The following is a 72,089-nucleotide window of genomic DNA, read 5'->3' on the forward strand; positions in this document are numbered from 1 at the left end:
CTTAAAAAGGCCGTTCATGCTCGAAAACCCTCTAATGTAACTGAATTAGGACAATTCTGCAAAGATGAGTGAGCCAAAATTCCTCCAGGACGCTGTAAAAGCCTCATTGCACGTTATCGCAAACGCTTGGTTGCAGTTGTTGCTGCTAAGGGTGGCCCAACCAGTTATTAGGTTTAGGGGGAAATCACTTTTTCACACAGGGCCATGATGGTTTGGATTTTTTTTCACCTTTAATAATAAACACCTTCATTTACAAATTGCATTTTGTGTTTACTTGTGTTGTCCTTGACTATTGTTTAAATTGGTTTGATGTTCCGAAACACTTAAGTGTGACAAACATGCAAAGGAACAGGAAATGAGGAAGGGGGCAAACACTTTTTCACATCACTGTACATGCTTAATTTTGTTTTCAAACCAGAGTTAAGTGTCACTTTAAGCATTCCCTTCTGCTTTTTCGTAACACATATTCAAGATCAGAGCAATGCATTGTATGAGGTCATGACATTGTGTCCAGACCTCTGTATGTAGGGAATGGTGCCAGTGTCTCCAGTACAACGTGGTCTCTTCCTGTAAGTATGACTGTGAGGCTGTGCTCCCAGTGTTTAGAACAAATGTAGGAAAGAATTTGAACAGTTTGCTGCTGATAACTTAGCTGCAGGTGTTTCTTAAAAATGGGAAATGTACCTTTGAGTCCTTAAATGCACTACAAATGTGTTTGGCTGGGCCAAATTACAACACTTGTTTTTAAAACCAACTTCAGAGAAAACCTGCTTTTTGTTTCCATAGGGAAGAGTTTGAATCTCATGTTCTGTTTGACACCCGTCCTCTGAAACTTTCACAATGACAGCAATAAAATCCTGACCGAGGTTTAGGTTATATTCACATCTGCAAATGCAGCTGCACTGTGATTAGATGTGAGAACCTCACTGGGAGTGCCACGATTAGCTGCAGGAGGCAGCACCATTTCAAAGCAAAGGGAGGCTGCCAATTCCCATAGCTAATTGCAGTCACTAACATGCAATTACTTATGCAGCAATTGCCCTAGACAGCTGCATCCATGGTTGATCACTCGCATGAGCGATTACACACGAGTGGCTGCGATTATCTGTGGAAGCCAAGCCCGCCATCTCCCTTTGCTTTCAATGGGTCTGCCTCTCCCCCAGCTAATCATGGCAATCCCCCCTTAGATTCTCACTTCTAATCGAAATGCGGTTGCATTTGCAAATGTGGGTGCACCCTTATAGAACAGGCCCGGAGCAAAGGGAACCTAGGTACAGGGCCCACATGACTGGGGGTCGCTGGGCAGGCTGCACTGATCAGTTCCTGTTAGTGCACTGGTGGGAGGGTGGCTTACATTGGAGCAATGGTAGGGTAGGGGGGTGCAACCTGGGTACTGGGAAGTCCCCAGGGTGGGGGAAGTTTCCATTAGTTGGGGGACAACAGGAGAGAGGTAACAGCACAGGAAGTTTTTTTTCTTTCCCTCCCTCCCTATCTTGGGCTCTGTGGTTGGTTTAATGTTGTGTTTTCTTGTCTAGTTTGATAGCTGCAGGGGTCTCGGGTTCTTGAAGTTTGAAAGGAATACAGTATGTGGTAAGGAATCGGTTAGGCCTATCTATGGGTGCCTTCCCTATCAAGAAAATAATGTGCTATCGGTCATCGGGCTGCATCGGGTAAGAAGTTGGTAATAGTTTGTTCCTGAGCTGGTGGAATTGTAGCTAGGGGCCAGGATGCCTAGGCGGTGGTGGTGGTACAGCCGATGCAATAGAAAACCTTCCTTCATGAACCTCAGACATAGCAGTCAATTTAACACAGAAAGTTGGGTTATATATAAAATGGACATTTTTTTATATAAAACTTTGTTATGGTTGTTAATAAAGGGGCCGCTATGACCATTTAAATACAGAAGGTGTCACATAGTTCTTTCCTAAGGTGTTTGTTGGGTAGAAAAAGAGGGGTGGGATTAGTAGGTGGTGGCAGACGACACATCAGCCTTACACCAGTCATGTGCTTTTATCTTTATTTATGTCCCCATTATGTGTATTCCTCTCATTTCCTGTTCAGTCTAACAGCTAGAAGGTCTGTTTCTAGATCCTAGATTCATCCAGTGAATCTGCATGTACATTTGATCTGTGTGAATTGGGCAAAAACGAATGTTGTTTAGGCTATGCACATAAAAAATACTGCATTGTGTCCACTAGATGGAGCTGAGGCATGAAAGAAATACATATATCTTTGTAAAAAAAGATACAATGTAACAATTACATTTATCTGCTAACTCATGCTAGTGCATGTCCTCTACAATTGTTACATTGTATCTCTTGTTACAAAGACATACACATTTCTTATGTTCCTCAGCTCCAACTAGTGGCCATAAAGCAGTCCCTGCGGAACCAGCCAAATTTTAATCCATCTATGCGTAACTTACTCCAATTTTATCAGTCCTTCAAAAAATGGTGGGCTCTGTGCCCTGAGCCCACCCAGTTGGGTGAGACCCGATTGCTCAAGAGGAGAAGCGAATTGTATTGGCCGCCACGCCGAGGGAAGGGGGAGGGAAGGTGCCGTGATACGCAGAGGAGGAGGAGAGGCAGGAATGGTGATGGGTAATTGCGGGACTGACTGATGGGGGGGGGGGCATAGTGGTGTGAGTGCAGGGCCGACCGACCAATGGGGAGTGGAGGTGGGATGTCTTGTTTGCCACACCCCTCCCCAAAAATATACACCACCAGCCGCCACTGATTTGAACCAAGGACCCTAGTGCTGCTATGTAGAAGTGCGACCACTTAGCCACTGTGCTACTTCGAGCAACAAAATGTTGATGGGCCCTAACTCTTTTCCACTCTAGTCATCTGGAGTTAGGCTGTAAATCTGAATTCCAGGAATTAAAAAAATATACTCTTGCAGTGTCCTCCAGCATTTCAAAGCTTACATGTTTGCTATGTGTAAGTAATAGAGGATCAGATATTATTAAACATACCTTACACTTACCTTCCTCTGTCCTGCTCTGCTACCATGTCATCATCATGGACAGTTCAGGGCTATTAACACTGCATTGTACTTGACGGAGGATGGAGTGTGACTTTAGGTGGGTGTGCCTTATGCCACGTACACACGATCAAATTTTCCAGTGGACTTGGTCCGGCAAACAATCTGACAAACAATCCGCCAGACTTTATAGCGAACGGACTTGGCCACACACGGACACTCTGAAAGTCCGGCAATTTCTAACGCGTTGATGTACAGCACGTATGACGGGACTAGAAAAAGGAAGTTCAATAGCCAGTAGCCAATAGCTTCCTTCTTGTACTTGCTTCAGAGCATGAGTCATTCTTAGTCCGCTGGACTAGCACACTGACGAACGGATTGTCCACTGAAAGCCAAGTCTGGCGGACAAATTTTGGGTCAAAACTACTTTCTAAGTCCACCGGACTTTATGATGAAAAAGTCAGCTGGAGCCCACACACGATCGAATTGTCCGGCGTACTGTGGTTGGTTCGCTTTCAATTACAGGTACAATTACAGGTACAATTACAGGTACAATTCGATCGTGTGTACGAGGCATTAGAGAGAAAGATGCAGGGAACTGGATATGTATTACTCCATATTCCAGCACCTCTAGACATAATAAACATTTAACCTTTGGAGTGCAGTAGGGCCCCATTGCAAGGGTATTTCATTATTTTTAATTTTTTTTAGTTATGCCCAGAGTAGGCTTTAAATAATTATTTTTAGCCCTTCATAATGTAGACTGTTTTGATTTTTTTGTTGGGTGATCTTAAATTTGTTCAGTTATGTTTAGTGCAATAAAAATATGAAAACCTGTACTTCTTGTGCTACACCCTTCCTGCCAGCTGTATTGTAGATAAATGTCCTCCTGGGAAGTTCCCCATATCGGCAAAAATGTAATCAATGTCTTTTTTTTAGAGGCAGCTGTGTGCTTCTGTTGGATTGCTGGGCTCGGGGGACGAGTCTACTTGCAGCCTTGGGTCCTATACTAAAGAAAAGGAACCAAACATAGTAATCCCAAGGAAAATGTTACTTCCTTATGGAAGCAAACTTTCAAAGGGACCAAACTAACAGGCAGGTATTTATGTTCAAGAAAAGTAAAAAAAAAAAAAGTTGTGTCCTCATTCCAAATCCTAATTACTGAGACCCATAGTAAGGCAGGTGTCTTATGGCAAAATATGAGCATCGGCCCAAATTAGGCAGCTCTGGGGCCAACCTTGATCTGCTTCCTAAGTTGGTGCACTGATAATTGCAGTGCATGAAGGTTTCCCTATTGGAAGTTTTACTCCTTATTTTTCCACTGGAATAGGAAAAGCCACAAAGAAATTCTGTAAAATCTTTTTGTATTAATCTTTTGTATTTTGTATTATAATTATTATCGCTGGCAACCAGTGGCAGCCGCTTACTAGGGCCATGCATCTGGCCTCTAATCTACATGCAGGGCACTGAATGCATAGATTCCAGTGTTTTTTTTTTTTTTGAAGCATGTGATTAGAGCCGGAGGCTTTAATTGGCTTCAAAAAAAGGTGGGCTCGGGCGCAGAGCACTGCGCCCTAAGCCCACCCTGTTGTGTTACATTAGCGAATTAATATTCAGGAATATCTTCCTGTTTCTCCTCTCGGCCAATGAGGTCTCAGGACCCGCATCCTGATTGGCCCGGGAAGAGAAACAGGAAGACATTAGCAAATATTAATTTGCTAATGTCACACAACAGGGTGGGCTCAGCGTGCAGTGCTCTAAGACCCCATTGGCTGGGAGTCCGAATACCCAATCGGCCAGGAGGAGAAGTGATGGCCAGGACATGGAGGAGATGGATGGGAAAGCCGCCGCTGCAGTAGTGACCTGCATGGGGTAAGTGCAGGGCTGACGGGAGCCTGGTAGGCTAGAAGGAGAGTTAGCTGACGACCGACGGGGGGGGGGGGGGGTATGATGTGCGGTGGCGGGCTTGAGCGACGGGGGTTGTGTGGGGTGGCGGGCTCAAGTGACGGGGGGGTTTTGTGTGGGGTGGCGAGCTGGAGCGACAGGGGGGATGTCTGTGGTTAGGTCTGTCTGATGCCCCCCAACCAATGGAGCACCAGCTGTGACTGCTGGCAACTAAGTATGATTTTTTCCCCCCCTTATGTTACCTGATTGTGCCATGTGATTCCAGAACTGGACATATGGGAGTCTGAAGATAGCATTGTGAAATAAAAAATTAATGGCAGAAGGAAAAACTTGGGGGAGAGCCTGGTTATGTGTCAAAGTCATATGACTGTCTCTCCTCCAACCACTGAGGGAGCAGGGAGAAATCCGTGAAGTCCTGTATGTTCAATACAGTGGCCCGCATTTTATAAATGAGCTGAGAAAGCCACGGTACTCAGAAATACTTTGCAATATAAACAGAAAATACAGTACATAGTTATCCACTTTCCAGTTTAAATTAGTCATTTTGTAGAATTCTACATTTGTTTTGTTACCAATATGGTTGGGCATAGGCAGAAGTATGATGGTTAACAATAAAATGATACACTATTAATTTGTTTATTATTTAATAAACCCATCACCAGCTTAAACAATTAAAATCACAGGAAAATAAAGTATTTTAAATTCTTTGTAGGGATTTTTATATCCATTTGCAATGTGCCTTTGAATTTTCTAAAAAACATGACTAATATAGGACAGTCAATTGCCTCTTCTTTTTGGAGAGTGTCTACTTACTCTCATCTGCCCCACCCCTTCACCTCTCTATATAACCTGGCAAGATGGCAAGACCCAGCAGCTGTGTTAGGGCTTTTGGACATGTTTATATGGAAAGATTGTTGCTGATGCAAGGGACTCTTTTAAAGGATAAGTTCAACTTTTTTAACATCACATGTTACACCCATATTAATGCTACATATGCACCGTTTGTTAAGGAAATTGTAAATTCTGTATAAAATATTATTCTATTTTGTATGGTTTTCCTGTGCATTCCACACTGCATTCATTGTGCACACAGCACTAATAATGTTTTCATTACATGTTTGCATTCTTTCAAGTCCTGATTAGAATTAGCCTGCCTATGTTACGCCCCTTGTTGCCATACAAGTACAATTGTAATAGTAATGTGATATCTATGTAATCACGTGTTTAAAAAAACTTTTATTGCGTTAAATAAACAGAACAGTTATTTTAGAAAGATGCTGTGTGTATTTTTTGAGTCTGTTCCCTACTGCAGTAGTTATTATTAATTTGGGACCACTAATCAATATGATGATAGGAGTTGCGACCCCACTTGTGAGGTAGTTGTGCTTCTACCTGTCATTTACCAATGGTGTTATATGGCAGTACTTTTGCCATCCTTGTGTCCACTAAGGGCTTCTTTGGGCACAGGGGACAAGAGAGAGCATGAACTGTGGCCCAAGTGCCTGTACATGGGAATAACATACTGTATGAACCCAATATAAGAAAATAATGTCTTTATCGTAGGTTCTCAACCACACGGCTGTGGCCATAACCTTCCTCCTCCCAGGCCTCCGGATAGCTGTAGATGCCCTAACCTCCCACAGTTCCACCTAGGTCCCATAGTGTCACCCAGCCTCTTAAAGTGCCCCCAGGCCCCCTAGGGGCCCTCAGCCCCCACAATGCTATACCTTTTTGTAGTGCAAAGCAACACTTCCTGCTTTCTGGCCTAGGCTTGGCCCTGCTGCTTCCTGGGAATCACACATTTCACCTATTCAGGAGGCAGTATGGTACCAAGGGTGCATTTGCAGGCTTGTTGCACATACACACAGATACTATGGGCCCCTATAATGACCCTATACTAGAAACTGGTGGCATCCAGTGCATGTGCAGAAATCCTCCCAAATACCTGGCAGAGTCCTGCAGTGAAGCTGCACATGCACTGGGTTATAGAAGATGGTGGCAAGAGGGGCGGCGGTCAAGAAAAAGTATCTGTTTCCCCCTGCTTGATCTTTATTTTTGCATTGCTGGGAATGTAATGGTATAGCAGGTACGATGGGAACACCCAGTTTGTAGCAAGAGGGAGATCCCAAAGTCATCAGAAACAGAGCCAGTAACCATGACGAGGAGGGGCTGCTTCTGGAGTCCCAAGAGATATAAAAAGTCAACCAGAGTCTACCTGAGATACTGCTTTTAGGGAAAGTGATTCATTAATGCACACCGTTTTTTTACATTCATAGGCTTCTTTCACATTAGCAATGGTGTTTTTTGCTCCCTTTTCAGAGAACAGTTAAAAGAGGGTTTGCAGGTGTTCAAGGGGCAATGGCGTCACATCCCGATGCCTGTTTTCTTTTTCTTTTTTTTGCATGCCTGTCAAACACAGCATATAGCATTAAATTTGTTGCACCGATGTGTACTTATCTGAGCACCCTCTTGTAGGTGAACAGTTGGGGGTGGTAATAACACAGGTCAACTGCCTGTTTTTTACCACCCCCTGACTGTCTTTGTGAAAGTAGCCGGGCCTATTCACACTAATGGCTGTGCTAGAAAGTTGTCACTGGTGTACGATAGGTGTACGATAACAGTGGTGCTGAAGCCCCAGCTGCAGTTTGTTTATTTTTTTCTTTTAATTAACTTTATTGAAATGTAAAAAATGTCTTTTCATTATTTTCTGCAGGCTGCAGCATGATGCAACTGCATCACACTGCGCTGAAAAAAAAAAAATACCACATGCCATAAAGAATTATGAATGAATGAAAGGCAATAATTTTACTATTTTGGGTGCCACATCCAAAATTGTAAACCGAAAATTAGAACACCCCTAGTGGTGGAATTTTTAGGCACCTACAATAAGTATCAAGTATATAGAGTACAAAAGGATTTTTTTATTGAAATAATATTATAAGAAAAGCGTATAAAACAAGGAATGCATAAATACACTGATAATCTGTATAAACTGCTTAGAATACCCTACGCATTTCGGAGAGAGACTGAATCTCCTTCTTCAGGGGTATGTATAAGTATAGAAAGGGTCTATTGGAAAAAGATAGAATATATATTAGAGAAGATTATATAAAAAAAAAATAATACATACATTGTACATATACCAATATTTTAGTATACATTACATATTCAGAATAGTGTGTTAAATAGGCATTCCATAAAACTTGTAATTAAAAACACGACAGGAAAACAGGATGGATATTTTCGATGGTTATTTTCCCCTCAAGGAACTCCTAGTGTGGTCGCTCCAGCAGAGATGGCCGAAGAAGCCTCAAGATGTTAAGAAAAGACCAATCTCCTAGTGCAGGTGGGCAGATGGAGTGAACCCCCCCCCCCCCCCCCCGGGAGGCAGTCGGTCCTGTAAAGGATAAGATAAGGGCGTATTTTAATCCCATTGAGAAGAGAAAAAGAAAAATCTTTTCCTTCCCCATGCGATTTTGTACATAAAAAAATCCTTTTCTTCATAGAAAAAAATAAAGAAATAAATAAAAATATTTTTTTATCAACAAAAAATATATCAAATTAATTAGAAGATATCATACTTGAAAAGTAGTAGATATTATGGTAGTAATACTGGCAAATAAAGGCAGCTCCTAAAAATATTATATTATATCATTATTATTGGGGTGTATTTATATTTTATCCAATATGTATAAACTAGCCGTTGAGGGCGTATAACAACCAAATTATATGATACATATTCCGGATGTCAGGATTAATCAAATCCATATGACATTAAATCCATCAGTATTCTAATAAAGGCCAAATTAATATTTTTATATATAATTAATTAATATAATATAAAAAACGTTACGTTTTTTTAAATAATAATTAATTTAATAGTAATTGATAATACTTGGTATTTATATATAGTTACTGTAATCAATTTAACATAATTCATTAGTATAACCAATTAAGTATAATTGTCAATCCATATATTTCTAACAAAAAAAATATATATATATATAATATATCTTGGTTGCTTTAAATTAGCCAGGAGAAAATACCTTTAAACTATATCCATCCAACCTTCCATCACGGTGTCCGAACGGATGGTGGATGTGTCTCTTTATAATGGCCCCTCTCCAATCAGCCGGCGCAACAGATTGCAACAGCTGATGGATGGGGAGGGGAGACTGAATGCATGGGGGGCAGACACACATTCGCAGTGGCCCTGAACGTGGTCTTCTGGGGTCCCTCAGTGGCTGTCTCGGCTTCCCCCAGCAAGTACTTCTCACATTCATGCGAGCTCCCTCGCATGGTGAGAAGCACTTGCGGGTGCGCTCCCGTGATACAGCCAGCGGCTATAGCTGCTCACTGTATCACTCGGCCTCACCCCCGGCGCGCCGCGTCATTGGATGTGATTGACAGCAGCGTGAGCCAATGCAATGCATCCACTCTAGCCAATCAGTGGCCAGGCTGAGCGGCGAAGAGGACGTCGGGGGCGAGCGCGGGACTTTGGAGGGGTCATGTAAGTAAAATAGAGGGGCTGGGGGGGGCCGGCACTGTCAGATGTTTTTTCACCTTAATGCATAGAATGCATTAAGGTGAAAAAATATTTACCTTTACAATCCCTTTAAGGTGTGTTAAAACTGCTCCACAAATGCCTATTCCATTAAAAAGAAATAAAAGAAATAGAAATAAACGATCTTAACGCCCTGTAACCGCACTGCAACTGCCTGCCAGAGCGTTTGCGAATCGTTACAGTACCATAGACTTGAATGAGAGGCATTAAAAGGCTTTAAACGCTTCCTGACTCAACATGAGGCTTCAGTTTTGAAGCGACACAACACAAATGCTTTATGTTTTGATAGTGTGAACAGCATTGTGTGTGCATTTGAGGGACGTGTTTTTTTGTTTTTTTTTCCCTGCATTCTTTTATTTAAGAATTAAAAGTATTACGATGCAAAGAAAACATATGAAAAGCACTCACTACAAACATCAGTAATATATAAACAAATATTAAATACAAAAATAAATTAAAAATAAATGCAGTGTTAAAAATATATATTACATGACATGAGATAACAATGAATGATGAGGTACCCTGTTTCCCCTAAAATAAGACCTAGCGTGATCGTCGACGATGGCTGCAATATAAGCCCTACCCCCCAAATAAGCCCTAGTTAAAGTCCTTCTATGTCTTATTCTCAGGGTAGGGCTTATTTTTGGGGAAAGAGGATGGGGTTTATTTGGGGGGTAGGGCTTATATTGCAGCCATCACCGACACTCATGCTAGGTCTTATTTTAGGGGAAACAGGGTAATAGAGTAGTATTATTGAGGAGAATAATAAAGAAATAAAAAATTAATTAATTAATTAATTTAAAAATAAATAAAATAAATAAATAAAATGTATATAAAAAATGTATATAAAATATAAAATAAAATATCCAGTAGGATAGCGTTGAGGTGGAGGGTAGAGAGGGGGCATTATTAGGTAGAGTATAATATCCGATCAAATTGGGAAGAATATTTGATAATTAGTTTTAGTCCATAGATTTAAAGATATTATATAGATGCTGAATGATGCAAACAAAATCTACCTTACTGCCTCCCTATAGAAAAGGCGGAAGAGTTAGACAGGATATGGATGTACTCAGAACTGGAGAAGTCCTTCCAGGGGGACCATATACAGTATTGCTATATTTAATGGTCGTACCTTTAAGAAAACTGGTAAGGTTTTCCATATGCCCTCCTGTCCCTTCTGTATTGAACTGCATTGTGTGCTATCCCCCCTCTACTGTTAGCGCTATACAAATCATGTATAATAATAATAATAATAATAATAATAATGTTCTATATCATGAATTTTACAGAACCATTGTCGCACGGTGAGAGGCGAAGAGGATCTCAAAAGAACTGGAATACAGAATCGGGCCGCATTACCCATATGAATAATGATCAAATTTTTTTATATTTTAACCACTTCGATACAGGGCATTTATACACCCTTCCTTCCCAGACCAATTTTTAGCTTTCAGTGCTCTCACACTTTGAATGCCATTTATTTAGTCATGCAACACTGTACCCAAACAACATTTTTATTATTTTTTTCATACAAATAGAGCTTTCTTTTGGTGGTATTTAATCACCAATGGGTTTTTTATTTTTTTGCGACATAAGTGAAAAAAGAGCAAAAATTTTGAAAAAAAAACACTTTGTTTTTGTTTCTATGATAAAATTTTGCAAATAAGTAATTTTTGTTCATAAATTTGGGCCAAAATGTATACTGCTACATCTCTTTGGTAAAAATAACCCAAATTAGTGGATATTATTTAGTCTCTTTAAAAGGCCTATCTCATTTCTTGAGGCTCTGAAATGTCAGGAAAGTACAAATACCCCCGCCCCCCCCCCCCATGACCCCTTTTTGAAAAGTAGACAGTCCAAGGTATTTAGTAAGAGGCATGGTGAGTTTTTTGAAGTTGTAATTTTTTCCCACAATTCTTGGAAAAAATAAGAATTTTTTTTTCTTTTTTTTTACAAAATTGTCATATTATCAGGTTATTTCTCACACACAGCATATGCATACAACAAACTACACCCCAATTCTGTTACTCTTCCCGAGTATGGCGATACCACATGTGTGAGACTTTTACACAGCATGGCCACATACAGAGCACCAACATTGAAGTGACACTTTCAGACGTTCTACGAGCAAAAATGACACATCTCATTTCATAGCCACCTATTACATTTTTGAAGGCCCTGGAGTAAAAGGACAATGGAATTGCCCATAAAATTACCCCATTTTGGAAAGCAAACACCCGAACGTATAATCTGTGAGGCATAATGAGTCTTTTGAACAGTTCATTTTTTTTCAGAGGTTTTTGGAAAATGTGGAAAAAAATGAAAACGCATTTGTTTTTTTACACAAAGTTGCAAATTTCTAAGATATTTCTAACACATAGCATGTATATAGCAAAAATTACACCCCAAAACACATTCTGCTATTCCTCCTGAGTATGGCGATACCACATGTGTAGGACTTTTACACAGCCTGGCTACATACAGAGGCCGAACATTGAAGTAGTACCTTCAGGCATTCTAGGAGCATTTCCTACCCATCACACTTTTGAAGGTCCTGGAGCACCAGGACAGTGAAATTACCCACAAAATGGTACTTGGGTACTCTGATGGGCTGGTGACAGGTACTCGGGTACTCTGATGGCCTGGTGACAGGTGCTCGGGTACTCTGATGGCCTGGTGACAGGTTCTCTTATAGGCTGGTGACAGGTACTTGAGTACTCTGATGGCCTGGTGACAAGTACTTGAGTACTCTGATGGCCTGGTGACAGGTACTTGGGTACTCTGATGGCCTGGTGACAGGTACTGGGGTAATCTGATGGCCTGGTGACAGGTACTCGGGTACTCTGATGGCCTGGTGACAGGTTCTCTAATGGCCTGGTGACTGGTATTTGGGTACTCTGAAGGGCGGTGATAGGTACTCAGGTACTTATATGGACTGTGACAGGTATTCGGGTACTCAGATGAACTGTGACAGGTATTCAGGTACTCAGATGAACTGGGACAGGTACTCGGGTACTCAGATGAACTGTGACAGGTGCTCGGGTACTCTGACTGGCGGTGACAGGTACTCGGGTACTTTGATGGGCTGTGACAGGTAGTCGGGTACTCGGATGGACTGTGACAGGTACTCGGATGGACTGTGACAGGTACTCGGGTACTCTGATGGGCTGTGACAGGTACTCGGGTACTCGGATGGACTGTGACAGGTACTCGGGTACTCTGATGGGCTGTGACAGGTACTCGGGTACTCTGATGGGCTGTGACAGGTACTCGGGTACTCTGATGGACTGTGACAGTTACTCAGATGGACTGTGAAAGGGACTTGGGTACTCTGATGGATTTTGACAGGTACTCGGGTACTCTGATGGACTGTGGGTGACAGGTACTATGATGGGTGGTGACATGTCCTCTTTCTTGGGGGGGCAATCAGTGTGATTTGTGTGTACTGTAAGCGGTAACGAGATGTTACCGCAATCTCCTGCTCACACACGATCGGTGTGTGAGGAGGAGAACCCGGTAACATCTCGTTACCGCAGTTTGTTTACATTTAGTGATCGGCTGTGAAAGGATCACAGCCGATCACGTGGGTAAACAGCCAGCCAATGGCTATTTACCAGCGTTGGTGACGAGCAGTGTTCCCGGGAACACACCGCCACTGACGTACACGCGCAGCGCGATCACGCGCACACTCCGTGCACAGTGGGGGTATAACCATCTGTGATCGGCCGTGACTTCATCATGGCCGATCACATGGTAAACAGCCATGCCCAATGGCTGTTCACCTCCCTTGGTGGCGAGCGGTGTCTCCGTGACACGCCGCCGCTGAAGAAACAGGGATGCACACGCACGATCGCACACATTCCCTGTTTAAATGGGAGACGTCATATGACGGCCTCCCGCCACAATAGGTGCGCCACCTGGCCGTCATTTGACGGCCGGCGGTCAGCAACCAGTTAAAAACATCCTTATACTGCGTTTACATCTGTGTTGCCAACCTACCAGATTGAAATTTACTGACACAACATCTAAATTTACTGGCACAGCCAAGTTTTTACTGGCATTTCCCAAAGTTACAAAATTACAGTTTTAAGTGCAAATGAGAGTGTTTAGGCTACAAACAAATACAATATGCAATTAGTAATATGATTTAAAGTATATAAGGCAAAAAAACATATTTCTTATTTTATTTTTGATATAGTAAGTAAGTAGTTCAGGGACAGGACACAGGAGAGCAGGAAATTATAATGGGCAGCACACACACATAAAATTGACACTCCCAGTGACACTGGCAGCAGTGTGTAGCAGCACAGATGATGATGAGACCTCACTGACACAACACGTCCCCTCCTGAGTCACAGTGACAGTCTCTCTCCAAGCCAAGCAGTCCCTCCAGTCTACTCCAGTTTAAACAGCACTGACGGTCCCAGTCCCAACTTGCCTTGTTCCAATAACGCAGACCCGCACACAAGTCTCTGGCCACTCTGCTTAGCTCCATTGCACCATGACATCACATGACATGCTCAGGCACCGCCTCCGCCAGAGCCGCCCGATCACATTGTAGCAGGCACTATTGGGATGGTTTCAGCCAACTCCGGACCAAGCCGAGCATCAGAGCCATATTTTTTACTGGCAACTTTTTACTTTTACTGGCATTTACTAGCAGGAGAAAGTTGCCTGTTTTTTTACTGGCTGCCAGTAAAAATACTGACGGTTGGCAACACTGGTTTACATGCCGCGTTTAGCCGTGTTCACGTTTAGAAGCGTTTTTTGCATTGCAAATAGTCAAAAATGTATCCCCATTAAAAACACATGTAAAGTCTCATACACACGATAGGACTTTGTACAAACTTTTCCTTGGATTTTTGTACAAAGGGCGTCGGCCCTGAACTTGTATTGCATACACACAGCAGGACTTTTTCAGCCAACTTTCACCAAATCATGTGGTTTTTCTGCTCTTTACCGCCACCTTTGGTCAACTTCTGTATTGTTGGCTGATCTTTTGCATTGGTTCTGAGCATGCCTGTTTGTACTTTGCACAAAAGTCCTATGGTTTTCTGTACAGACGATCAGACTTTGCTCCATCGGACTTTTGTTGCCAGAAAGTTTGTCCGTTCGCACAGCCAACAAAAGTCAGATGAAAAGCCAAAAAGTTTGTCCGATGGAGCATACACACGGTCGGATGTTGCTCCAAAACAGCTAATTTGCATGTTTGTTGTCAAAAAGTCTGATCGTGTGTATGGGCCTTAAGTGAAACATGGATAAGCGCGAGTTACCGCATTTACAAGCTGTCACAGGCATTTTGGCATTTCAAATGCCTCTGAGCATCCGTCCTGAACGCATATTTTTGCTTTCCAAAAAATTCTCTCAAACTCAACTGCCTAGAAACGACTATAAACAACCCTGTGTACATGTACTGATAAGATAACATAGAGGAGAGTTCAGGGGCAGCTGAAAAAATGCCCAACTGCTCCTAAACATCCATTTATCAGCAGCAGTGTACACGAGGACTAAATATCTGTTTACCAGCAGCAGTTTACACGAGGCCTAAATGTCAGTTTACCAGCAGCAGTTTACACGAGGCCTAAACGTCCGTTTACCAGCAGCAGTGTACACGAGGTCTAAACGTCTGTTTACCAGCAGCAGTGTACACAAGGTCTAAACGTCTGTTTACCAGCAGCAGTGTACACGAGGTCTAAACGTCTGTTTACCATCAGCAGTGTACACCAGGTCTAAATGTCTGTTTACCAGCAGCAGTGTACACAAGGCCTAAACCTCTGTTTACCAGCAGCAGTGTACATGAGTCCTAAAGCCTCATACACACGATAGGACTTTGTACAAACTTTCCCTTGGATTTTTGTACAAAGGGCGTTGGCCCTGAACTTGTATTGCATACACACAGCAGGACTTTTTCAGCCAACTTTCACCAAATCATGTGGTTTTTCTGCTCTTTACCGCCACCTTTGGTCAACTTCTGTATTGTTGTCTGATCTTTTGCATTGGTTCTGAGCATGCCTGTTTGTACTTTGTACAAAAGTCCTATGGTTTTCCGTACACACGATCCGACTTTGCTCCATCAGACTTTTGTTGCCAGAAAGTTTGTCCGTTTACACAGCCAACAAAAGTCTGATGAAAACCGAAAAAGTTTGTCCAATGGAGCGTACACACGGTTGGATGTTGCTCCAAAACAGCTAATTTGCATGTTTGTTCTCAAAAAGTCTGATCGTGTGTATGGGCCTTAAACGTTTGTTTACCAGCAGCAGTGTACACGACACCTAAACGTCCATTTACCAGCAGCAGTGTACACGAGGCCTAAATGTCTGTTTACCAGCAGCAGTGTACACAAGGCCTAAACCTCTGTTTACCAGCAGCAGTGTACACGAGGCCTAAACCTCTGTTTACCAGCAGCAGTGTACACGAGGCCTAAACCTCTGTTTACCAGCAGCAGTGTACACGAGGCCTAAACGTTCGTTTTTACCAGCAGCAGTGTACATAAGGCCTAACCGGGATTTACACGGGCCTACAGGATTTGTTGCTGCTGCTTGTTACTGAGTAGAGAACCTCTTTAATTTTTTTTTCCAGTACACACCACTGCTTGAACTGCTCTGGTAAGAAACAAGGCATTTAGAGCCCTTTCACACTGAGGCAGTTTCCAGGCGTTTTAACGCTAGAAATAGTGCCCGTAAAGCAAATAGTGCCTGTAAAGCGCCTGAAAAATGCCTCCCATGCCACTCGAATGTGAAAGTCTGAGTGCTTTCACACTAGGGCAGTGTGCTTGCAGAATGTTAGAAAAAGTCCTGCAAGCAGCATCTTTGTGGCAGTTTGCGAGCGTTCTATACAGCGCTCCCAAAACGCCCCTGCCCATCACAATGATTGGCCAGTGCTTCTGAAGCACCTCAGAAGTGCTTCTGAAGTGCCACAACACAGTCGTTTATAACCCCTTCTTTGGGGTTAAAAGCACGCCGATAACAGCCGAAAAGTGTCGCTTAAACGGCACTAAAGCGCCACTAAAACGAGTGCTGTTTTAGCACTAACGCACGGTCGGCCAGTGTGAAAGGGGTCTTCCAATGGGACCACACTGCTCAGCGCAGTCCACCCACACAGGGTGTGAATGGGCCCTTAGACATAGGTTTGAAACAGCCGTAGCTGTGCATATGAAGGGTTAACGTGCAGCCGCATCTTTTGGATAGAAACTTTATGAGGAAAAGGCTTGAGTAAATGAAAGTCTTGTGGAGATGTCACCTTAGAAAGTGTCAGCACAAAAGGTGCCTTGCTTGTTTCATCTCTCAAACAGCTGCATGCTTTGCGTGACATTTGCTGACCTTTTCTTTGTGCACTCTGTCTGACCCATGAGGTCATTTCCTGGCCTTCTCTGAGCGACCTCTGACCAGCGCCGACCTTTAGCTGGAGCATGTGACATTTTGTTCTCCGCTGGCTGACATGTGATGCTCTCATTATTCCAAACTATGTGAAAATAATGACCTCTGGCGACCTCTGAGTTTTTCTTTTCCAACTCCAGTCTGCAGTGAGAGCTGAATCACTCGGCTGCAGGAAATCCAGACAAAAAAAAAAAATATAGAACAATTTCAACTAGAATAAATCAAACAGGAACACATTACGTGGCTGTGATTCAGACCTAACCTATTATGTTACAGATTATCCTCTTGACATATCACTTCATTCCAAAACTCTGCAGGTGATAGATACACTTTGTACAGCTCTGGGATGTTTAAATTGCTCTGTGTTGTTTTAAATATAATCAGCCATAAAGACTCAGAAGCGGAGAAATAAAACCGACTATGTAAATATTATATTCGTTATGTAAGGATATCACTGACGCTGCACAGATTTGATACTTTTGTTTTAATAGGGATGGTCATGGTCTGATTTCCAGCACACACCCCGGAAAACTGCTTACATTGCTGGCGTACGTATGACCACATACAAACAAATATATTCAACCACTTCAATATCAGGCACCTTCCTGCCCAGACCAATTTTGAGCTTTCAGCACTGTCGCACTTTGAATGACAATTGCACGGTCATGCTACACTGTACCCAAATGAAATTTTTATCATTTTTTTCCCACAAATAGAGCTTTCTTTTGGTGGCATTTGATCACCTCTGCGGTTTTTATTTTTTGCTAAACAAATAAAAAAATACCGAAAATTTTGAAAAAAAATAATGTTTTTTTTTGTTTCAGTTTCAAAACTTTGCAAATAAGTATGTTTTCTCCTTCACTGATGGGAAATGATGGGGTTACACTGATGGGCAATGATAAGGCGGCACTGATGGGCACCGACAAGGTGGCACCAATGAAGTGGTACTGATGAGGTGGCATTGATGGACACCGATATGTGGCACTGATAGACGGCACTGATGGGTGGCACTGATGGGCGACACGGATGGGCACTGATAGGTGGCACAAATTGGCACTGATAGCTGGCACGGATTGGCATGGATGGGCATGGATAGGTGGCACAGGTGGGCATGGGTTAGTCGGCACAGGTGGGCATGGGTAGGCGGCACAGGTGGGCATGGGTAGGTGGCACGGGTGGGCATGGGTAGGTGGCACAGGTGGGCATGGATGGGCACTGATAGGTGGCATGGATGGGCACTGATAGGCGGCACAAATGGGAACTGATAGGTGGCATTGTATTCTAATATATTGTACTAATGGATGCCAATCAGTGCCAATCAATAATGCATGCCAATCAGTGATGCCCATTGTGGGCACTGATTGGCATCCATTATGGGCACTGATTGGCATCCATTGTGGCACTGACTGGAATCCCTGGTGGTCTAGGGTGGCATACCTTGTCCTGGGCATCCCTGGTGGTCTGGTGGCGTCCCTGGTGGTCCAGTGTGGGCATCCTCGGGGGGGCTGTGCTGATAATCGATCAGCACAGACCCCCCCTGTCAGAGGAGCAGCCGATCGGCTCTCCTCTACTCGCGTCTGACAGACGCGAGTGAGGAAAAGCCGATCACCGGCTTTTCCTATTTACACTGTGATCAGCCGTGATTGGACATGGCTGATCACGTGGTAAAGAGTCTCCGTCTGAGACTCTTTACCGAGATCTTAGTTGCCGGGTGTCAGACTGACACTCCGCAACAACGATCGCCGCGATGCGCGCCCCCGGGGGCGCGCAGCAGCTCATAATCCTGATCACGTCATGTGACGTCCGCTCAGGATTATGCAACCACTTTGCCACCGTCTATTTGTTATAGGGCGGGCGGCAAGTGGTTAACCTTTTCAATACCAGGCACTTACACCCCCTTCCTGCCCAAGCCAATTTTCAGCTTTCAGTGCTGTCGCTGTTTAAATGACAATTGTACGGTCATACTACACTGTACCCAAATATAATTTTTATCATTTTGTTCCCACAAATCTTTCTTTTGGTGGTATTTGATCACCTTTGTGTTTTTTATTTTTTGCTAAACAGACTGAAAATGTTGAAAAAAAAAAAGTTTTTCTTTTGTTTCTGTTATTAAATGTTGTAAATAAGTAAGTTTTCTCCTTCACCGATGGGGACTGAAGGGCACTGATAAGGCGGCACCAATGAGGTGGCACTCATGATGGGCACTGATAGGCGGCACTGATGGGCACTGGTAGGCGGTACTGATGGGTGGCACTGATATGCAGCACTGATGAGCATTGATAGGTGGCGCTGATGGGCACTCATGGGTGGCACTGGTGGGCACTGATAGTCAACACTGGGCACTGAAAGGCTGCTCTGAAGTATACTTATGGGTGGCACTGATAGGCGGCACTGCTGGGCACTGATGGGGCACTGAGAGGTGGCACTGCTGGGCACTGATATGCAGCACTGATAGATGGCACTGATAGGCACCACTGATTGCACTGGCACTGGCAGGCATTGGCTATGGGCACTGATTGGCATTTCCCTGTGGTCTAGGGTGGCATACTTGGTGGTCCAGTGTGGTGGCAATCTCTGGTGGTCCTGGTGGCATCCTGGTGGTCCTGGGCGGGCATCCGAGGGGGGCTGTGTTTATAAACAATCAGCACAGACCCCCCCGCCAGGAGAGCAGCCGATCGGCTCTCCTCCACTCACATCTGTCAGACGCGAGTGAGGAAAAGCCAATCATTGACTCTTCCTGTTTACATCATGATCAGCCGTGATTGGACATGGCTGATCACGTGGTAAAGAGCCTCCGTCAGAGGCTCTTTACTGAGCTCGGTGTAGCGGTGTGTTAGACTGACACACCAGACCACTGATCGCCGCGATGCGCGTCCCCACGGGCTGTTATTCGGCTGAACGTCATATGACACCCAATCAGGTGGGAAGTGGATAAAGGAGGAGTCCAGCCTGTGCTCGTTTGGCTGGGCTCCTCCTATTGGTCACATGAGTAGGGATGAGCTGGGTGTCAACTTGAACACCGGCTGTTCGCCGCTCGGCGAAACCAGAACTTTATGGGCTGTTCACGCCAAATTGGAGTGGCGCTCGTGGCCCATAATGCACTGCGGCATCGCAATGCATTGCTGGCTGATGATACACCATGACCCGCATGCTTGGCCAATCACTGCGCCGCCAGAGAGGAGAGCCATAATTGGCCAATTATGACTCAGGGGGTTTAGTACACACCTGCGTGGTGGCCTTGCATAGTGTGTTGTGGCTCATAGAGACAGATAGACGCAGAGACAGTGTCTTCATTTCCTTTGAACCTATTGCAATTACAGTCAGTGTATTGTGCCCCCTGCACAGTGTAAACCTGAAGCTATCCCAGTTCTGATGTTGTTCTGGTCCTATACCACAGGCAGCTGCCGCAGTTACAGTCGGTGTATTGTGCCCCCTGCACAGTGTACACCTGAAGCTACCCCAATTGCTTGTGTTGTTCTCATCCTATACCACAGGCAGCTGTAGCAGTTACAGTCGGTGTATTGTGCCACCTGCACAGTGTACACCTGAAGCTACCCCAATTGCTCGTGTTCTTCAGATCTGATACCACAGGCAGACAGCTGCAGTAATTACAGTCAGTGTACTGTGCCATCTGCTGAGTGTGCACCTAAAGCTACCCCAATTGCTGATGTTCTCATCTCCCTGCAGGCCATTAGTATGTCTTGAAGGCCAACAAGGAGAGGCAAACAGTCACGGGCCAATAAAAGAGGACAAACATGCTCTGTGTCTAGAGGCAACAGTGCTGGTTGTGGATGCGGTGCATCGCCATCAGCACGTGGCCATGGGACACGCTTGTCCTGATTTTCGGCAGCTGGATATGTTGAGCTGCAACATGCCAAAGACTTGGTAGAGTGGATGACCAAGCCCTCCTCATCCTCCTCATCCTCTCTCACTCAGGCTCAGGGTACTCGCAAAGCAGCTGCCAATGCGGCCTCTTCTGTCGTCTCAATACCATCAGTCACTCCTTCCCTAGACCCACTGAACTGTTTGAGCACAGTGTTGGGTACATGCTCCAGGGGGATGCCGAGCATTTTGAAGGCTCTGATAATGGTACCCAGCTAGAGGAAGGCAGTAGCGTGCAGAGGGAGAGGATGCCCAAGAAGGACAGCAATCTGGCAGTCATGTTCCAGCAGCTGCAGTATACTGCCAGGTTTGCTCCAGTGATGAGGAGGGAGGGGATGATGAGGTCCCTGACTCCACGTGGGTGCCTGATAGGAGAGAGGAGGAGGAGGAGGCACATCTTCAACGAGGCAGGATGCCTTGGCCACACCCACTAAATCACACCGCAGAGCTCCGCCTGTACAGGGTGCTGCCTCTGTGCGTTATTCCAAAAATTCTTTGGTGTGGGCCTTTTTTGAGACGAGTGCATCAGATCGCACCGCTGCTATTTGCAACATATGTCTCAAGCATATCTCGCGTGGCCAAAACATCAGCCGCTTGGGCACCACATGCTTGACCAGACATATGTTGAACTTGGCAAGCGTACTTTAAAGACCCACACCAAAGAACAAAGCGGACCTCTCCTTGCTCCTCATCAGCTGGGATCTCCAACCCCACTATACTTAGGTGTGTCACAACCAAGTGCTTGCGGGCACTCTGCTAGCAGTACACCCACATCCGATTGTAGCAGGCAAATTTCCCTGCCCCAGCTGCTGGACCATCAAAAGAAGTTCACTCCCAGCCATCCACATGCCCAGCAGTTGAATGCTAGCTTGGCTAAATTGCTAGCACTTCGACTGCTGCCTTTTCAGTTGGTAGACTCGGCCCCCTTCCGAGTTTGTGCAGGTTCTCAAATGCCACTTTTTCTCACGGAAGGCGATTCCGGCTCTCTACCGGCATGTGGAAGGCAATGTCCATGCCTCGGCTGGACAGGGCGGTCAGTGGTAAGGTGCATATTACCGCTGACTCATGGCCAAGCAGGCATTGACAGGGATGTTACCTATCTTTCACGGCGCAATGGGTGACTCTTATGGCAGCTGGGAAGGATGCAGGACAAGGTGCAGTAGTGTTGAAGGTTGTTCCGCCACCATACCTCCAAAATGCTACTACTGGTTGTGACACACCTCTCTCCTCCACCCCCTCCTCTTCTTCTTCCTCCATGGCCTCTTCCTGAGCTTTGTCCTCAGAACCAGCGGTGCTCCATAGGCGTTCAAGGGACTATGCAAGTACGCAGGCAAAATGATGCCATGCCGCGCTTGCGCTGGTGTGCTTGGGCGACAGGAGCCACACTGGGGCAGCTATTCTTTGAACTTGCTCAAGAACCGCCTTATCTGTGACATGCCCACCAGGTGGAACTCAACGTTGGCCATGCTGCAGCAGCTGCACACGAAGCAGAGGGCCATCAATGAGTACCTGTTCGACTACGGCACCAGGACAGGGTTAGGGGAGCTCTTTTTTTTCGCCACACCAGTGGGCCATGATCAGGGATGCATGCATTGTCCTGTCACCATTTGAGGAGGCCGCGAGGATGGTGAGCAGTAACAGTGCATGCATCAGTGACACTGTACCTCTTGTCCAACTGTTGGTGCACATGCTGCATGGAATAATGGATAGGGCACTTGAGGCAGAACACAGGCAGGAAGAGGAGGACTTCCTTGCCTCTCAAGGCCCCCTTTATCCATACATTGTTCCTGCTGTCCCACCGATCACACAGGAAGAGGACAAGGAGGAGGATTGTGTCAGCATGGAGGTGGAGCCTGGCACTCAGTATCAGCAGCAGTCTTTTAGGGATGATTTACAGTCCCAAGAAACCCATGGACTTGTACGTGGATGGGAGGAGGTGGCTGCGGATCATGTCATCCTTAGTGACCCAGAGGACTCCGGACCGAATGCCTCAGATCACCTACGCTGCATGGCCTCTCTGATCCTGCAAAGCCTGTGGAAGGATCCTTGTATTCAGCGGATCAAGGAGAGGGATCATTACTGGTTAGCAACTCTCCTTGATCCACTGTACAAGGGTAAGGTTGCGGACCTTATCTTGCCGTCGCAGAGGGAGCAGAGGATGAGACATCTCCGGGAGGCCTTGCAGAAAGGTCTGGGCAACGCGTTCCCAGAGACTGGGAGGTTACAAATTCCTGGTCCTAGGCAATGTATTGCTGAGGCTTCTGTCAGTTACAGAATGAGCAGTGGAGAAGGTGGCCGTCTGACCGATGCGTTCAGACAATTTTTTTAGTACGTAGCCCCAAGGTATGATCAGTTCTAGCAACCATCGCCAGCGTCTGATCACCCCCAGCTACCAAGCACCTGAAGATGATGTTACCAAATAATTTTTTTTTGAAATGTCAGATCCCTTCAAGACTGCCTATGCTGATGCTGAGTGACTATCCTGTTATGCTGAGTAACAATCCTCTTCCTCCTCAATGATCCTGCTGATAGCTTGGAAGAACATTTTTGGTTGTGGGCGCCGCCACCAGTGGCTAAGGCCCAATTTTTCAACCCCTATTTAACAGGGGCATGTAATTACAATTTTTGATGCAATACTTTGTAGCAGGGCTCATTCCTGCTCTCAAACTAGAGTATTCATGTTCGTGTCCCATAGACTTTAACGGTGTTCGAACACATTTTTTGCCTGTTCGCATGTTCTGGAAGCGAACCGAACAGGGGGGTGTTCGGCTCATCCCTACTTCTCTTTTAAAGCGTTTCTAAGCTCAACAACAAAAACTGATAGTATTGGAGCTTACTGGTTCTTAAATGTAGTGGCTGCATTGTTTTTTTCTTTTTTCTCACTTTTTTCCTTTATTTTAAAGTGAAACTACACTGCATCTGAGCACCAAAAACCAAAAATGCTATTTAATGCAGTATTAAACCCAAAAGCTTTTTAAGGCTTTCTTTCTTTTGCTTTCATCTGGTGATCCAGCCAGTAAGTCTGTTGTTTTTCATAAGCTCATGCTCTCCAGCAGAATGTATCAGTTTACACGGATGAGACAAACCACTTAGAGTGTTACTAAACCCAGGACCCTGCATTCACTATTTTTGGTCTCCCACAGTACACAGAACATGGAAATGCAATTATCCCCCCAATTATTTAATAAATATAAACTGCTAAATATCTTTTCTCATCAGCAGTATATAGCCGTCTTGTGATTTCTATAAGTTCCTGGTGAAGCTTGTAGGAGGATTTTTTATAAAGATAAAATATACAAAACAGATGCAGCGCTAGTGAAAATAATGATCAATTATACAAATGAATGCAAACTAAAGCAGAGTTCCATTGAGAATCAAGTCCAGAAAGAACAAGGAGGTAACACCCATCTGTGTGGATAGAAATGGTAAGCTGCAGAGGAGGAAAATCCTTCAAATAAAGTGTGTCCAACTCCACACCCATGTGAGTAGACAGCCTGCTTACCGGATTGCCGTGATCACTAAACAGTAGTTTCAACAAGCTCAGGGAAAAACAGTCTCCCCAGGACCTTTAAAGTTGTCTGGAACTGCAGCTAGAACTAATGATGCTCAGAAATCATAAAAAAGAAAAGCTCCCATAGCTCCCATAAAATAACAAAATTCTTTACTTACTGTTATCAAATAAAAAAATGGAAAAAATTGAATTTCTTCATCAATTTAGGCCAATATGTATTCTGCTACATATTTTTGGTAAAAATATCCCAATAAGCTTATATTAATTGGTTTGCACAAAAGTTATAGCGTCTACAAACTATGGGATATATTTATGGAATTTTATCTATTTTTATTTTTTTTACTAGTAATGGCGGCGATTAGCGACTTATAACAGACTTATAGCAGACACCAACTGACACTTTTTTGGGAAACAGTGACACTAACACAATGATCAATGCTAAAAATATGCATTGTCACTGTACTAATGACACTGGCTGGGAAGGGGTAAACATCGGGGGCAATCAAAGGGTTAACTGTGTGCCTAACCAGTGTTTTATTACAGTGTGGGAGGTGCTTTTACTAGAAGAAGACATAGATCTATGTTACGGCTTTGCAGAGACGCAGGATCCATGCCATCCCTCCTCTCAGAACAGCAATCTGCCTTGTTTACCTAGGCAGACTGCCGTTATTCCTCTCTGCAGGATGATCGGCAGGTGCTGGCAGACATCAAGTCCATTGTACTTGTTGATCGGCTCCTGCTGTGTATAATCATTTGCACCACCTACTCGTAAGTGTGGGATCATGTACAGTATATATACACATCAACCCCCTGTAGCAGTAAAACTGCTATAGGATTATCAGCAAGTGGTTAAAGCAGTATTAAACCCAAAAGCTTTCTTAGGTTTTCTTTCTTTTACTTTCATCTAGTGATCCAGCCAGAAAGTCTGTTGTTTTTTTTAAGCACAAGCTCTCCAGCAGAATTGATCAGTTTACATGGATAAGACAAACCACTCAATACTGGCAGAGTGCTTACAATGATGATTTTTTTATTTATTCATGTCAAATCATTATCCCAAAGGTAAAATAAACTGCTTGCTGTAACTGATTATAAAGTGTGAGCTGGAGTTTGGCTTCCATTTATTAGTGTATTTAAATAACAATCCTCTTTCCCCCAGACTGACAATGTTGCTCTCCAAAGGTGCCCCTTGTGATCATACTACTGTTTGACATCTATATTTTCCACAACGTATAATGTTAATGTTATAGCTTCTACTTACATACCAGTCCTGGGTTGTTGTTTAAAATTTTGCTGTTTTTTTTTTTTGTAGTGTGGATTGACAAAGCTGTGCTTCACTATGTCCATGGTTACTGCACTCTTGGTTTCTTTACTTTTGTATTGTAAAAAGTTTAATTGAGAAAGATTGAACAAAGGTGCCCCCTGCGCTCATTCATCCAGAGTGGGGGCACTCTAATACAGGAGGTGTGTTACTGGCCAGCTCACCAGGTAACAACTGAGGGGAAAGGCCTAAAAAGAAAACAAATGCAGCCACCACATTAAATGATTGGTAAGTTGAATATATTACATTTTAGATTTTGGGTTTAATACTGCTTTCATTCATTTTTAATCTTCAAAGCAAATTCACCCATCCATCCAGGCCTTCATGCTTTATTTTGCTGATATATCACTTTGAAAAACACCTGTTAACATTTCTGGCTGTGGCAGTCTTGAGTAAGGGCAGATGATTCATATAGCATTTACTTCCTTGAATCTGCCTGCCTTAGCTCAGGCATGCAGGCAGGTGGGTGTGCTTAGCTGAGAACCCCCCCCCCCCCCTCCCCCTGAAGACTTCTGGGATGTATGACATAATTTCCCTAGGCATAGAAGCCAGGATGTAACTGAACAAATGTAGATAAAAAGTTGAATATGATATATCTTTCCTATCTATTTACTAATGCTAGCACCACAAGGAATACAAATAGTCTATTTTGATTGAGAGGTTGAAGTTCTGCTTCAACCTAATAATCCTGCCATTGATTTACTTCCTAGAGGTAGTGGCAGATAAGAGCTGGACTCTGATTTTCACAGGTTATCAAAATGTGCACAACGTCATTACTTGAGCCCCATTGGCCTGTATTTGACAGCTCATCACAAAGACAGGGATCCCCAAGAGGGGACATTTACCCAAGTTGAGAAATCCTAGTGTTTTTAACTTACTACCTGTCCTAGGTAGACAACCGTACTGAGCATCTTTGTCACTGTAGAACAGGGCATGTGTTAGTACTATATAACATTGTGTTAGGACTACATAACACCTCCACCCTTTTTGGGTGAAGTGTTTTTTACATAGCTCCCAACTGTTCCTGATTTCGAGGGACTGTCCCTGATTTGGAGCAATGTCCCTCTATCCCTCATTCATACTCATGTGTCCCTCATTTTGGTCAGATCTATATAGTTGTGTAGCACCGGCTCCTGAAGAGCATGCGCTATGTGTTTTTTGGCATTTAATCTTCCTGGAACCGCAGTTTGGTTTTAATTACTCTAAATTTTGGCCTCAGTACCAGTCTGCCTGGATTGCATTGTGTTCTGCTTGACCATAGGTGAAGCTGTCATCCCTGGCAGGTGCTAAAACGCAGTCCAGATGGTGCATTAAGTGTCATTTCTCTCTCGGAGCCAGCCCAATGGGAGTGTCACTCTTGCTGTGCATTCTGGGAGAGGGTACTTAAGGTGTGGACATCACATGCTTCGGGGGTTCCGGTCCAGAGGTGCTTTCTGGCTGTTTGGTCCTGGTCCTCCTGACCAGCCCCCAGGACTCTCATGGCCTGGGGTGCGGATCCACCTGACTTTAAGTTGGGGCTTGCTGGCCCGATGCAAAGTAACTGAAAGAAGGATTCGAAGGTGGTCCAGTGCCTTCTCGTTTTATGGAGAGGCCCAGCAACTGTAGAAGCATCCAGGGGAGGACTCTTCAGGAGAAGGCTACGCAAAGTTTGGCTTCTCAGCAGGAGCCTGGAGGCTAAGTTGAAAGACCCCAAGCGAATCTGGTCTCGCATACGAGAGTTCTCTGAGCTGTCTACATCTTTCAGTTTTATTCAAGTGTTCTACAACAAGTCTGTGGCAGAGACTTTGACTGATTTAAACACCCTGTTGGCTGCTAGGCCTGGTGAGAGAAGGACTATCCGATAAGGGTGAGGATCCAGCTATGAATGGCTATTCTCTGTATTTCCTAATGTGAGAGACTCCTATGTTTGTTTGATTTAGTTCAAGAGTACCTGGACTTTCCTAACTAAGCCCTCTAACCCTATTTTGAGAGACTGTGTTCGTTTATTTTTATTTTTTGCAAATAAAAATCTCTTAAGCGGATCTGGCGTCAGTCTCTGCAGTTCTTGGGCCATCTACCTCCGGAAACCCCTAGAGATACATGAGGTCAAGAAAGTAACTGTAAGCTGCTTCTTCAGGGGTTAGTGCAACAGTTGTATATAATATGCACTTTTTGTCTATCAAAAAGTGTTTTCCAGCGTTAAACCTTTCATCTGATTTCTAAATTGCTGCATTTATAAATTCCAAAAGCAATATAAAGGAATAGTAGTGGTAAAAAAAACACTTGTGGGTTTAACCCAGTGTTTCTCAACTCCAGTCCTCAAGGTGCCCCAACAGGTCAGGTTTTCAGGATTTCCCTCAGATGAAATGGCTGTGGTAATTACTAAGGCAGTGAAAGTGATCAAATCACCTGTGCAAAACAATGGAGAGCCTGAAAACATGACCTGTTGGGGCGCCTTGGGGACTGGAGTTGAGAAACACTGGTTTAACCAATCTTGTTTTTTTGTACAATTGTCCTTTAAGGGGGAGTGGCAAGGGGTGTGTTCTATGCCTGCATACTTTTGATGAAAGTTGTCCCCCATTCTCATCTCAAAAAGTTGGGAGGTATGTTTTTTAGTCCACAGAGATAGCAGAGAATAATGTGAACTTTTATTTTTAGTATGTAATCCTGCCTTAGACTTACTTCCTGAGCTTGGGTGACAGGCACGCCAAGAAGCATTTTCACCCTAGGACAGGGAGTGTGTTAGGATTACATAACACCTCCACTGTTCTCCATAACAATGAGAAGTGTTTTGTAGTTCAACCTAGTACTCCTGCCATTGACTTACTTCTTGTTCTAGGGTGACAATCATACTAAGAAGCTTTAGTACCCTAGGACAGAGAGTGTTTTAGTACTACATTACTTACAGCTTTTTTTTTATGTTTTAGTCCATAGATATAGCAGAGAACAATGGTAACCTTTTAATTTTTAAACTACTGTATAACTAAAGGCAAACCTTTTTTCTTTCATCTTGGATATAGTGGAGAGTACCCCTGTTATGGAGATTCTCCTTCTCTATTTGATCTGTTTACCATTATCATTGAAAGTGAAAGTAAAGGAAGATCCAAAATGTTGGGTTGTCCCCAGAACAAAAATAATGGGGATATCTGCTAATGGGGAAAATATGGGGATATTATCATTATACAGTATTTATTTAGCGCAAAAAGTTTACGCAGTGCTTTACAACATGAGGGCAGAAATTACAGTTACAATACAGTTTAATAGTAGTAGCCTGTAGGCTCTGCTCATTAGAGCCTACAATCTAAGGCTGCGTACACACGGGCGGACTGTTCGCCCAACTTAGTCCGCTGAACAGTGTTTCAGCGGACAGTCCGCTCGTGTGTGGGCTTCAGCGGACTGTTTCAGCAGACAGTCTGACGAACAAAGTCTTACGGAATTTCCGTAAGACAGTCCGTTCAAACTTGGTTTTGTCCGTCCAAACTTGGTTTCAGCGGACAGTCCGCTCGTGTGTAGGCAAGTTGGACGGACTAAGTATCCGCATGCTCAGAAAGGGTTTACACGGCCGAAGGTTGCATTGCAGTGTATAGGACGTCGTTTTTCTAGTCCCGTCGTACGTGCTGTACACGTCATCACGCACGTTTTCAGCGGACTGTTCGTTCATCGTGTGTGGTCAAGTCCGTTCATGCTAATTTTGAACGGACTGTTTGTCGGATTGTTTGACGAACTTAGTTGGGCGAACAGTCCGCCCGTGTGTACGCGGCCTAAGACTGAGGGTAAACAGATACAAAAGGTAATAACTATGGGGAAAGGGCTGATTGAGAATATAAATGTACAGTTGTTGGTGGGGGCCAAATAAGCCTCTAAAAAGAGATGAGTTTTCAAGGATCATCTAAAAGTGGACAGAGTAGGAAGTAGTCAGACAGATTGGGGTAAGGTGTTCTAGAGAATGGGTGAGGCTTGGGAGAAGTCCTGGAGGCAAGCATGGGAGGAAGTGATAAGGGAGCTAGAGAGCAGTAGGTCTTGAGAGGAATGAACAGAGAGATTAGGTTGGTACTTAGTGATGTAGTTGGGGACCGAGTTGTGGGTGGCTTTGTAAGTTGTTGTTAGTATCTTGCATTTAATCTGTTGGGTGAGTGAAAGCAAGTGGAGGGGATTGACAGAAAGGAGTAGCAGACACAGGTAAGGTAAGGAGGATGGGTCTGGCGTCAGCATTCATAATAGACTAAAGGGGGATAGCCCATGTAAAGGTATTACAATGAGGAGGGAGTTGCAGTAGTCAAGGCGAGAGATGACCATGGAGTGAATTAGAAGCCTTATGGTGTCATTCTTTAAAATGTATTTCAACTTTACATCTATAGTTTGCTTATTTGCTTTTGACCTGCTATATATACTAGTGAATGTTTTTAATTATATCTATTTTTAAGGAAGAAAATACCTGTAATGCCGCGTACACACGGTCGGAGAATCCGTCGGAATGCGTCTTATCGGACCGTGTCGTCAGATAATCCGACTGTGTGTGGTATGCATCGGACTGATTCCGTCCGAATCTCCGTCGGACCCAATTTTCCAACACGTTGGAAATATTTCCCGACCAACTGGGCCGGTCGGACCTAATCCGATCATGTGTAGAGAATTTTGATCGGACCAAGTGCCACGCATGCTCAGATCAAATTCCTACATCAAAGCTATTGGCTACTAGCCCGAATCTAGTCCCATCGTAACGAAATTACGTCATCACGTTCTGAAAGATCGGATTTTTCGACAACTTAGTCCGACCGTGTGTATGCAACAGTTTCGGATACAATCCGTCAGACTAAATCTGACGGACAAAATCCAACGGATTTGGTTGACAGAATCTCCGACTGTGTGTACGTGGGCTTAGTCAATAGCAGGATTGCCAAGTTGAAATTAAAGTAGAACTAAAGACAAACCTTTTTTTAAATTTTGGATATACAGGGAGAGTTATAACACCTGTCATATTTTTTTTTTTTTGCCATCTGCGTTCCATTAGGGAGATTTCCCTTCACCTCTTGTCCAATAGTAAAAACAGGAAGCGAGAGGAAATAAGGGAATACCAGTTGGCCACCAGAACTAGTGTCCCCATGGGAAGATTTCCCCTCTATTATGCCGCGTACACACGGTAGGAGAATCCCTCGGAATGCGTCTTATCGGACCGTGTTGTCAGATAATCCGACTGTGTGTGTTATGCATCGGACTGATTCCGTCCGAATCTCGGTCGGACCCAATTTTCCAACATGTTGGAAATATTTCCCGACCAACTGGGCCAGTCGGACGTAATCCGATCATATGTATAGCATTTTGATCGGACCAAGTGCCACGCATGCTCACATTCAAATTCCGACATGGAAGCGCTCGCTCAGGTAAAACTACCGCTCGTAAGCGATATAGCACATTCGTCACGCTGCAATGTTAAAAATTCATTCATCAAGCGCATTCTCTTGTTCTTTACAATGCTGCAAGAACCAACTTCTTTTGATGCTCATAGTCACACACACTTCTCCCGAACGGATTTCATTACTCTTTTTTAACCATTTCAGCAATACAATTTTAGTTTGCGTCACATCTACACATTTAGATTAGGTTTTTTCTTTTTTGTGTGTTTTTGTGGGGGGATTCCCTAAAAATCTCCTTTAAAGACACTTTGCTCATTTCTCCTTATTTTTTATTTTTTATTTTTGTGTAAACTTACAACAACATTATTCTATTTTTTAGATTTTGTTTTTCTTTTTTAAGCTACAGGAGGTTGTTTAGTGTTAACACCCCTTGTTATTCATTTCACTTTGTTTTTTGGAAATGTACCTGCCTGCTCACAAATAAACTGTACTTTTGGAAGGAAAACACATACGCAAGTATTTCATCCAAACAAAAAATACCTTTATTTCGGTGTCAGTAACAGATAAAGAGGGAGGCAGCAATGTTGAAACTGGGGAGATTTGTGAAGCCTTTGGCCCCCAGGGCACACATCAAATATTTCAATGCAAAAATTGGTGGCCTGAGGAATACATATCTGAGGGAGTGAAGTCTGGTCCTGAAGTCCATGAAACCCGGAACAGCAGCAGATGACATCTATGTTCCCAGGCTGTGGTACTACAACAGGCTGCATCTTCTGGCAGACCAGACTGAACCCAGGTCATCACACTCTGGTCTTCCTTCCACGCTTCCTTCCAGGCTGTGGCTGTGGTGCTGGAGGTGTGGCAGAAGGAGGAGGAGGAGCAGGGGCATGGGCCAAACGGCACAAGTATGTTTCTGGTGTCATTTGGCCCAACAGACCCGTGTTGAGGGTTTGGAGAATAACCTGCTCCCACAAAATCTGTTGCCCCTGCTCCATCTTCTCAAGCTTGCACACAACCAAGGCGGCAAAGGCCTCTTGGTAGGTGGGTTTGGCTTGGAGTGCCACAGAAGCCTCACCAATCAGCCTCAGGGCCGATTTCTCAACATTCCCCCCCTTTCTCGCCCTTCTGCGTGGAAGGCGGAGGGGAGAGACCTGGCATTCGGTGAGGCTCCTTTGGCTGCCCACCGCCTGGCTGCCGCTTACCTCCGCCTCCTCTTGGCTGCCACTTTCCACAGCCACCTCCTGGCTACTGCATTCCACACCCTCCTGGTCCTGGCTGAGTTCTTCCTGTGTATGAAAAAGGGACATAGTTTGAGTTTTTGGTTCATCAAACACACACAATTTTCACATCAACACTGTTGCAAATTGTTAAGCAATAGAAAAGACTATCATTCTGACCCCAGCATTTTTCTTTCTTGTCCCAAAGGTTTTGGCCACTACTGTCTATTGATATGTGAAACACTTTCTAAACTCACCAATTAGGGATCAGAAATCAAGTTAACATCATTCATTTTGACTCCACAAATATGTACAACAATACTATACCTGGCTCAAGCTGGGCTCCTCCAGTTCTTCCTGAGTGGAAGGCCCAGGTTGGGCGTCGGAAGACTCATCAGGTGTGGAATGGAGCATAGGACGCGTGGAAGGAAGAGTAGAGAGGGATTCTCTGGCCTCAGCCTGGTCTGCCAGAAAATTCATCCTGTCATAATACCACAGGATGGGGACATAAACCTCAGCTGCTGAAGCTCCAGATTTCATGGACTTCAGCGCCTTATTCCTCTCCTTCATATATGTACTCCTGAGGTTCCCAATTTTCTTTTTAATATATTTGTCATCTGCCCTGGGGACCACCGGCTTCACAAACTCAACCAGTTCCAACAGTGCTGCCTTCCTCTTTGGTCTGTTACTATACAAAGGGTGCGTGTTTTGCCACAGGATTGGCATGTCTCGGTATTTATCGATGAACAGAGGGAGGAAACTATAGTCATTAAAGCCGTCCATAATGTCTGCAAGACACAACACAAGACAAACCCTAATGTCAGGCTAAACTCCACTAATGCAGGCCTTAATCTAGAAGCAGTGTAGCCTAGTGATGTGCCAAGTTCAAAATTTTACCTTTGTTTGCGCGTTCGTCGCCTCAGCTTCTCCCTCTGTTCACAGATCGTACGGACGACACACGCGTGTTACGTTTTATATACAGTGTGCATGCGTGCAACTCCGCCAGCCCCTGACGTTCTTTCCAGACTATTCCCCGCCCCTTCGCTTCCGGTGCAGTGGGGAGAGCACATGGCGGAGAGAACACAGGTACGCACTAATAATTACACTAACGAGGAGGAGGGTGAGGAAATCCCGGAGCCTGAAACGTCCCGATCCAGGAAGACAAGATTTAAGGCTGCAAATATGTCTTTTGGAGAGATGTTGGAGATGGTGGACATATTGAACAGGACCGACTATGATGGGAAGTATGGACCTTACCCAAACCCATATATCAGAAAGGCCAAGATCATGAATAAAGTTGTGAAGAGTCTTCTGCCTAATTTTGGGGTACACCGATCCATGGATCAACTGAGAAAACGCTGGTCAGACCTGAAACTGAGGGAGCACGAGCAGTACATAAGGATCAAGCGTGTTCTTGACAAAAGTAAATAGTTGTCCTGTGTTCATATGATTATTATTGCTTGCATACTGCTCCATGTGCTTTGAGTTCATGTTGTGCATTTTAAAATGGCCACTTTTCAAGTTCATGGTTTCATTCGTTCGTAGGAAACATCGTTCTTCTGGTAAGTATTCTAGCTGAACACAGTGTCCCCAATAATGTTATGACCTTGAAGCTCGGCCAAAAAAAACAATTGAACAACACTTCCAAACAATGTTTCATATTGTTAATTCTTCCCTCTGTGTGCTCATTCTTTATTTTTTCGAAATCTCATAGGGGAGAGAAGACTCGGCAAGTATGAGGACACCAGGGACCCCACCCCTCACAAAGAAGGACAACTTCCAAAAGCACAAACAGAGGAGCAGGAGGAGGAGGAGGAGGAAGGAGAGATCGTGCAGGTTGGGCAAATTGTCACCACAACAGGTGAGTGTCGGAGAACACAGCTTCCGGTAAGCTCATCAATGTATGTCACCATATTTATATGACATGTTTTTTTTGTTTTGTTTTGTTTTGTAGGTGATGTGGAAGAAGATTTCAGTTTTACCAGTGAAAGTGCCCAGATCGGGGAGATAATGGGGTGAAATCGGGATTGGGAACATATCCTGCAAAACATCAATGATGTTAATTGAAATTTGAAAAACATCATTGATGTTTTGGGGAGAGTGTGAAACACCCCAAACTAGATAGGATCTTATTTTTGGAATTTTACTAACAAAATGTTGTATTTCTCAAAATTAAAAATTTGGAAGATACACAGAGTGTGTAAACATGCATTATCTCCCTTCATGGGGGATCAATGTATGTGTTTTGTGTTTAGTGTCTGAGATGAAGGGGTTGCAGCCCCAAAGCATGTACATTGATCCCCCATGATGGGAGATAGCACATGTTGACACACTGTGTGCATCTTCAAAATTTTGATTTTTCAGGGGTGACACCTCATGTGATGAAGGCAAGATCAGACCAGTTTGTACATACTCATGTCTGATATTGTCTTCACTTTTCAAAGTTGAACTTTGTAAGTTCCTGTGTTCTGTATTTTACAGTTAGATACATGCCTGTTTACACAAAAACAACAATTAAACAAAATTTTTATTAAACTCAGTTTTGGAAACACACAATTTCTTGGTTGGTTGTAAAAACCTTTTTAAAACGCACATGTGAATGTGGTTGGATTAAACAGTTCAATTAGCAACAATGTGTGGCTTCTTTTTTCATGGCAACAAAAATGTATTTGGAGTACAATTTAAGTTTGTGCTGAGAAGGAGTGTGATTTAATAAAGGCAACTCCACTTTGCACTCCCAGGGCAGTTTCAGGTGTACTTTTGCAGTGCACTTGTAGTGCATAGTGGATGTGCCTTTACTAAAAAAACACCCACAGTGATGTGTAAATTTTGACAATCATGCCATTTTCCTGCCATGGTGCTGAAAATGAGCACGATTTGGGTCAGTAATGCACTACATATATTAGTTACCAAAAAAGAAGGTGTGTGTGTAGCAGACCCACAACATAATAACATTATCTGAAGAAGAGACTCTCATCTCCCTCTGAACTTGGGGTCCTCATGGGGAAAGGACGCATCAGATGGTTCCCCAGGGCAAACGCCTCATCCGCGACGAAGACGAACGGGAGTCCTTCCTGATTCTCCTCTGGGGGTGGCAAGCCCAGACTTCCACTCTGGAGACGCCAGTAAAACTCCATCCATGAGAACACTCCACCATCCGACATCCGTCCATTTTGCCCCACGTCCACATACAAAAACTCATATGTCGCAGACACCACCGCCAACATCACGATACTATGAAACCCCTTATAGTTATAATAGTATGACGCCGAGTTGGGTGGTGGGACGATGCGGACGTGCTTCCCATCTACTGCTCCTCCACAATTGGGAAAGTCCCAACGACTGGCAAAGTGGGAGGCCACAGGCTGCCATTCCTGTGGAGTTGAAGGACACTGTGGAGTGAAACAAGAACAAAAATTTGTAATTTGACCAATCAACATTCCAAGCAGATTACAAACATTTTGGGAACTGAGTATTTAAAGCCTAAAGTCTAATGTCCCCTTATGAGAGTCATCACCCCCCCATCTCCCCCATCTGATGGGCCCTTGCTAAAAAATGAGGGGGGGGTGTTTAGGACAGGTAACCCTCTCCACTTGATTGAGAGCTGAATGGCTAAATAATGTGTGATACTTTGGGAAGCCCCTCCTTAGTTACACTATTGGCAGCCCACGGGACAGGTAAGAAGTGTCAGAATAACAAAAATTAAACAAAATGTAAGCACTTTTTGACATTCTCATATTACATATCCAGATAATTAATAGGTTAAAAGCAAAAAAAAAAAAAATTTGAAAGTATTGAGGCAGGCCCTTGCACTACATGCTTAAGTGAATTCATCCATAAATGTGAGCATCAAAAAGGTAGGTATAGTGTGTATTGAGTTTGGTAAAGTCAGCAGATAGAGGATTGCTATCAGCTGAGCTAGCTGAGCTAGCAGTTGGGGGGAGGGGGGTTCCTAATGAGCACAACCCCCCCCCCCCCCAAAAAAATAAAAAAACACTCTGCATGAATTGAAGCACACACATCACATTTGTAGACATTTCAGGGGGTGTTTAGGGTAAAGCAATATTATGGAGCTGACAAAAGACATTGTTAAGTGACTAGACTATGGTTTTATGGGCCGAGAAGAGCATGGTGGGGAAGTTAGTGAGGCAAATATGCCTGAGGACAAAGGGGCAGAGCATATGAATTAGAGAATATTGCAATGATGGAAATTAGGGAATGAGGAAAGAAATGCAAGACATTAGCTATCATGAAATACATAGAATGTGATGTTAAAGGATAAAACTTACCTTCATATAGTCCTTCTGCGGGACCTGAATGATGACAGAACAGGTCTCTGGAATAATGATCCCCAGAGCCTGGGGGGAGATGCCTGTAGAGAACTTGAGGTCCTGAAGGCTTCTCCCAGTCGCCAAGTAGCACAACGTGGCGATGAGCCTCTGCTCCGGAGTGATGGCTTGCCGCATGCAGGTATCCTGCCTGGTGATATAAGGGGTCAGCAAAGCCAGCAGACGGTGAAAAACGGGGTCCGTCATCCGGAGATAATTCCTGAAATCATCAGGATTATTCTCCTGGATCTCACGGAGCAAAGGCATGTGCGAGAACTGGTGACGCTAGCGCAACCAATTCTTGGTCCACAAACGCTTCCCCTCCCTGTTCATGGACCGGGCTTGTGTCAAAGTAACAACCCCAACAGGAAGCCCCTGCACAGCAGAAACTCTACGACGAGTACGTAGAGGAAACATGGTTTGAAAACGGTTGGCTGGTCAGAACGGACACCAGAAAGCACAGATAAACAGCAAAGCCTGAAAGAACGACCTGAATAGCAGAAGCAAGCAGACAATAAGAACTGCCTTTCAAAGCGTACTATACCAAGATATAGTCCACAATGATCAACAAATACTTACTGACTGCACGCACTAATTATCAGATACGCAAAGACAAGCAGAAACTGAAGAGCTGTAGCGATCTGAATCACAAATCTGAAAAGCGCGAATCGTCTCTCATCAAACTTTTACTAACACGTGATAGACACGAGATAAGCAGAAGGAGCCCAAAGGGTGCCGGACGTGGAGCTGAACTTCCTTTTTCTAGTCCCGCCGTACATGGCTTACGTCACCGCGTTCTTGGCAACCGCTAAATCAGACAACTTGGCCCGACCGTGTGTATGCAACAGTTTCGGACACAATCCGTCGGACTAAATGGTTGGCAAAATCTCCGACCGTGTGTACGTGGGCTTACTGTGATGCCGCGTACACATGACTTGACTTTCCGTCAGAAAAGGTCAGATGGAATCATTTCATCGGATATTCCGATCGCGTGTGGGCTTCAGCAGACTTTTTTTTTCAAAAAGTCTGACAAGCCTAGAAATAGAACATGTTTTAAATCTTTCAATTCCTATCGCGAAAACAGTTTGTCTGTATGCTAGTCCGACGGACCAATTACGACACAAGGGCAGCTATTGGCTACTGGCTATTGAACTTCCTTTTCTAATCCCATTGTACGTCATCGTGTTCAAAACGAATGGAGTTTGGTGTGATCGTGTGTAGCCAAGTCCATTTGGTCAGAGCTCCATCGGAAACTCTGTCGGAAAGACCGTCAGAGTTTATTCTGATGGAAAGTCCAGTCATGTGTACACACCATTATAGGGGCAGCCCAAAATGTGTGATTTTTTTTATCTTTTATTTATGGTGATAACGGTAAACAGGACATTTGGAAAGTATGCGTCTCCTTAACAGGGACACAGACAGCAATAAAAATTGGTTGGTATTCTAATCTCTCTCCACTATCCACTATCCAAAACCCCCCCAAAAAATTTTGAGTTTCGTTATACTTTAATCATAATGTAGAGGTCAGAATTCTACATTAGTCCTAGATAATGGTTGGCTTCTGATTGGTTGGTTGCACTGGACACTTCACAAAGGTAAATAGTCAATGTGTTTTTTTTTCTTTTACATACAGTACTGTTATATGTTTGGAACTCATTTTGGATTTTTGGGTCTTTTTTTTTCATTTGCACACATGCTATCAGATTTTCGTTTCATGGCTATGATAAATTTGCAGCAAAAATAACATTTTCCTGCCCTTGAAGAATCTGAAGGGTTAAGTGTAGTAAGCTTGAAAGCCAAAAATATAACAATTGTACCAGCGGAAAAGCCTTTCATTTAACGGGACTAGGTTATCTCCAGAGGCTGAAAGGACCTGAAATTGGTGTTCATGCTGAGCTGTGTATGTAGCAGCTGGTATTCTGCCCGGGATTGATCCAGTATAATGATTTAATCATCTCCTGTCCATAGACACACTGATTCCTCTAGGTCAGGGTTGAAGGCATTTGTGATATGAAGCAGCTTGTGGCAGCTCCAACCCGATTGCTACTGAATTTGGCCTGGGGGAAATTGTGCATAGACTGACTTGTGCCTGATCCTACTCATCAATGCGTCCTGTATTTAGGTTACATTTGCGTCAAATCTGGACAGGTCATTATGTGGAAGGGAACATATATGGGAAGTGCCGTATTTCTTAAACGTGATGACATCTCCTTTGTTAGAAGACTTTGTTTCCTTGCTTGAACTCTCCATGATAGTCATCTTTTCTTTCATTATTATTTCATAATCTAATGCAGTGCTGTATTTTTGAATGAATGCTGAGAGAATGTCAGCATACTTTACAGTGTGGAAAGTGTTGTGGTTATGGACTGTAATTTGGTCTGCGGACTGCTACGCATTAATGTCGTTTAACATAGAAGCAAGGGCCTGCGCCAGGCTTGAGATTCAAGCAAAGTGCTGTCAAAATGATGCTCGGGTTCATTAATATTTATTACCTGAGACAAGGCTCTGCTGTCTTTAAAAGCAGCATGCTGGATTACAAAACCTTGCAGAGATGTGAATATCTACATACACTATATTACCAAAAGTATTGGGGTGCCTGCCTTTACACACACATGAACTTTAATGGCATCCCAGTCTTAGTCTGTAGGGATCAATATTGAGTTGGACCACCCTTTACAGCTATAACAGCTTCAACTTTTCTGGGATGGCTGTCCACAAGGTTTAGAAGTGTGTCTATGGGAATGTTTGACCATTCTTCCAGAAGAACATTTGTGAGATCAGACACTGATGTTGGACTAGGAGGCCTGGCTCATAGTCTATGCTCGAATGCATCCCAAAGGTGTTCTATCATTGAGGTCAGGACTCTGTGCAGGTCAGTGAAGTTCCTCCACCCTAAACTCGCTCATCCATGTCTTTACGAACCTTGATTTGTGCACAGGTGCAATGGTGCGCAAAATTGGGAGCATGAAATTGTCCAAAATGTCTTGGTATGCTGACACCTTAAGAGTTCCCTTTCCTGGAACTTAGGGGCCAAGCCCAACCTCTGAAAAACAACCCCAGACCATAATCCTCCATCCACCAAATGATTTAGACCAGTGCACAAAGCAAGGTCCATAAGGATATGGATGAGCAAGTTTGTAGTAGAGGAACTTGACTGAACTCAACCTGATAGAACACCTTTTGGGATGAATTAGCAGAGAATGAGCAGAGACTGCGACCCAGGCCTTCTCTCCAACTTAAGTGCTTGACCTCACAAATGCGCTTCTGGAAGAATGGTCAAACATTCCCATAGACACACTCCTAAATCTTGTGGACAGCCTTGCCAGAATAGTTGAAGCTATTATAGCTGCAAAAGGTGGGCCAACTCAATATTGAATCCTGTTTATATTTTAAAAGAATGTTATGTAAGGCATGTGGCACAACATACCAAAGGCTTTATGGTGATATGTAACTGGTGTGAACTTATAAAGCGAGGCAGGAAGCTGGGTAGGGTGATTATGATGTTATGGCACTATTTTTATTTTACACGGCATGACAGGAAGTTGGGCAGGGGAGTATGATGATTTGGCATTGGAGCAAACTTACAAAGTGTGATGGGAGGCTGGTTAGAGTGAGCATTGTGTTCTGTTACTGGTTTCAACTTACAAGGCATTGCAGAAAGCATGAGTATGGTTAATTGGCACTGGTTTACACTTATAAGGTGTGGCAGGAGGTTGGGTGGGATACAAATTGTAACAAGGTGCTTGTGTGAAAGCATGGTTGCAGTATGGCTGGGGTGAGTTTGATGCTGTATAACTAGTATGAACTTACAAGGCATGACGGGAGTCCGGGGTAGGATGGGTACAGTAATATGCCACTGGTTTGAACATGCAAGGCATGGCAGAATCCTGAATTTGGTGGCTAGTGTGATATAGCTCTGGTCTGATCCTATAAAGTATGGAGAGTATGAAGACAAGGTACTGGTGTGAACCTAATAGACATGGCAGAATGCTAGTTAGATGAGCTGAGGCTCCTGCTTTATTCTTCTGACAGTGATGGGGAGGAGGTGTTACTTAAGCCCAACATGTCACTGGGTGAAGCTAATTTTACAGCTACCAACTACTAAGAATATCAGGCTATTTTACACTTTGTTGACGCTCACTTTGATTGTCACTCACTATTGGATCTGCGAATTACCATATTTGCCACATCAAGTAGGTATATTGTACAGCAACACTTCATTTAATTGTGCTGGTGCTCAGCTGTGTTCATAACTCATGCAATCCCCCTGAGGAAAAGTTTGCTCTAAAATCGGTTGTGATTTTTTTCTTCACAGCTCCTGTCTGCAAACATTTGGAGGTTATAGGTTGCCAATTAAGGATTATAGCTTTAACCTCAAGATCCCTTAGGTTCTTACATTGGTTAGTAACTTTTGAGTGATAAGTAGCTTGTCTGTATATTTCCCCTGCTAACTGCTAGTGACATATTTGTACTCAATATAAGTATCACAGTTCTTGGACTAGGGTATTCAAGAGGATTCTGGCTAACTGGAAGACCATCATTCCCAAAACAGGCCCCGGATGACCGTCTTAAAGTGATATTGGACCCTTATTTTTCAGAAGAAGAAGAGGTTCACACGTAAACAAGATAATTCTTCTTTAAAAACGTTCCTTTCCTTCTTGTCCTGCCAACTCTCAGACTGCTGTGTTAGATAGCTGACTGCTAAGGAGAAACCTTTGTGTGCATGCTCCCTACTGGCACTGGAGACAGCTGCATACATTGATAGGACCACACAGGGCCTTACTCCCACCTAATTCTTTCTCCCAGCAATTTGACCAAGGGCTATTGCCCAAGCTGCCTTCAATACCCTCCTATGCAACCCGGATGTTCAGGGAACCAGACAGATTGTCCCGGGTCCAGCAGTACTGACAAGGATCTTTAGGTAAATGATTGTGAACATGAAGGCTTAGAAAGGTACTGGGATATTTTTTTATCCTAATGCATAGAATGCAAAAATGCCTAACATTTAGTACTACTTTAAATAACAAGACGACACGGGTTAATGGCTTTATAATCCTTTTTACTAAAGCAAACAAAAGGCAATTTAATACAATTTGCATTGGACTCAAGATCCATTGGCACTCCATCGACACAAGGCACTTCACAGCTATTTACTGTATCTGCATAACTCGTATAGATAGGTATCCAGCCTAACCCCACCTGTACATTTTACAGACAGCTGCACATTTTACTGCAGATCCAGCCAATAGGATAAACTACTGGGTTACTGACACTTAGCCACACACACAGGCAAGGAAACCATACCCTGTCCAGTTTATATTTTTTTGATTGCCTTCAAGGGATTTGAATTCTGCCAGCTTTTAGGTAGGTGCAGTGCAACCTCCCCGCAAGGGTGACACTATCAAGGGAGAACCAGGTGCCTCTGAGGCCTCCATAGATCTCTTTAGAGAAGCAGCTGCCCAAATGCCTGCTCATAAAACTCCCGGTTTGGATGGCTATCCAACCGAATGGTACACACAATTTAAAGACATACTATCCCCATTTCTTTTACACACATACAACAAGGCTTTAGATATAGGGATCCTCCCCCTACTATGCTCAAAGCCTTTTACTAAAATCCTGCATGGACCCACTTAAATGTGAACCATACCGCCTGATATCACTCATAAATGTGGATGTTAAGATCCTGGCCAAAGTGTTGGCAAATCGTTTAAACACTGTAGTGACAACCCTGGTACACAGTGACCAGGGGGGATTTATACCCGGAAGGTCCACCAGAATGAACATCCGCAGACTATTCCATAATCTGTAATACCCACACGACTGTCCTCCTACAAGGGCCATAGTATCCCTAGATACATGTAAAGCGTTTGACAGTGTGGAATGGTCGTACCTCTTTCAGGTGTTGAAAATGTATGGCCCCATAATGGTGGCGTGGATAGAATTATTTTATGCTTCCCCGAGGGCTCGTATTCAGATTAACTCTACAGTCACGGAGTCCTTCTCAATCAATAGGGGCACAAGACAGGGGTGTCCACTGTCCTCCCTCCTCTTTGCCCTGGCCATGGAGCCACTACGGTACGTATCCGCTCCTCTCCATCAATAAAAGGTCTCCCCATTGCCACCATTGAGGAACGAATCTTGCTCTATGCGGATGACACCTTAGTGTACCTGGCGGACACCGATGTGTCACTCCAAACATTGTTGTCCATGATCAATACATTTGGAGACTACTCCAGATTCAGAATGAATAGGCACAAATCCAGTCTTTTTCCCTTGTACCCAGACGCAAACTTCTCATATTCACCCAGACTCTAATCTGCAGGTGGTGTCCTCCTTTAGGTATCTAGGGGTTCTGGTGCAGACACCTCTTTCCACTTACAATAACTTGTCAATAACTTAGACCCACTACTAACTCGCTTAAAGGAGCAAACTAAACAGTGGATGGACCTGCCCCTGGATCTCATGGGGAGGGCAAATACCCTCAAAATGATCTATTTACCAAGACTGCTATACATCCTTGCCAACTTCCCATGTAAAATACCTAAATCTATTTTCAAACGTATAGACTCAATCTGTACAACGTTCCTGTGGAATGGCAGATCCCCCAGAGTGGCGCTTGAGACACTAAGGTTACCGACACACCTGGCAGGATTGGCATTCCCAAACTTCTTTCTATATTACCTAGCATCTCAACTGGTGCATATCCATGACTGGCTACACCCAATAGCAGCAAATGCATGTACTACCACTGAGGGGGCCATTGTGTCCTCCATGGAAACCCTTCACAATATTATTTATAGGGGCAAAGTCCTGCCCCGCCTCGGCACCTCTATGCTGGCCACATCCCTTTCATTGTTCAAATACATCACTACCAAAATAACATGGCACACATGGTCAGTATCCCCGAAAAACCCTATATGGTTCAATCCCACCTTGCAGGAACTTTACTCTTTACCTGACCCTAAATGTTGGTACTCCAAAAGGATTAAATACCTTTGTCACCTATACACTGCACAAGGCTTTAAATCCTTACATCAGCTCAGACTTGACTTTGACTTGCGGCACTCATACCTGTTTTACTACTATCAGCTCAGACATGCTATCAGAGCACAATTCGGCTCCTTAGATGACCCAACTAACCTACCACCACTAGAGAAACTGCCGAGACAACCTGACCCTACTAAACATATATCTACTTATTACGCTGACCTAATAACTGACTTTAACCCCAGATTTAGTAGGGCCCAGGAAAAATGGATCTCTATGGACATCTCCCTTGCAGAGGAAATAGAAAGATCCCCTAACAAGGACAGCGCTGTTCAACTGCCTAGACACCACATGTGGAGATAGTCTGTTCCCCCAGCAGCACAATACAAGACCTATGTGCGGTTTTGATGCGGGTCACCTATGGGTCCCTAGCACTTTCTGGCTGTGCATCTCCGTGGGGTGATCTATCAATAATTCTGGCAGACAACATTTTTGATATACATTTATATATATACTCACACATTTACATTTACTCTTGATATGAGATTTATTCTCAGTAGTTTTGTTAATTTACAAATAAATGATTACAGCTATTTGTTCTCCTTAGATATGCCTCTGAAGAAGGGAATGTTTTCCTGAAACATGTCAGGCGTTTTGGAGTTCACATTATAAAATCATATATGAAACCTTTGATGTTGTGCAGACTATATATTTACATGTATGATTCCACGCATTGATATATGTATGGATTTTTATACTGTCCTGTAAAACGTTTTTTGTGTATTGTTTTTGTGAAGAAATTTGTAATATATTTTTGACTCATATTTTGGTCTGCCTTAAAAGTCCCACATTACTGGGCGGTACTGTGATCTCCTTGTTAGGGGATCTTTCTATTTAAACGTTTTGGGATGTCGGCGGCAATGATATTGGAAAGTTTGATGCTTTCCTTTATGGTTCATCTCTTATATAATCCCTTGCAGAGGAGGACTGGACGGAGTTTAGTGACACATACAAAACATCAGTTATTTCATCAAGAGACCGCATTATACAGGTAAAAAATTTCCATCAATCTCACCTCACCCCAACCAGGTTGAAAAAGATGGGTTTGTCGCCTACGCCTGAATGTTTCCACGGCTGCGGCCAAGAAGCCGACTTCCTACACTGTTTTTGGGCATGCCCAATGGTTCAGGACCTCTGGGCAGAGGTGGGCTCCTTTATCTCCACAGCCCTAGGCCTCCCTAACATTATTCACCCCAAGAATTGTCTGCTGGGCATCTTTGGTGACCTGCAAATATTGACGCCTGCCAAAAGGCTACTCTGCATTCTCTACTTTTATGTTAGAAACGTTATATTGTTGTCATGGAAAGGAACACAGACCTCTTTAAAAACCTTATGGTTGAAGCTAATCAACGATGCTATCCCAATGCACAAACTTACCTTTGAACTTCGGAAACAAAGCAAAAAATTCCATAATATATGGGACAGGTGGCTGGCTAGCCCCCTGACCCTCTCCTTACAATAGAAATAGATTGCAGATTGCCTGTAGGTCGTGCCACTCTATAAACTATATATATAGAATTTTACTGGTGCTATGTAATCGACACCTTGATTGTATACTACATACGAATGTATGATGCTTGAATAATGTATTATCATAAGTCTTCCAAATGCGCAAGCCTAGTATTTGATGCTGTATACCTATGATTGCCAAAGTTTTGTTCTTGTTTTTGTAAAGCGTATTGTTTTTTTTTATTTTTTGGGTTTGGCTATTTGTCATAAAACTAATAAAAATATCTTTAAAAAAAAAGAGAAGCGGCTGCCTAATTGGATATTGCAGCCCTGGTTGATCTGGCAACCATCTTTAAAGTGGGCAGTGCTTATTAAGAGCACTATGCTCTTCGGGTTGGTGTACATTCAGTATGTGGCAGGTTAGGGACAGATCTCCCGCTGGCTAGGGACAGTTGGAGTAGCATAGAGCCAGGTTCCTGTGGAGGAAGGACAGAGCAGGGACTATCACTGTGAACCTTTAGTAGTCTCCTGTGTTAGGTCTGGTTTTCAGGCTGCCTTCTGGTCGCGTTCCATGCCGAAGGCTCAGTTGTCTCCAGTGTGTATCATACGGTCTATCTGGTCCATTGTAAGTGTACTGGTTTATTTTGGTCATCTCTGCAGAGTTCGCTGTTCTCCCTCGACATTTCAATGTCAATATACTTTGCTACATCAACCAGTCTCTGTGTGACTTTCCTTCCCCTATGGGAAGTGAGCCTAGGCCACACCTAAAAGCTGACATGACAATAACTCCATAACTATACAACCTACAAAAAGCAAATTGTATGTATGGGGGTGGTTTGCCCAACACCAGCTAAACTACAAATACTGATTAACTCCACCCCAGGGACCTTTACTGAAGGTTCTCCTCCCAATAGTGCCTTTAATTGGCAAAATACAACATGTTGTTGCTACTAACCATTCCAACTGCAAGTTCCCTTTAAAACCAATCATGTAGGCCATGTGCTTTTGTTTTCAGTCTCTTTTGCTTTTGGCCTTTCTGGAAACATATTCAGAGGGATGAACGCTGTATAAAAATTTTGCAGATGATGACATCCCAAATGGACCAAGGCAAAGTGCGCGGAAAGTGAAAAGCACTTCTGATTTACCAGCAGCTTTTGTCAACGTATTAAACAGAACAAAAGATATATGAAAATGTTCTAGCAGAAAGAAAAACATTTTTTTTCTTTTTAGATTCAAAATGAATGAACTTGTACAGAGTCTGTAATCATTAGAAAACAGAAACCGTAAGCTGTCTCTATAACAGGAGAAGGGGAGAGAACCTAAGGGCAATCAGACTGTGCAAGGAACAAAAGATTGAAAGATCAACGGGGAATACTTTCATAATTACTACAATAGCTGAACAAGAAAGAATTATGGGATGGAGAGGAATGTCTCTGGGCGGGTGACAGCTCGCTATGATAAAGTCCTGCTAACACCCAGATAAAGGGGGGCTACGATTTATGAGTCAAACATGAGGCCATTGGGCTGGGCTCACACATTTGTAGAGCAGCTGAAGTCAAACCGTCATTATGAGACCTGTTTATTTCCCAGATTTGTCTGGATCCCCTGCACATTCTGCACAATGTTTGAGTGACAGAGAGCCCCTTATCTATGTTACTGAGGGGCAAATTGGTGATAAAGTTTTTCCACAAGATAGCATGCAGATTTAAAGCTGGCCATGCAATCATAGATTTTTGCTAGTTAATGGGGGGTTCTGCAATCATAACACTTTCATATATATATATATATATATATATATATATATGTATATATATACTTTCATATATATATATGTGTGTGTGTGTGTGTGTGTGTGTGTGTATATTTATATATGTATATGTATATATATATATATATATATGACTATTTTGTAATAAATAATGATTTTAAAAGTTTATTAATTAAATGCTGAATGCCAGGCACAGACGGTAAAAATTTGTACTAATTTTAGTATCTTAATATCCTGCACAGAAACCGCTGGCTGGGGGAGGGAGGCCCAACAATAGCAGCCAGACAAGCTCTGCTGCATTGCACGTGTAGCCAGGTGGGCTACAGCAATATGGAGAAGGAGACATTGCTTTTTATTGTTTTTTCCCTCTATTATGATACTGATGCTATGCTGCACCATCCTCCCCAAATGCCAGCGGGGGAGAGCTAAAACCACATAAGAATCCTGGGAATAGTAATTTAAGATGGCAGCCATATAGTGGGATGGACTGACTCCTTACAATACAAATCCCAATATACACTGTGCAGTAGGAGTCGTGGGGAGATGTAAACTGCTTGGGAAAAATCTTCACCTGCCAGCGGGAGACCATACCAGCAGAGATTAGAGCCTGAGACTGGAAGTAAGAACACCCCAGGGGAACAGCACAGCACCATCCACATTACAGCACCTGCAGCAGGAAGACTAGAGCGGCCATTCAACATCTGGTTCTCACCGCTTATCACTGGAGGCTTTTTGGGGAGGGGGCACCCCTTCTACAGTGAGAGGTCACCACAGCATTCTGGGGACTGGTGAGAGGGCTATTCACCCACTGCTGATACTGCTATCAGGGACAGAGAGCAGGACACCAAGTGTACCCAATTCCTACCGCACCCATACTGCACTCTATAACACACTTATACCAAACCTAGACTGCACCTATACCAACCTTATACCGAACCTTTACCATATTACCTTGCACCTGTTTGCAGAGACTATACTGTACCTATACTGCATGCAGGTTAACTGAGACTGTCATTAAGTGCAAATATGCTTTTAAAGGGCCCCAATGATAGCCAGCAGAAAAACATTTCAAAGGACTGCCTCTCCCATAATAATCAATATGCAACCCCCATTGTTCCCCAGCCCCATTCACTACCATCATCCTTTCTTTTGGACATTACATATCCAGTCAGTCTAGGACTCACATTGCCACTATAAATGTGCTCTGGCAGTATAGTGCCAGCACTTGGTAGATGAAACTTTACTACTGCTCACTGCTGCACTTGAGGTGGCCTTGCTACTGTTTATGTTGATCTGGATGCTAAATGCCATCTTATGCCCAGTCTTTACTGTTAATCATGTTTTATTCCAAATTGTATAACGACCATTGTTAATTCATGTTATGCTTACCAACAATATTGGCTGACAATATATTAAGTTTGCCTTTGCTACCTGGTTTGGTGACCTTTTTTTTTTTTTAATATAGCACTGCTATTGGGTACTAAGTATTACTTTCAGTGATTTCCTGTGATCCTGTGTGCTTATACACTCAACCTTGTTTGTCTGAGGGGCTAAGGTTCTTGAGAAGGTAAAGGCAAAGAATTAAGGATTCATCCTATCCAGCAGCTCCTGCAGGGGTAGTGCTCCACACACATGCTATCAGAAGGAGAGGGCCATGTAAGTGGAGTAACATAATCATTCTGATGCTGCCCCATTATTATCCAATAAGCAGAAAGGGGCTTGGTCTTGATGCCTTTTGTTGAGGATTTTACTTTCTTTTCTGACTAGGGGGCCTTTGATTATAAGACTGGCTATACAGGATGACAAATCCTTTAACAGTTCCCTTAGATGTATTTCAATGGTATATTTAGTCACCTGCCTATAGTTAAGTTTTAAAATCAATATCTGTATATTTGTTAAAGTGATTGTAAAGGATTGTTTTTATAAAAAAATAAATAACAAACATATCATACTTACCGCCACTATGCAGCTCGTTTTGCACAGAGTACCCCCGAACATCCTCTTCTGGGGTCCCCGGTGGCTCTCGCAGCTCCTCCCTGATACTGATAACCCCCTAGGAAATGCACTCTCCCGAGGGTACTCGGGTAAGTAAAACGGGGACCGGTGGCTGCCAGGTGTTTTTTCACCTTAATGCATAGGATACATTAAGGTGAAAAAACACAAGGGTTTACAACCCCTTTAAGTGGGTTTGCATTAAAACCACTATTATTTATTAAACAAGAAACAATATGCTAATAAAATGGATGAAAAGTCTAGTGCTTCTATATACTTATTTATCTGGAAAGGGTTAACCCATTCTTGCGTTCAAACCCCCAATACATTTCCTGATAATAAGCACAGCATGTTTTTCAGAAGCTTTTTCTAATATATATCTTCACCCATTTGACCTTTCTTTGTAGACTTTAGGTGACCTTGTGGGTCACTAAATGACCTTTTTAGTGGCCTTTAACCTTTGCTAATCTTTTGCTGCCTTAAATTCTGTCCCTGTCTCCTCAGCACCTGGCAGCAAAAGGATTTCTTGAGCAGCAGGATATTGTGTTTGCTTCAGGCTATGTGAGCTCACATACTTCACAAAGAGCTTGCCTTCCCTCTAAATTATGAAAGATCACTGCTAAAAGACACACTTCTAAGACTCTCCATTTCATAAGGCTAGACTGCAAGTTGCAAATCAATTTTGCTCATTTGTGCAGGTCTGTTCATTTTTCACATGCTCAAAATTTTTGGAACTGACCCAAAAAGGGTGATGACTCTGTATGCAATATATGAAAACTTTCTATCAGTGTCACTCAGAAAGATGTGTGCGTTGCAGATTTTTCAACCAGAAAAAGTTAGAATGGACATTTTAGTCACTTCTCTTTTCAGCTTAAAGTGGAACTGGACTCAAAAATGTAAGAACTCTAATGCCCCGTACACATGATCGGACATTCTAACAACGAAATCCTGGGATTTATTTCCGACGGATATTGGCTCAAGCTTGTCTTGCATACACACGGTTGCACAAATGCTGTCGGAAATTCAGATCAGCAAGAACATGCTGACCAGTGTTGCCAACCTACCAGATTGAAATTTACTGACACAACACCCAAAATTGACTGGCACAGGCTACAAACAAATACAATATGCAATTATCAATATGATTTAAGGTAGATAATAAGGCAAAAAACATATTTCTTATTTTATTTTCGATATAGTAAGTAAGTAGCTCAGGGGCAGGACAAGTTGACAACAGTGTGCAGCAGCACAGATGATAATGAGGCCTTACAGACACAACACTTCCCCTCCTGAGTCACAGTGACAGTCTCTCTCCAAACCAAGTAGTCCCTTTAGTCCACTCTAGTCCAAACAGCAATGACAGTCCCGGTCCCAGCCTGCCTTGCTCCTGTACTGCAGACCCGCACACGAGGCTCTGGTTGCTCTGCTTGGCTCCATTGCACCATGACATCACACGACATGCTCAGGCACCGCCTCCGCCAGAGCTGCCCAATAACACTGTCGAAGGCACTCGGATGGTCTCAACCGCCTCCAGACCAAACCGAGTGTCACAGCCATATTTTTTACTGGCAACCTTTAACTTTTACTGCCATTTACTGGCAGGAGAAAATTGCCTGTTTTTTACTGGCTGTCAGTAAAAATACTGACGGTTGGCAACACTGACGCATGCGCCACCCTTTGGGCTCCTTCTGCTAATCTCGTGTTTATCTCGTATTAGTAGAAGTTTGGCGAGAGAAAATTTGCAATTTTAAGCCTTGTGCTTTTCAGTTTGTTACTACTCTTCAGTTTGTACTTGTGGGTTCGTATCTGGTTTTCAGTGCATGTAGTCAGTTCACATATGGTTTTCAGTGCGTATTTTTATATTACCTATTTGATTTTCAGTACGTCCTGAATTTCAGCTCGCTCTTCTCAGATCTGATTTTCAGTGTGTTCTGTTAGTTGGTTCTGACCAGCAGACCGTTTTTAAGCCATGTTGCGGGTATGTACTCATCGTAGAGTTTGTGCTATACAGGGGCTTGGTGTTGGGGTTCTTACTTTGACCCAAGCCTAGTCCATGAACATGGTGAGGAGGAGGTCATGGACGAAGAATTTGTTGCTCCAGTGTGGCCAATTCTCGCGCATGCCTTTGTTGTGGGAGATCCGTGAGAGTAATCCTGATGATTTCAGGAATTATCTCCAGATGACAGACCCCGTTTTTCACCGTCTGTTGGCTTTGCTGTCCCCTTATATTACAAAGCAGGACACCTGCATGTGGCAAGCCATCACTCCTGAGCAAAGGCTCGTCGTCACCTTGCGGTACTTGGCAACAGGAAGAAGTCTGCAGGACATTAAGTTCTCGATAGACATCTCCCCCCCATGCTCTGGGAATCATTATTCCAGAGACCTGTTCTGCCATTATTCAAGTCCTGTCGAAGGACTATATTAGGGTAAGTTTTATCCTTTAACATCACATTATTTGTATGTAAATAAATGTATTTTTTAAATTAATTTTGTATTTTAAACTGAAAAATATTTACTTTGATTTACTGCTTGTGTTTATTTTAGCTGTCTCCTAGGTTATCCAATGGGCTTTTGGGCCATTTTCTTCAATAGTGCAAACATAATTTCTTGGATACATGAGGTGACAATCTCTTCTTCAGCTAACTATTATGTTGTGGTTCTGCTACACACACATCTTGTTTTTGTTGTTAATGTATGTAATGCATTAATGATAATAATAGTCATCATTTTCAGCACCCTGAATAAATTTTTTGGAGTAACGAAAATGGCCTGATTGATGCAAATTATAAAGCACTGTGGGTGTTATTTACTAAAGGAAAATCCACTTTGCGCTACAAGTGCACTGCAGAAGTGCAATGAAACTGAAAGTGTACTTGTAGTGCAAAGTGGATTTGCCTTTAGGAAATAACCCCCATTGCCAACTTAAGCCAAAAACTGCTATTGAGCATTGAAAGCCACACATTGTTGAGTAGAACATTTTTTTTACTCTGTGCACATTCACATGTGCATTTAGAAAGGGATTTTTAAACAAACCAGCATTTTTTTTAATACAATTTTTTTTTGGACAGTAGAAATATCCTTTTTTGTGGTAAATAGGCATGTTTTTAAAAACATAAAACAATACACAACTCAGGAACTTACAAAGTTCAACTTATTGAAGGCAATATCAGACATTAGCATGTCCAAACTGTGTTGATCTTGCCTTCATCAGATGGGGTGATCTCACCCCTGTGAATGCCAAATTTTGAAGATGCACATCAACTGGGAGTCAAAATGGGGATTTCCCTCCTGATCCCATGCCTAATGTCAACAGGTGCAAGCTCCCATCATGGAGGATCAATGGACGTGTTTTGGGGGTGCAACCCCTTCCTCTCACCTACTTTAGTTGCGAGGAAGGGGTTGTACCCACAAAACGTGTACCTTGATATCCCGTGATGGCAGATAGCACATCGTGACACACTGTGTACATCTTCAAAATTTGGCTTTCAAATTTTTTTAGAAAAGTTATAATAAAAAAATATATAAAAAAAATGTGGGTGTGTTTTATATTCTGCAATGATGTTTTTGAGTCTTTTTCCACATCATTGATATCTTCCTTGATTTTCTGTCAATCCCAATTGCACACCATGATCTCCCCAGTGAGGACGTGTGCACTTGCACTTGTGAAATGAGATTTTTCTTCCACAACATCCACATCACCTAAAAGAAAAAAACATACCATGTATTAGGAATATACAGGCATCCATCTATTTCCTGTGGTCTCAGACACTCACCTGTTGTGGTCACTATTTCGCCCACTTCATAAACCTCTCCTTCCTCCACATCCTGAGGGTGTGGTTTTGGGATTTCCCCTTCTTTAGGAGGTTGTGGGTCCCTGGTGTCCTCTGATGTCCTGATTCTTTTCTCCCCTATGTGAATAAAAAATAGGTATACTTAGCACACAGGTGTCTGAGGCAAGAAATAGGAATATGAAACATTGCTTGAAAGTGTCGTACAATTGTCTATTTTTGCAGAGTTCCAGGCTGAAGACATTATTTTTTCCCTTTATTAAAGCTGGAATACTTACCTTTTTGGGTACATTTTCAAACATGGAGACGCCCCTAGTATCCACTGGAGCACCTGTGTGGGGCACCCTAAAAAGTTTGTTCTGGTGTCCCACACTAGTGCTCCTGCGTCCAGATGTGTAAACAGCTGCTGAATGTCCTCTCCTTACACCGAATCAAGTTTGCATTTCATTCTAGTTACAAACCCATCTAGACAACAATGTAATAAACGTATTTTAATCCAAATAGGCATGAACAAATGTAGTTAACCTGCATCTGCCAAAAACGTTGTATTAGTGGGTGAACGAATGATGTTTACTACGAACGATTTACTGTGCCCATGAACCTGAAACTTGCTATTTTAAACTGTACAACAGTAAAGAAAAGCACATGGAGCACCACGAACGTAACAAGAATAATAGGAATACACAACAAATACTTTTTTGCAGCACTCTCTTGATTCTTCTGTACTATTCCTGCTCCCTCAATTTGAGGTCTGACCATTGTTTCCTCAGTTGATCCTTGGATCGCCGTACCCCAAAATACTTCTGCAGACTTTTCACAACTTTAGTCATGATCTTGGCCTTTCTGGCATTTGGGTTTGGGTAAGGTCCATGCTTCCCATCATAGTCGGCCCTCTTCAAGGTGTCCACTATCTCCACCAGCTCTACAAAAGGACATTGTAGAGGCCTTAAATCTCCTCCGGGATTGGGACGTTCATGGCTCCTGTCTTTCATCGTTGCTGCTGTCTTCATGCACTTGTTCTGTCTCCACCATGTGCTCTCCCACTGTGCCGAAAGTGAAGGGGCAGGGAATATACTATAAAGAAGGTCAGGGGCAGGATGAGTTTTACGCTTGCGCAGTGTATATAAAGTGTAACACGCGTGAGTCGTAGGTACGATCTGTGAGCGGAGGACAGGGTAGCGGAAGCCCCGATCGTTCTAACGAAGGCACAATTTTAACTTGCGGCATCAGTGGCCAATACTGCTTATAGGTTGAGGGACAAGATTATTAAAGTTTAGCCTAACATTAGGGTTTGCCTTGTGTTGTGTCTTGCAGATAAAATGGATAGATTCAATGATCATGATTTCCTCCCCCCCCATTAATTGATTTGTACAGAGAGCTGCCCTGTCTGTGGCAACAAAACACCCCTTTTATACAAATCGACTAAAGGCAGCACTGGATAAATTGCTGGAATTTTTTAAGCTGCAGATCCCCACGGCAGACATCAACTATTTGAAGTGCAAAATTGGTGGCCTGACGAGTACATATAATAGGGAGTGCAAGAAGGTTTAGGATTCCCAGAGATCAGGAGCAGCAGCAGATAACATTTATGTCCCCATGCTGTGGTACTAGAACAGACTGCGATTTCTGTCAGACCAAACTGAAATCAGGCCATCCCTCTCAACCCTTCCTTCCACTCTTCCTTCCACCCCAGCTGAGGCTTCCGACATCCAACCTGGGCCTTTTACCCAGGAAGAAGATGTGGAGGAGCCCAGCTTGAGTCAGGTATAGCATTGTTGAACATATTTCTCAAAATTGTGTGTGATTGATGAACAGTAAACTAAAACTATGTCCCTTTTTCATACACAGGAAATCCTCAGCCAGGAGGAGGCTGTAGAAAGTGGCAGCCAGGAGGTGGCAGGGGAAAGTGGCAATCAGGAGGTGGCAGGGTGAGTGGCAGCCAGGAGTTCGTGGGGGTAAGTGGCTGCCAGGAGATGGCTGGGCCCAGTATCCCAGGTCCCTCCCCTCTGCCTTCAACAAAAAAGGCCCAGGAAGGGGAGGCCCAGCACTTGGGTTAATTTGGCAGGCTTCTGTGGCCCTCTGAACCAACCCCAGTCTTCTTGAGGCCTGCATGGCTGCCAACAAAATGCAGGAAATGGAGGTGGGCCAGCGCCTCTTTTGTGAGGAAGTGATATATATGGCCCTAAACAAGGGGTTGAGGGGCAAACTCACAAGCAAAACCCACCTGTGTGAGTTGGATCATTCTCCTCCACCACCTGCCACAACTCCAACACCAGAGCCACAGCCTGATAGCAAACATGGAAGCAAGCGTGTAAGAAGACAAGAGAGTGATTGCCTGGGTTCGGTCTAGTCTGGAAAAAGACGCAGGCTGTTGTAAGCCCACAGCCTGCGGACATATATGTCACATGCTGCTGTTCCTGATCTCTTGGAGTCCTGGGCCAGATTGTGCTCCCTATTATGGACTACATAGGCTCGCAATTTTGCCTGTCAAATAGTTGATGTGTGCCCTGGGGTACAAAGGCTTCGCTAATTTCACCAGTTAATCCAGCGCTGCCTTCCTCTTTATTTTGTTATGACCCCTAATAAATGTATATATTTTTTCTTAAATCATACACTATGTGTTATAATTAAAAAAGGACAGTTTGTTTGTGAGTAGGCAGGTACATTTCAAAAATACAATGTCAGATTGTACCAACCAACCTCCTTAACCTCCCTGGCGGTATGATTATGTCAGGAATTTTGTACCAAAAGCGGTACAATTCTTTTGCATGGAAATTTGGTGTTATGTATTATAGGCCTGCAATTCTTAGTAATTACTTACTAAAACCTGACCAAACAAGACTCTAGTAGACATCCCAGATGTGATAAAGTTTGAAACACAAAATCATGAATTATAATCTAATAAATAATATAATTTTATTCAACAATGTAATGTGAAATAATGAAATTTGTCAAACAAAGAAAATTCAATAAACATCCTGAGTGTGATAAATTTTGAAACAAGGTACAGCACACAGTCCAACATCACAATCCGGACAATAGAACCTGCTTTCTTTTTGGACTTTTTTTCCCACTGCTATCTCTCTTTGAACAGCAAACCACACACATCCTGGTAGGTGCTGCCTTTTTTGCGGTTGGTGGTATGTAGTCCATGAAGTGACGACCTGTTAGGCGTTCTGGGTTGGCAACGTCAACAGCATGTTGTTCAGGTCTGTTCACAGCTCCTGATGGTGTCTGGTGTTTGACGAAAATCTGCTCAGCCACCTTTCAGGTAAAATCGGCATGAATAAGAGGCTTGTCACTCTTTGCTCTGTATAGAACATATGCATTCCAAAGGCATTGTTCTAGAAGATGCCGGAAAATCTTTTTATAATATTTTTTTTGCTGTTTGCGCATAGCCGGATAAAATGTCATTGCCTGATCGGCTCTGTCGACACCTCCCATAGTGCAATTATAGTCTATCACGACTTGTGGCTTCAGCACATCTTTCCCACGTTTGTTGTGGACCATGGCAGTGGAGGTATTGTGCACAGTGCTCATGAGACACACATCCTTCTTGTCTCACCATCATCTTATCCTTCTGCCAGGCAACCATTTCTCCGGTTTTTAGCTTTTTCCTGGAGAACATAGATGGCATGTCACGTCGGTTAGGCCTAACAGTACCATACGCATCGGTCTAGTTTTGTAGAAAAACCTCAAAAAGTTCCGGAGACGCATAGAAATTGTCCATGGTCACACAATATCCCTGGTTCAGCAATGACTCCAGCAGTGTAAGGACTGATGATGTGGCCATTCCATAGCCGCTGTACCTGGGGTTGAACTTCGTGCCTTTAACAGTGTAAATGACCGAATTTCAGATGTACCCGGTGGATGACTCGCAGAGCATGTGGGATTTTATGCCAAACCTGCTCTTTTGGATGCAATAAATTGGATCCAGCTCAGGCGTCCCTTGTAAGCCATCAAGCTTTCATCCACGCAAACATCCCTTTCTGGCACGTAGGTCCACTGAAAATTGGTCACGATAATTTGGCATACCTCCCAGATTTTTTTTAGCTTGGGTGCAGGATGCATGGCCTCATCAAACTCTTCATTGTTTGTGAAGTGGAAATACTTAATGATGAGGGAAAAACGGTATTCGGACATCACAGCGCCAAAAAACGGAGTGGCCAGTAATTTATTGGTGGTCCAGTACCATTTCTGGAGTGGTTTCCCCACCACCCCCTGAAGAATAATGAGTCCCAGGAACTGCCAGATGTCCTCTTTGGTCACTAGTTCCCACTTTCTGCTTCAGGAAAACCTGGCATGCAGCGTAGCGGATTGCTGCTCTTGGTAGCGATTTGTCTCTATGACAATTTTTTCAATTACATCCTCAGTGAGGAATAATTGCAGGTATGCCAGAGGGTTGTCATGCTCGACATCTACCTTCATCCCAGGTGATCCAGTGAAGGGGAATCTTGGCGGCGCTACCTGGTCCGTATCGCAGTTGATAGGGTACCAATAGCGCACATCGCTGAGGTCAGGTGCAGGATCATCACCGCTGTCACTTGTCAGGCCGCGTACACACGCGGGGACTGTTCGCCCAACTTTGTCCGTCAAACAGTTTCGGCAAACAGTCCGCTCAAAATTAGCATGGACGGACATGGCCACACACGACGAACGAACAGTTTGCTGAAACCGTGCGCGATGACGTGAACGGCACGTACGACGGGACGAAAAATACGACGTCCTATACACTGCATTATAACTTTCGGCGTGTAAATCCTTTCTGAGCATGCGCGGAACTTAGTTTGACGAACAAGCCTACACACGAGGGGACTGTTCGCTGAAACAAAGTTTCAGCGGACAGTTTTTCGGAAATTCCGAAAAACCTTGTTCAGCGGACTGTTCGCTGAAACTGTCCGCTGAAAGCCCACATACGAGCGGACTGTCCGCCGAAACACTGTTCAGCGGACAAAGTTGGGCGAACAGTCCCCGCGTGTGTACGCGGCCTCAGATCCGTGTCAGTGTCAGGCGACAATTCTCCCCATGAGTCTATATAGCTAAATTCTGCGAGCAACTCTGTATCGCTGCCGCTGTCACTCAGCTGGTCCAAAGGCGATCTTGTAGTGAAGTGGCGCTTTTTTGATGCCATGTTAGATTTTATTGGGTATTTTATTGGAGGCAAGAGGCACTGTACAGTTATCAGTCATATAAAGAGATGATACAGTGTAATCCTCTCAGATTACAGTGTATCACCTCTTTTTCATGTGTTTGTGTTATGTTTCACTTTTTGAAATCCCCGCCCAGTTCCGCTCCCGTGTGCCGCTGCTGTTCACAGGGAATGGAACCAGGAAGTGAGATCTGGTGATCTTGCCGGTGATCACAGGGGAGGACCGTGTCGGCGATCACAGGGGAGGACAGCGGAGAACATCGCTGGAGCACCAGGAGAAGGTAAGGTCTCCGCTGGCCGCTCTGCAATGTTACCCCGAGCGTGACTCAGGATTACCGTTTCTACAAGAAAAAATCAAGAAAAAATCAAACCCGAGTCACGCTCGGAGATACCGCCAAGGAGGTTAAGGTTAAAAAATACAAGATAATAATGGTGTTGTGGTAACTTGACACACAAAATAACAAAAAATATTATGGAGATCACTAGAAAAAAAATAAAAAACAGGAGATTTATATGTAGCACTGGCTCCTGATGAGCATGCGCTATTTGTTTTTGAATGAATATTCCTGAAACCACAGTTGGGTTTTAGGGCTAATTCTGCTAAATTGTGATTTCAGTACCAGTCTAGCTGGATTGCACTGAGTTCTCTTCGGCCACAGGTGTCGCTGGCAGAATGCAGTTTAGCTGGATGTATTGGATACCATTCTTTCTCTCGGGAACCAGCCCAGTGGGAGTGTTTATCCTGTTGTGCATTCTGTGAGGGGGTATTTAAGGTACTGACATCACGTGCTTCAGGGTTCCGGTCCAGAAGATATCTTCTGTCTGTTTGGTCCTGGTCTGGGGTGCGGATCCATGATATTTCAAGTCTCGGGGCTGGATAGCCCAAGTCGAAGCAACTACAGGGACAGGCCTGAATGGATATCAGGGCCTAAGGATTCAAGGGTGGTCCGGTGCCGTCTCATCTAAAGAGAGGCCCAGCAACTGGAGGAGCATCCAGGGGAGGACTCTTCAGGAGAAGGCCATGCACAAGGCTGGCTTCTCTGAAGGAGCCTGGAGGCTCAATTGAAGTACACTTCATGGATCTACACTCATACATTATCGCCGGACTGGCTGAGAGATACTGGTACCGTATGATAGCTCTCTAAATTTGTCTATGTCCCTCAGTTATGCTCAAGTCTGTGGCAGAGACTTTTCTCAAGTATTCTACATCCAAGTCTGTGGCAGAGACCTTGCTTTACTTGACACCCTTCGGGGTGCTAGGCCTAGTCAGAGGAGGTCTATCCAGGGGTTGTGAGAATCCAGCTGTGAAACGGTAATTCTCTGGATTTCTTCTATGAGAGACTTTCTATTCTTGCAGTCCAAAAGTACCTGAACTTCTTCCTAATTCTCTACCCTCCATTAAGACTCTGTTTATATTTTCAAATAAATAACCCAAAAGAAGATTCAGTGTGTCAGTTTCTACATTCCTTTCGGCCATCTACCATAGGAAACCCTAGACGGAGACGAGGTCAAGAAGGTACCGGTAAGCCCAATAAAACCAGCAGTGCCTTAGGGGGTCAGTGCTACATAATTCATAGCATTATAAAGAAGAAAAGAATGCGTTGCATTGAAAGATTTCAAAATTCATGACGAATGTGCTATCTCCTTGCGAACGCTAGTTTTACCAGAGTTTTGTGTGTCAGAATTGTGTACTCAGAATTCACGACAACAGATTTTGTTGTCGAAAAATTTGAGAACCAGCTGTTAAATTTTGTTTGTCGGAAATTCTGACAAAAAATGTTCCATGGAGCCTACATGCATTAGTAGGTTGTAGGGAACATTTAGAACATTTAGAAATGCTTATTGTGGCTGAAAAATTTACCTACTTTCCTAAATTTCTCCTGAAATATAGCAGTGCACATCCTAATATGTGTGTGCCATCGGGAGATGTGGAGTGAGATTTAGTGATGTCACCAATGTGCTGCTCACTGCTCTCCTTGCTGAAACTTCTTCCATGAGGAAGCAAAGCCCTGTCTCTACCAAAATGACCTCCTCCACACAGGGACACAGTGCAGAACAAGGCATAATAAGTCAGTAATGGGGCAAAGGTAAACTGCAGGGATAGAGCTTTTAGAGTTTAATTCCTCTTTAACTGATTGCCGCCTGTGTATTGTATATATACAGCAGCAAGGCTCTCCTGCACCTAAAACGTGATCTTGCACTTCTGGGTTTGGGGTGCGCATGCGTGTCGCCATCGACCTGCTCCCACCGTGATTAGATTACATTCTTCGGTACACTGACGGAACAGCAGTCTGCTTATATAAATAAGGCAGATCACTGTTATGTCACTACAGAAGACATGGATCCTGTGTCTCTGCTAAGAAGAGGAACCAATACATGCCTTCTCCTAGTACAAACACCTCCCTCACACTAGTACCACTGGTCAGGCACACATTTAACCCTTTGTTCACCCCTGATGTTAACCTCTTCCCTGCCAGTGTCATTAGTACAGTGACGGTGCATATTTTTTAGCACTGATTACTGTATTAGTGTCACTGGCCCCCAAAAATTGTCAAAAGTGTCAGTTGGTGTCCCGGCTGTCCACCGCAATATCGCAGTCCCGCTATAAGACGCAGATCGCCACCATTACTACAAAAAATAAAATGAGAAAATAAGTAAATAAAAATATCCTATAGTTTGTGCACATATAACTTTTGCGTAAACCAAACAATATATGGTTATTGGGATTATTTTACCAAAAATATGTAGCAGAATACATATTGGCCTAACTTGATGAAGGAAATTTGATTTTTAAATTTTTTTATTGGATATGTTATTCTTTTCAACATATTTTTTGTTTATAGCGCAAAAAAAACCCCAAAAATGCAGAGGCGATCAAATACCACCAAAAGAAAGCTCTATTTGTGGGGAAAAAAAGGACATTCATTTTGTTTGGGTACAGTGTTGCACAACCGTGCAATTGTCAGTTAAAATAATGCAGTGCCGTATCACAAAAAATGGCCTGGTCGTGAAGGGGGTAAATCTTCCAGAGCTGAAGTGGTTAAAGAGAATCTGTCACTTGGCCTGGTCACAGAATATTGGTCATTCTAATGAATTCTCCCATTCACTGAAATCCCCGATCCTTGTGAGTTTTGCCAGGCTACCAAATACCAATCCACATAAAAACAAAATGTAGATGTGTTATTTTATTCAAATATGTTCCTTCTACCTGTGTGGACCAAGTCAGAGCAGACTGCACCCCATGCCTTTCTAATTAATCAAGCCAAAATTCTAATATAGAACATTTTATACTCCTCTTCAACAAATCAAAATATTTTTTTTAAGCTTTTGTTCCACTTTAAAAAATCCTTCTCATTAAAAGTTGCGAGCAGCTCAGACTTTGATAACGATATAAAAACATGCATTGCAGGGTGAGTGGGAGGTGAATGCTTCTTCCCTGATCAAGACTTGTGTCTTTACATGAACTGTTTAAAATTTCAATGAGGGCGATAATAACTTTGGCTCCATGTAATAAAATGCCAAGGACAAGTGTAAGGGCAATCTAAGATACAATAAAGCAAGATCGGAATGCCATCTTAAAATCCCAATACAGTTAACTCTTTCTATGAAGGGATAAAATAAGGAGCTTCGTATCAGTGTGTTGAAAAATATGTGTTCTGTAAACTGCAGATAGAATTTTTTTTCCAAGAAATTATAATGCACATTGACTACTTGCAATGTTTTTTTTCTTTTCCTGTATAGCCAGTTCAATCACTGCATGTTTAACCATGAAATCTGAGACTTCCATTCTATGATGCTGTAATTATTTATATAAGGAGTCTCAACTCTGACTCTTTACGTATCAGATTTTGCATTATTGTTTATGGGCTGACTTAAAGCACAATTAAATCACAATTAAAGCTTACAAAAATGCAGTGCACACTCTTGGTCCATTCTCAGCATCTGTAAGAGAATTGAGCTGGGTGCCAGGATGATCTAACTTTATGAGTTACACCATTGGTGGAGGCCCAATGGCTAAACAGAAAAGAAGGTGGGTCAAAAGAAGTGGCGGAGAAGATGGCAGCAGTAACTGATGGAGTGGTGCTGGGAATTGCAGAGCTATTAGCACTGAAGGAGGGCAAACTATGGTGTACGTGCAAGTAATTTGTGCCATTTAGCTGCACTACAGTCTTTGCATCCCAGTAGCTAGTATTGGGAGTGGAAGCATTGATTTGTAAGGGTATTCTAATAGCAGTGATCTGTAGCAGTATTATGCAACATACCCCAAATCTCTGACTGTCTCCTGTAACATGTCTGCGGACTCTATCTCCTGTAGCCTGTCTGGCATCTCTGACCATCTTCTGTAGTATGCCTGCCATCATGGGCAGCACAGTGGCTAAGTGGTTATTACTTCTGCCTAGCAGCACTAGGGTCATCTATTCAAATCCCAACCATGACACTGCCTGCCTTGAGTTTGCATGTTTTCCCTGTCCCTGCGTGGGATTCCTCCCACACTCCAAAGTCATGCTAGTAGGTTACTTGGCTCCTGTCTATATTGACCCTACTCTGTGCATTTATGAATGTGAGTTAGGGACCTTGGCTTGTAAGCTCCTTGAGGGCAGAGGCTGATGTAAATGTACAATATGCGTATCTGGAAAGTACTGTGTAAATTTATGGTGCTATATAAGTACCTGTAATAAATGAAATCTTCTATAGTATGTATTCAGTCTCCAATCATCTCCTGTAATATGGCTGCAGCCCCTAACCAGCTTGCATAGTATGTCTGCCCTCTTTGACCATCTCCTATAGCATATGCCCCTTCCCCTGATCTATCTGTCAAAATCAATGTTACAACTATAAGCCCATCCCCACATGCCAAGGTTCTAGGTGTAGTCCTGGGCTCTGAACTCTCCTTTAAGCACCATGTCCAATCACTGTCCAAATCCTGTCGCCTCAACCTTCGCAACATCTCCAAAATACGCTCCTTTCTAACCAATGAAACAACAAAGCTTGTAATTCACTCGCTGGTCATCTCTCGCCTCAACTACTGCAACTCCCTTCTCATTGGCTTACCTCTGCATAGTCTATTACCTCTTCAATCCATCATGAATGCTGCTGCCAGATTCATCCACCTTACCAATCGCTCTGTCTCTGTCAATCCCTCCCCTGGCTTCCGCTCGGCCAAAAAATTAATTTCAAAATACTAACAACTACATACAAAGCCATCCACAATTTAGCCCCCAGCTACATCACTAGCCTAGTCTCTAAATACCAACCTACTTGTTCTCTTCCTTCCTCTCAAGGCCTCCTGGTCTCGAGCTCCCTCGTCTCCTCTTTCCATGCTTGCCTCCAGAACTTTTCCAAAGCCTCTTCAATCCTATGGAATGCCCTACCACAATCTGTCCACTTATCTCCTACTCTATTACTGTAGCTTTTACACGATTCCTGAAAACCCTTCTCTTCAGAGAAGCCTACCCTACCCACACCTAACAACTGTATTTTCATTTTCTCCATCAGCTTACCCCCCACAGTTATTAGCTTTTGTTTCCACTTGTCCCTCCTTTCTAGATTGTAAGCTCTAACGAGCAGGGCCCTCTGATCCCTCCTGCATGATTTGTATTGTAAGTCTGCTGTCTGCGCTCATGTTGTAAAGAGCTGTGAAAACCGTTGGCGCTATATAAATCCTGTAGTATAATAATAATAATAATAATAATATAGCATGTCTTCATTGTCCTGTAGCATGTCTACAATCTCAGGCATCTTCTGTGGGAGGGAGGTCCTGCCCAGGTGTTGCCAGGAAGCACTGGATCCTGATCATTCCTATTTTCCAGGTAGTACATAAGGTCCTTTGGGGAGATGTAGGCACTAGACCTTAGAAGAGGAGAAGGGACCCGTTTTTTTGTTGAGGGGTTGCTCATCAAGTGTATCACCATGTTAAGGAGACATTTTTGGGGTGAGGAACTATTCCCTAGTAACGAAGGGGGTGTAGCATGACATTTTTTTTACTAATCATTAAAAACAGTATTTATTGCTGACAGAAAGATATTGGAACTAAGGCTCTCTTCCTGGTAATTATAATATCGCACCATGAAGAGTTCTGCTCAATAAATGTATTTTGTACCATGTTGTAGAAATGTACTATTTTGTACTGCTTAAGAAACATTTTGTTTGCATTGCTGCAATGCCAGACCTCTGTATGCTAGCTATGTCTTGAAAATGATCTAAGTAAAGAGCAACCTAGCTAATTATCTTCTGGACTGCACCTTCTTATCACATATGGTTCTTCTGATGGACGATCCTGTGTAAAAAAGAGTTAAGTGGACAGTGGACACATGTTGACTGGTCTGTAGACAAATTTGGCCTTTTAGACTGGCGCTGACAAATTGAAGGCACATTATATTCCTGTGGGCAAAGGTGTGGCATCCACTAGTCAGTCCTGTTTAAGTGTTATATTTTATGCCAGATTGGGAACCTGAGGAGCACCAACTGGACTCGTTGGCAGGCTGCGGAGTCTTGAGCTGGGGTTTGAGCTGGGGTTTTAGCTGGGGTTTGAGCTTCCAAACATTGCACTTGTGGGGCTACCTCCAATGCCTGCAGTCTCTGACCATCTTCTCTCATATGCCTGCAGTCTCTAACCATATACTGTAGTGTGTGTTTGCAGTCTCTGTCTATCTCCTGTGGCATGCCAACAATCTCTTATCGTCCACCCTAGAATGGGAGTAGTCTGTTACCATCACCTGTGGTTTGTGTGTAGTCTGTGACCACCTACAGTAGTCTCTGCGGCTCGTTAATAATGTCAAGGCCTTAAGCCTATAATATATGGATTGAATGCTGGCTGGTTCAGCAGGAACCGGCTGAGATTTGATCCATCTATGGGCAGGCTGATTGTACTCAAATCGGTCCATCAGTCAACTTGGGTACAACCAGTATGTTGGATTTTTAGTATATAATTATTGCCAGCTGGCAGCCGCTAGCAATAAGCATTGTGTTATCCTGGCAGGGATGGCTCCCTGAGCCCTCCCACCGAGAGAACACAATAGCTCAGGAAAGAAAATCGCATAATATATGGCCTGCCTTAGTCGAGGTACCTTTTTTTAAGAATGTTGACCACCACTACTGTTACTGGTTATTTCCTATCTAGCAGACTAAAATATAGAAATATTTTTCTAAATGTTATTTTTTTAGTCTAGAACATAAAACACAAATATGCATAAAAGCTGTGCATTTCCTTCAATCACCATCTACTTTCAGGAGATTATAAAGAGCAGAGTAACAGTGAGTCGGCTGCAGACTCTGATATCTCAAACCTTTAGGGCAGATGGTGTCTTGGCTCGCCTCCTTAATTTTTATTACATTTGTTTAAAGCGAGGGCCGTACCTGATCCTTGAAAGCTGCTCCTTGTGACAGCTCTTCATCTTTTATCATACTTATTTTGGCTATTCTCCCAGTCCATCTATTCCTTAATGTAAGTGTTATAAATCGCTGGAAAGTACCATAAAGTAGGGAAAAAAATAAATCAATATTTCTGGGTTAAAAAGCTTGAAAATGCTGATCAAGCTGAGATTCTGCTAAGCATTTATGCGCCTTTGGATTAACCCTTGAGTGCTCCAGGGCATTGAACCCCATTTCAGTGTTTCAGGGGTCAGCTGGAGTTACCAAATGTAATCTATAAAAACAGAAATATTATTAAGATATTGAAACTCAGGTTCAGTGAATGGTTTTGCTCTGTTAGATTTGCCAAACACAGATAAACCTTTGACTAGGAATTTGAGATTTGGTGTTAATAAAATGTATCTATTTTTTTAAATTCATTTAAAAGATTAAATGATCAGAAACCTGATCACTAAAATTTCACTTACGTTTAAACATGTTAATGTAATTTAAGCAACTTTTAATAAGGTAATCACTGATGATCCTGCCATGAAGGTCCTTGTTCAGACACTTCCTAATATGCACTATAGTACCAAAAGTATTGGGACGCCTGCCTTTACACGTACATAGACTTTAATAGCATCCCAGCCTTAGTCCATAGGGTTCAATATTAAGTTGGCCCACCCTTTGCAGTTATAACACCTTCAACTCTTCTGGGAAGGCTATCCACAAGATTTAGGAGTGTTTATGGGAATGTTTGACCATTCTTCCAGAAGCGCGTTTGTGAGGTCAGGCACTGATGTTGGACACGCAGTCTCTGCTCTAATTCATCCCAAAGATTAAAGTCTATAAGACATGAATGTGAAAAATCAAAAGTGCTAATTTTAAAGGCGTATATGCAAGTTATTGCCATAAAAAGTGTTTGCGGATCCGGGTTCTGCCCCAGGGGACATGTAACAATGCAAAAAAAAGTTTTAAAAAATGGCAGTTTTTTCGGGAGCAGTGATTTTAATAATGCTTAAAGTGAAAAATTAAAAATGAAACATTCCTTTAAATATTGTGCCTGGGGGTGTATGTCTGTAAAGTGGCATAGTGTTCCCATGTTTAGAACAATACCACAGCAAAATTACATTTCTAAAGGAAAAAAAGTAATTTAAAACTGCTAGCGGCTGTAATGTATTGTGTATTGCCATAAAAAGTGTTTGGGGATCTGGGTCCTGCCCCAGGGGACATGTATTAATGCAAAAAAAGTTTTAAAAACTGCAGATAAAGTGAAAAAATGAAACATTCCTTTAAATATCGTGCTTGGGGGTGTATGTCTGTAAAGTGGCATAGTTTTCACATGTTTAGAAAAATACCACAGCAAAATGACATTTATAAAGAAAAAAAGTTATTTAAAACTGCTAGCCTGTAAAACAGGGGCAGAAAAATTGGGTCTTTGGTAGTGGTGCCACAACACTGTGACCCCACACAGATACTCTTGTTGGGTGCAGGAACAGGTCCTGCAGTGAAATATTGCATAAAAAATTGTAATTACATGCCCCTGTTAAACAGGGGCAGAAATTTGGGCCTTGGGTGGTGTTGGTGGTGCCACAACACTGTAACCACTCACAGACACTCTTGTTGGGCACGGGAACAGATCCTGTGTTGAAATATTATATCAAAAATTGTAATTGCATGCCTCTGTTAAACAGGGGCAGAAAAATTGGGCCTTAGGTGGTGGTGGTGCCACAACACTATAACCCCTCACAGATACTCTTGTTGGGCACGGGAATGGGCCCCACGTTTAAATATTATATCAAAAATTGTAATTACATGCCCCTGATATACAGGGGCAGAAAAATTGGGCCTTAATTGGTGGTGCCACAACACTGTGACCCCTCACAGATACTCTTGTTGGGTGCAGGAATGGGCCCTGCTGTGAAATATTAGATAAAAAAATAGTAATTACCTGCCCATGTTAAACAGGGGCAGGAGAATTGGGCCTTGGGTGGTGGTGGTGGTGCCCTAAACCAAAAATATTGTTGGTCATTTAGCTTCATCAAGATTGTGGAGGAATAGGACAGTCACTCAGAATAGTGAAGGTTGCAACGGCAGCATTGGCACATTCACCACTACCCGGACTGTTTAGTTGTTTGATTTTTCAAAGGCACTAGCACTTTATTTTATGATACTTTTGCTCGTTTGCACAATTTCAATATATGTACTGCACAGTCCAGTTATGAATGCTTAATAGCTACCATATATATTTATATGTATTGTGAGGTTTACAGTGGAGTTTTGCACCAGTCACTTTAATGTTTTATGAGGATTTTGCACTATTAAGTTTTGGCACTTGGCACTTTACTTATTGGTTATAGATTCGTGTAGGGAAGTTAATACTCTAGCACATGTGCACTTTGGTCCTCTTTTTTTTTGCTCTGCAGATTTTTTGGGACATCATTTTAATTGAGCAAGTACGTCTTACAGTGACACATAAAGTGAATAACAACCAACAGTTTGATAACGGTGACTCACTTTTTAGCATTTATCACTAATTTGCCCCACTCATATTAATTATCAATTTTTCCTGGGCATTCCCCAGGCCTTGTTGTTACCTTATTTATATACGGCGCAGCACTACTACATATACACATTTATTCTATCTGGGCAGGAGTTTACCCTTTTTCAGTGCATGCAGCAGTATCCCATCCCCCCCTGTATTGCTTTTACTTGGCTGGCGCAGAGGTACCCTACATACTACACTCAGAATGGGCAGTCTTCAAGGGATCCCCCGTCCATAGAAAAATCAATCAGTTACATATGCATCAGGTGCTTGATAGCTGCTGCTGATCCAAGAGTGATTCATTTTTATTACTGTGAGCCTATCTTAGAAGTCTGTGGACAGGCGCACTCTATCATCCAATACAAACCCTCCAGCAGCACTGAATTTGCATTCAGAAAGAACGCTGGATGCAGGACAGGCCAGTAGCTCAATTGCATATTAAGCAAGTTTTGGTCAGTGGTCCATCCTCAAGACCCAGTAACCCAGTGGATGGACTGTTGGAAAGGTCTCCAAGTATGCTCTTGCCCCAAGATATTCCTGAACCATGTAATGCGGACATTAGCGATGGATGCTTGAACCTATCAGACCTTGGCGCTGAGGACTAAAAAATTGTCTAAAGGCATTGGTCAGCCGGCCACTTTCTCCACCTCTCTTCCTCTGACTGAATGAAGCCTCAGCAACACGTTGTCCAGCAACAGGAAATTGTAACCTCCCAGGGTCTGGAAATGCATTGCACAAACCTTTCTTCAAGGCCTCCTGAAGATGTTTCATCCTCTGCTCCCTCTACGAAGGCAGAATGAGTTCTGCAACCTTACCCTTGCAATGTGGATCAAGAAGGGTTGCCAGCCAGTAATGATCCCTCTCCTTGATACAACAAAATCCTAGGGTCCATTTGCAGGCAATCAGGGAGACCAAGCAGCGTAACTTTGCAGAGGCATTTGCTTCTGAGTCCTCTGGGTCACTAAGGCTCACATGATCCGTAACAACTTCCTCTCAGCCACGTACAACTCCTTGGGTTTTTGGGGACTGAAAACCATCCCTTGAAGACTGCTGCTAAGTGTTATCCTCCACATCCATGCTGACACAATCCTCTTCCTCCTTCTCTTCTTCCTGTGTGTTTGGCGGGCTGGCAAGAATGCTATCTGGATAAAGGGGGCCTTGAGAAGTCCTTCTCTTCCTCCTGCTGTTCTGCCTCAAGTGCCCTGTATATTATTCCATGAAGCGTGTGCTCTAACAGGCAGATTAGAGGGGCAGTGTCACTGATGTATGCATTGTCGCTGCTAACCATCCTTATGGCCTCCTCAAATGGCATGGCAAAAAGAAGCCAAGCTCCCCTGACCCTGTCCTGGTGCCATACTCACACAGGTACTCATTGATGGCCCTCTGTTGCATGTGCAGCCACTGCAGCATTGCCAACGTTGAGTTCCACCTGGTGGGCATGTCTCAAATGAGGCAGTTGATGGGCAGGTTGTATTCCCTTTGAATGTCAGTCAGCCGAGCACTGTCATTGCATGACTGGAAATGACCACAGACATTTCTGGCCTGCCTCAGGAGATCCTGTAAGCCTGGGTACCTGCTCAAGAACCGCTGCACCACCAACTTCAAGACGTGTGCCAAACATGGAACATGGGTCAATTGTCCCTGTCAGAGGGCGGAGAGAAGGTTGGTTTCATTGTCACATACAACTATTCCTGGCTGAAGCTGGCATGGCGTCAACCACCTCTGAGCCTGCCTCTGCAGAACTAACAGAATCTCTGCCCCAGTGTGGCTCCTGTCCCATAAGCAGACCAAATCAAGCACTGCATGGCATCTTTTTGCCTGACTGCTTGTGTAGCCCCTTGAATGCTTACTGAGCACTGCTGGTTCAGAGGAAAAATCTGCAGAAGAGGCCATAGAGGAAGAAGAAGTGGAGGGGGTGAAGGAGAGAGCTGTGGCAGAATCAGCACAAGCATTTTGGAGGAGTGGTGGCAGAACAAGCTCCAAAAATACTGAACCCTGTCTTGCATCCTTCGCAGCTGCCAGCAGAGTTACCCAGTGCACCATGAAGGAAAGGTAACGTCCCTGCCCATGCCTGCTGGACCATGAGTCACCGGTAATATGCACCTTACTGCTGACCGCCCTTTCCAATGAGGCCAAAACATTGCCTTCCACATGCTGGCGTTTTGGAACTTGCCACTGTAGTACATCACATTCCATAAATTCACAAAAGGGGGCAAAGTCTACCAGCTGAAAAGGCAGCAGTTGCAGTGCTAGCAATTTGGCCAAGCTAGCATTCAGACTTTGAGCATGTGGATGGCTGGAACCGAATTTCTTTTTACGGTTCAGCAACTGGGGTAAGTAAATTTCCCTGCTAAAATCAGATGGTGGTGTACTGCTAGCAGATTGGCTGTGAGTACTTGAGACACCTATTGCTATACCTTGATTCCAAGGAGAAGTCTGGCTTTTTCTTTGATGTGGGTCTTTCAAGTTCTGTTGCCAGCGGACTGCATGGCAGGTCATCATATGTCTGGTCAAGTATGTGGTGCCCAAGCAGCTGCTGTTCTGGCCATGCTTGATCTGCTACGGTGCAATCTGTTGCATACATGATGAAAAAGGCCCACACCAAGGAATTTTTTTTAAGAAGTCAGGGGGGAGTCAGCAAAGCCCTGCACCTGCGGAGCTCTGTGGTGTGATGCAATAGAGTGGCTGCCCTTAAGCTGCCTCCTAGAGTACATCCTGCCTCGTTGGAGTGGTGCCTCCTGTTCCTCCTCTGTTCTCTCAGGCACCCAAGTAGAGTCAGTGACCTCATTATCCCCTCCCTCCTCATCACTGGAGCAAACTTGGCAGTATGCTACAGCTGGGGGAACATGACTATCAGTTTCTTGTCCTTCTTGGGCACCCCCTCTCTCTAGGCTCACGTTAATCCCTTCTTCAACCTGGAAAACAAAATCAGAGCCTTCAAATCTCTGTGCATCCTCCAGCAGCATGTACCCAACACTGTGGTCGAATAGTTCAGGGGACTCCTCCGTGCATGCAGGGGCGGATCCAGGGAGGGGCAACAGGGCAATTGCTCCCCCCGAGAAAATATTGCTGACTCTGAGGCCGAGCACACCCCAAGAATTCAGAGCCACGGTCGGGACAACTCACAGCCTTTCTCAGCATTAGGAATTACTGCTCAGTGCTCACACACTGGGGACTGCACTCTCCGCCCCCTGTACCTCCCCCAGGAGCTTTCCTGCCTCTCTCCTGTAGCCTGCTGCTTGAGTGGGAGGGAAGGGGATGTGCCCAACCCCCAAGACCGTGCCCGCCTGGAAGAGGGAGGTGTGAGAAGCTGAGCAGAGGGAGCCGAGTGACTGTGAACTTCCTGGAGGTGAGCTCAGCTAGCAGCATATCGTGGATTAGTTTACAGACACCTCTATGCTGAATCTGCTGAGTTACTGCAGCTTAGCATAGAGGAGCTGTTAGCTGAGGAAAGGCATTGCATCTTTTCATATGGCACAGTGAGAAATTATGCTCATTAAAGCATTGTGACTGCCCCCTGCTGTGTGCCCTCATGATCTCCCCAGTGTATTCCCTCCTGACCTCCCTGGTATGTGCCCTCCTGACCTCCCTGGTATGTGCCCTCCTGACCTCCCTGGTATGTGCCCTCCTGACCTCCCTAATCTATGCCCTCCTGACCTCCCTGGTATGTGCCCTCCTGACCTCCCTGATCTATGCCCTCCTGACCTCCCTGGTATGTGCCCTCCTGACTCTGTACTGTGCCCTCCTGACCTCCCTGATCTATGCCCTCCTGACCCCATACTGTGCCCTCCTGACCTCCCTGATGTATGCCCTCCTGACTCCATACTGTGCCCTACTGATCTCCCTGATCTATGCCCTCCTGACCCCATACTGTGCTCTCCTGACCTCCCTGGTATGTGCCCTCCTGACCTCCCTGATGTATGCCCTCCTGACTCCATACTGTGCCCTCCTGACCTCCCTGGTGAGTCCCCTCCTGACTCTGTACTGTGCTCCCCTGACCTCCCCATTGTGTGCCCTTCTGACCCCGTACTGTGCTCTCCTGACCTCCCTGGTGTGTGCCCTCCTGACCCCGTACTGTGCTCTCCTGACCTCCCCATTGTGTGCCCTCCTGACCCCATACTGTGCTCTCCTGACCTCCCTGGTGTATGCCCTCCTGACCCCCCTGGTGTATGCCTTCCTGACCTCATACTGTGCTCTCCTGACCTTCCCGGTGTGTGACCTCCTGACCCCATACTGTGCTCTCCTGACCTCCCTGGTGTGTGCCCTCCTGACCCCATACTGTGCTCTCCTGACCTCCCTGGTGTGTGCTCTTCTGACCTCATACTTTGCTCTCCTGACCTTCACGTGTGTGCCCTCCTGACCCCCCTGGTGTGCTCTCCTGACCTCTCTAGTGTGTGCCTTCCAGACCCCATGCTGTGATCTCTTGACCTCCCCGGTGTTTGCCCTCCTGACCCCATACTGTTCTCTCCTGACTTCCCTGGTGTGTGCCCTCCTGACCCTGTACCATGCTCTACTGACCTCCCTGGTGTGTGCCCTCCTGACCCTGTACCATGCTCTCCTGACCTCCCTGGTGTGTGCC

This window comes from Lithobates pipiens, unplaced genomic scaffold, assembly GCF_037356315.1.
Source record: "Lithobates pipiens isolate NorthernLeopardFrog02 unplaced genomic scaffold, aLitPip1_a1.2 Scaffold_16, whole genome shotgun sequence".
Taxonomy (NCBI): Eukaryota; Metazoa; Chordata; class Amphibia; order Anura; family Ranidae; genus Lithobates; species Lithobates pipiens.